Here is a 72,089-nt window from a genome sequence, read left to right on the forward strand (position 1 = left end):
CTTTTGAACTGGCTATAGAGGCAGAACTGCATTTCTTCAGGGGAGACGTCAAGGGGCAACAACACCCATCGTATCACAGTTAAGTCCTGGCTCTGCAGCCCTGACTGAAGACAAATATTATTTATCCACTCCTCCCTATAATGACCCGTGAGGTGCCAACTAGTATTATCCTCAGTTTATAGATGAGGAAATGAAGGCTCAGAGAGGATTTATGCCTAAGTGATCTGATTCCAGCTGATTCTCTAGACCACTGCATAGCACTTGAACAAAGCCTCAGAAGTGGGAAGATGCCTGGCTCATTCACGGTGCAAAAGGTGGAAGAAAGGAAGGAGGAAGGAGGACCGTGGGGAAGGTACATGGACCAGAGCAGATGGGATACCCATGGTTCTATTTCTGCAGTGTAGCTGGATAGTAGTCACATGGTTCGATTAGATAAGAGATCTGTGTCTCACAGAGATATCAACGGATAAAACAGAAGACACCACAAACGTTAATGTCCACAGTGTGCCCGGCTCAGGAAGCTCATGAGGGAGGGTTGGGTCTATCCTTGCCAACAGTGGCCCTGCTTCTATCACCTCCTGGCTGATTTCTCTAATTTAAACAATTCAGTCAAGATATAATTGTATTATTTCCCTCTTTTCTCTTCTTCTGACCTCTCCCATGTTTGTCCTTCTTCAACCCAAATTCATGCTCTCTTCCTCTTTGGTCATTGCTGTTACAACACATGCACACACGCATACACACACACACACACACACACACACACGCACACACTCACACACACATGCATACACACAGGCGCACATACACACGCGCACATACACACACACACGCACACAATACAAGCATGTGCACACACATTGATTTGAAATGTGAAATAGGCTATAACTTAATGATAGAGTGTTGGTTTAACATGTGTGACGTCCTGGATCCAGTCCCCAACACTACAACCATTTTTAGTTTTTAAAAGTAAGAAACTAATTTTAAATGCTTATTTTTCACAAGGCTACTAGTTGGCCAGCTGTGGTGGGGAGTATGGATTTAGGTAAATGGAACTTGGGGACGAGGAAACCAGTGTTTGTGGCTCACTGTTAGTGGTGTGGATTCAGAAGACTGAGCCAAGGTACTAGCAGCCAGGATGCAGAGGGACGGTCTTGCCTGAGATGTATCTTAAATCCGTACCCGGTGAATTTAGACATGGATGGTGTCTAAGCTGACAGCATAGGCAATGGAGCTGTCGATTCACTTAATCTTTGGACAGTTACTTATTGAATATTAATTATATCCAAATTATTAGCTGCTAAGACAGAGCAAAGAATAAGAGAAGCTTGCCGGGAAGGAGCCAAGCCCCAGTGAGGCTTCCCTTCTGGAAGCTGGCGGTCAGGTGTGGGAGATACAGGAAGAACATCTACCCTGTCTTGGGGAGCACGAGGTCAGGGAAGACAGGGCTGATAACACTGCAAAGGGAAGGTGTGAGAGAAAGGTCTTGAGGGGTTTAGGCTGCAGCTAGCAGGGTCTTCATTTCAGAGCAGACGGTGCTGCCACCCGGCATCCTCTGTGATGCTTTATTTTTATGACACTTGAAAAGTCCAGGAGTCTTACTCATGCCTTTCTTGCTGTCACACTTTCCTTTTATCCTCATCAGAAATATTCAACATCAATGTGCTCATGGTGAGATACTGATGTTACTGCTGTCTGAGGTGCTCTGGTGCTGTAAAATGATCTGGGCCTGCCTTCCTTCCTTCCTTCCTTCCTTCCTCCTTCTCTCCCCCTCTCTCTGTCTCTCTCTCTCTCTCTCTTTTAAATTTATTCATAGCTATTGTGATGAGTGGCCTGTTTTCATTCCAGTATTATTATCTTATGATAGATTAATTATAAAGAAACACTCTTTGTCACATATCATTCTACTTCCTCCCCTTTAATACTGTCCCGAATTCTGCTTTGAAATGCCGGTGAGGTTTTGCTTGGTTCATTCAGCAAACACTTATTAGAGACCAGTGCACCCGGGACACTGTTCTAGGCATCTGGATGTGGCTGTGCAGAAGGAGGCTTCTGTCCTCAGGCAGCCTTATCTTCCTTGAAGCCTCAAGGACCTAGCCTTTGTTTAGCTGGCTCTTTGGGGAAGTATTCATTCTCTGGCCAGGAGTATCTGCTCTCTGTCCTCTCTGAAGCGGGGCTGTGGCTGTGTCCACCATTGGAGACTCTTCGTTCCACCCTGGTATGGTTGCCCATAGCACGGCAGCTTCTCATCAGTGAGTGCTACGCTGTCCCATGGAGCACTGTAAGCAGTGTGTCTAGGTTCAAAATAGTACTGTTCCGCTACGTAGTCTGAAATGGGGCGCTCTCTTTAGAGAAGAAGAGTTTAACTCCATAAAGCGCTGTCATTAGTCACAAGGCTAAGTGGAGGAAGAGGAACCCAGGGGTTGCTCCAGGGGGTCATTTGGGTGGGGTGAGTTCCTCTTTTACAGAGAGGGGTGCAGAGATCCGTTGGGGTTTTAGCCCACCAGGTGAGGACCTAGGAAGTTCTGATTTGAATGGCACCTAGCTGCAAGGTTTAGAGCCACCCCACATTCTCGTAATTCTTCTAGCTATTCCTCAGTCTATGGCAGAACTTCTGTGAGCAACAAAATAGCCCCCATTGTGAAGAAAATAGGACACACACACACACACACACAGACACACACACACAGAGACACACACACACAGACACACATACAGAGACACACACACAGACACACACACAGACACACACACAGGCACACACAGACACACACAGACACACACAGACACACACACACACACACAGACACACACACAGACACAGACACACACAGACACACACACAGACACACACACAGACACACAGACACACACACAGACACACACAGGCACACACACACAGAGGGAGAGAGAGAGAGAGAGAGAGAGAGAGAGAGAGAGAGAGAGAGAGAGATAGTGTTGGGGGGAGATAGTGTGTTGTTCCTATTAATTTTGTAGCCTTGATGAACAGTCTTATCTCAACTTGGCCTCCCCAATAATGTTTAAAAAACAATAAAGAGGGGCTGGAGAGAGAGTTGTGAGGGTAAGAGAGCTTGCTGCCTGCACTAAGGAATGGCATTCAGGTCAGCATATGTGTAATTCGCCGTGGCTGGACCCCCCTGTAATGCCAGCACTGTGTGTGAAAGAGACAGGAGTCCTGGGGCTTGCTGGCTGCCAGGGTAGCTTTGTGTTCACTGAGGGATCCTGTCTCAAAGCAGTAAGGTAAAGAATGATAGAGGACACTTGACGTCCTCCTCTGGCCTCCGTGGGCACGCACATGGGCAAGCTCACTCACATACAGACCCATACTTACACAACCATGTGTGTGCACACCACAGTGACTCAGCTACACACACAAAGGAAGAAGAAAAGCGGCAAGTAGTGGTTTATACGGCAATTTCAGTACTCGAGAGGCTGAAGTAGAAGGGTTGTTATGAGTTCGAGGCAAGCCTGGGCTGCCTAGTGAGACCGAAACCAGTCTGGCCTGTGGAGTGAGATCCTGTTTTATAATAACAATAGCAGTAGAAACAAAAATCTAGCAAACAAATGCGTGAAATAAAAAGGTTGACATGCAGGGAGTGTGTGTCACAGTTCATTATGCACATTTGTTGTCGTATATTGTTATTTATTATTCTGGCACTTTTATTTAAGAAATATATATATGTATATAGTTCTACTATTTTTCTCTTTTCCTTCCCTTTAAACTCTCCCATACCCACAATTCCCTCTCAGATCCATGGCCTTTTTTTTTTTCTTAAAAATTACATTGTGTGCATATACACATATATACATATACCTATAAGTACATACATATATACATACATACATATGTACATACATATACTTAGATATATAAATACAACCCACTGAGTCCATTCAGTGTTGCTTGTGTGTACATGATTTCAGGGCTGATCTCCCTGGGAGCCCACACTAAGCTGGCCTTGAGTCTTTAGGGTTGTCCCTGTGAAGGCCAAAGTCAGCGGGGCACACCCAGTCCTGCCCCAGCAGCAGCCCAGCCCCCAGCGAGTCCAGGCTGAGGAATCTGTGCAGCTGTCACCTTGCCACCGAGTGAGTGTGGACCTTACATTTTATTGCTTCTGAGCTAAGGCCAGGAGTTCCTTGGCAAGGACTGTTTCCCTTCACCCAGGCTGCAGAGGGAAACTTGCTGTAGCAGGATAGCAGGATCTGCACACTCGGTGGGGACAGACTGCCAGCGTGGAGCCCGCTGCCCTTGTGAGTCTGATGTGGAACAGATGAAGGTCAGATCCCGAACCGTGAGGATTAAGGCTTAAAGGGTAAAATGACGTCATGAAGGTGGAATGTGGGCCATGGGTGTGCTCAGGCCGAGAGCGGGCATGAGAAAGGGGAGTTGGCCATTCCTACTGTAGCTTTATGGGTTGGCAATCCTGCTCATCTCAGTGTTCCTGGGTGAGGGGTCAGGCAACCGTAAGAACTGCTAAACGCCATTCACGAGGTAAGAAGAGAACGGGGAAGCCAGAGAAAGTCTTCATCCATCTATCCACTCCTCTCTCCCATGACTTCGCAGGGTTGGAAAAAGTTCCATCCCGGCCAATACTATGGAGGACGCTGCAGATTGTGAGAAACATTCCCTTTGGAGGAAGCTGAAATCCTGAGTGCTTAAATCAGTTCTCTAAGATTATACACTATCGTGCGATGAAATCAGCGCCATCTGGCCAGCCGATGAATGAGAAGCCGTATTTAGACAAGATGTCAGCTATGTTACTGTGTATAGATGTGCTGTATACAAGGAGTTTCACCAACATATTCTTTGTGGTGTCCGCCACCCACTGATAGGGAATTGGTTGTTTTTGTTTTGAGGCAGGAAGATGACCTTGGAGTGCAGGTCAGCCTGTCTTGACGATCACTGAGAGTACAGGCGTGTATTGCTGTGTCCAGTTTTTATGTGGTACTAGGACCCTGTTCATGCTAGGCCAACACTTTACCAATTAGACTACATCCCCACCTTTATCAATGAGTAATTATCTAAACACTTTATTTTGTAGACTTCGATGTAGCTGTTACAAATGATGACTTGTTGGGATGCTAAGGGGTTTTGTTAGAGGGATATTGGAGACCTTTTGTTGTGTGAAACAGTTGATGTCAGTGATGAATGTGTAGGCCATCTTGAGTAAGCCACATGTATACGAACATATATGAAAGGATACCTGCAATTATTACCTAAAAATTAGGCAAATGGGTTATGTTAAAGTGTGTGTGTGTGTGTGTGTGTGTGTGTGTGTGTGTGTGTGTGTGTGTGTGTGTTGGAGATTGAATCTGGGACCTTTTTTATGCTGAAAAAGTGCGCTGACACTGAGCTATACTTCTTCCTCAAAATGCACACACACACATTTAAGGTTCATTAATTCTTAAAAGTATGAGCGTTTTGCCTACATGCGTGTAGTGTGTTTACTGTGTGCATGCAGTAACTGTAAAAGTCAAGATAGCATGTTGAGTCTCCTGGAGCTGAAGCTACAGATGGATGTGAGCTGCTCTGTAGGTCCTAGGAACCAATCCTTGAGCTTCCACAGGACCAGTGAGTGCTCTTGACTGCTGAGTAATTTCTCAGGTCCCTATTTTTACTCATATATATATATATGTATATATATAATTTTATGGATTATTGGAATTTTGTTTAAAGATTGTATGCCATTTTACTTGCTTTTATGAGGATAATTAAAAAATGTTGTTTTGAGTAGAACTGCCAGGTGATCTGTCTCTTGAGCATGTACCCAAAGGACGCCATGTCCTCCTCCAGGGACACTTGCTATCCGTGTTCATTGATTCATTCATGATTTGCAATTGATAGAAAATGGAATCAGCCTAGATTCCCATCAGCTGATGAATAGACAATAAACATGTGGTGGATATACACAATGGAATTTTATTCAGCACACACACACACACACACACACACACACACACACACACACACACGCGCGCGCGCGCACACACACACACACACACACACAAATGAAATTTGCAGGATAACGAATGGAGCAGGCAAGTATTGTTCTAAGGGAAGTAATCCATGTTCATAGAGACCAATGCCATGCACTCTCTCATAGGTAGATCTTAGCTTTGCATGTTCATATTTAGTTTTCTATGTAGATCTGAGGGAGCTAGAAAAGGTGGGTGAGGGTGGGAGGGGACTCAAGAGGTGAGGGGATGGTAAGGCACACATGATATGAACCCACAGGGGAAGAATTATGGGGTTTAAAGATTTAAGCAGGAGTAAGTCAAGACCACAGGGGAGAGAAAGGGTTGGGAGTGGGTTAACCAGAACTAAAGATGTATAAAAAGACCTTTACAGAAAATTACTATGTTGGAAGCTAATCAAAAATATATAATTTAAAACAAAGTTTTTAAAAGGAGCTTTAACCAATATATCCTGCAGTTGGTTCCTTCAGAAGACATGGATCATGCGTGCCAGGAGTGGCCTTTTCCCTGTGAGCTATTGCTTAGGGAGGTCCCAGAGGTCCCCAGCACAGACTTGTCATTGTTTTTGATTGCCCACTAGAACTAATTGACAAGCCACTGCTGCTGAACTCTATGTAGAAAGACACAGAGAAATCAAGGTGCATCTACCTAGAAGTCTTCCTCCCTGGTGACTGTTTGATTACAGTGCCAGCAGGAGCTATGCAGGCCTCCAGAGGGCTAGGGAGGCTATCATTGATATCACCTAGCATGAAACAAAATCAGCTTGCCAGATGCGATGTGCCTACTGGTGAACTATTGGAGTGACTGTTATAGGGGTAGCCAACAGACCCACTGTACAGAAGGAAATTCATGTCTGTCACTGTAAATCTAGGGGGAAAAACTTCCATGCCTAAAGGTATCATAGAGTTTTAATGGGAGCCTGCTACAGTTGTCTTGATGAACGGATGAGTTACCACACTGTTTCCTACATTTTTATGTTTAGGCCCACAGGTTAGTACTTTTCTCTACCTCAACTCTCTGTTCTGCAGTGGTCAGAGAATGGGGAGGAGAGCTGTGAAATGTTGTCTTCTTGTCATGAAATGGCCATTGCTCTCACAAACTCACTACTGATGTGGATGTAGTTATCCACATCAGACAGAGTCAACAAGGCTAGTCAGCATCCCAACAGGAGACACTAATTGGATTCAGTGGGTTATAAATCACCAGAAAAAAGAAGAGGACATGAATCACACAGGGGAACATGTTAGAGATTCCTGGGAGGAGTAGAAGGAGGGATTTGGGAGTGCATGTGGTCATAATACATTGTTTACACGTGTACAAGTATTAAAAATACATAAAAATTAAGTTTTTAACAAGTTGTTTTATGGTAAGGCTATTTATAACATACTTCATTAGTAATTTTCTAGCACATACTATTCTATTATTAATACAGAATGGTAGTTTGAAGGAGAAATATCTCATCGTTTCAGGTATCTGAATATTTGGTTCCTAGATGGTGACACTGTTTGGGGAAGTGGTACAGCCTTGCTGGAGGAAACACATCACCGGGAACAGGGTATCAAACGTCTTCTCACTTCCACTTTGACTCAGTTTCATGCCTGCGGTTGAAGATGAACCTATTCATTCTGTCTAATTGAAACTGTGGACTCGTCATCTCAGCCCTATCTCCAGGTTCTAGAAACCATCATTCTTTTCGCTCTATGAGCTACACTTTCTGTAGACTGAACATATAGGTGAGATCATGCATTGGCCTTGTCCATGCCTGACTTATTTCACTTAGCAGTGTGTCCTCCTGGCTCACCCATACTGTTAAAGACGATGATATTCTTTTCAACGGCCAAATAGCACTCGTGTGAGTGTGTGTGTGTGTGTGTGTGTGTGTGTGTGTGTATGTGTGTGCACTTTTCCACCCACTGGTGAATAAATACATCGGTCTTATATCTGTTATTATTACCTATAGTCAAAGATCAAACCGTTCAAGGACTGAATCCCAGCATGCACTGTCAGAGTTTTGCAGAATGTCAAGAATAAATTCCCACAAACACTTGGCTTAGTCACTTCCTTTCAGTAATCAAGAAACTATTGCCCAGATGTTAAGTAGAGGAAGGACGGTATGGAGTGTGTTATTTTGGATCTTTAAGTGCAGATACTTAGTACAGGGCGTAGTATAAGACCGTTCCAGTCTTTGCAGGTAAAGCCTCCCTTTAAGAGTAAAAGTGGGGGAGAGACGGGGGAGTGCAGGGGCTGAAGTGATGGCTCAGCAGTTAAGAGTGTTCCGGAGAATTGGAGGAGCTTGGGTCCTAGCACCCATATTGGGCGGCTCGGAACTCCCTGTAACTCTAGCTCCAAGGATGCAACCTGCATTCTTGGGCACGTACTCACACAATAACCCAACGCACACGCGCACACACACACACACACACACACACACACACACACACACACACACACACACACTTAAAAAAATAAAAATAGAATACTTGGTTTGAGTCTCTGTAGACAGGATCATTCTCCAAGTCGTCCCAGAGATGTGGCTTTGGAGATGCAGAAACGCCCAACCAAGTCTTACTGAGATGGCTGGCATAGCTATAGGCTAGCATGGCCAGATCGAAATTGTAATCAGAAAGATGGCAAGTAATCTTGGCGTTAGACAGCAGTATAATGTGGCTGAAGACACGGTGTCCATGGGCAGCAAATCTCCTGAACTTATAGACAGGTCTCTCTGTGGGAGAGGACAGGTGTGTGTGTGTGTGTGTGTGTGTGTGTGTGTGTGTGTGTATGTGTGGGGCACAGGCATGTATGGGGATAGGGGACAGATGTGTGTGTCTGGAGGGCACAGGTCTTTGGGGGCGCAGGCGTGTGTGGGGGCAATCCGTATTATCTTGAAGGGGAGATGTGTGGCTTCAGAAACTCTGGAGTGTTACAGGGTACTGAGACACCTCTCTGCTCAGAGTTCTATGGCATGGGCCTTCTTAAACCTTTTCAGCTTGTGAACTTTCCTTTGGTTGTTGCCAGAGACTTTCTTCTGCCACTGTAGCCAGAGAGGTATGTGAAATAGTTATACAAATCAAACACCCACTGATAGTATATCATAAGGAAATGTATTTTAAAACGAGTCTATTATACATTTAACTTCGCTATTTACTGAACATGAAAGCAAATTTACATGCCCGTGAGATATATATGCTTAAGGGATTAAATCTTGGCTGAGTATTTGAGTTACAGAACAAAGATCACCTTCAAGATTTTCATGGATGATAGGTGTTTTGATTATATAATCATTAATACCGAGAATGTCAACACACAAAATTACATCATTTGAAATAGCAGAGGGATGTTTTGACACATTTTACAAATTGTTGAAAACCCAAGCCAGTAGCTAGAACAGTGTTTAAACTTTGTCTTTAGAGGTTGGAGAGAGGACCCTGTGACTAAGAGGTCTTGTTGCTCTTGTTGGGGACACAGGCTTGGCGTCTAGCACCAACGACCATCAATAACTTCGCTTTTAGGGGATTCAACAACTTCTGACTTTTACAAGCACCGTGCACATTACAAACATACATGCAGGCAAAACACTCATGCGCATAAAATTAAAAAGCATTTTAATATCTATTTTTGTGTGTATACATGTGTTGATGCATGGGACCAATTAACCTGTCTCTTAGCCAGAATGAATATCCAGTTGCCCAATGGGCTTGACTCTCATTAGGGTTTGCTTTCACTATGCAAAACATCCCGCCTTTCCAAATGTTGACTAGCCCGGAAGGCGTCTAGCATGAACGTTAGTGCTGTGATGACCGTGCAGTCTCGGTGGGGAACATATTTTAAGGTCTCTATGCTGGACTGCTTGTCCACAACAACTCCCTTTAGATAACTTTAAAAACGCCTACCATCTGCTGTCCCCACAGTAGTGGGATCTACACTTAAGGGGGTCTCCGATCATTTTCTAAGTTTTACAAAAACATCTAGAAGGAGAACGTGAGATTCACTTGCTTGGGTATGAGATGCTTGTTGGTTCAATACTTTATTTGACTCCTGGCTAGGCAAGCTGTGTCTGCTCATCTCCTGGGCTGACCATTGCAGGAACCTCAGAGACAGTCTCTTCATTAGTGCTTGTGAATATTCAGTCCTTTACCTGAAGTCATCCCTGAAGGGGCAGGAAGAATGCTTTCATGAAAAGAGAGGCAAAGTGCAGAAGAAACCCCGCTTATTCAAGACCCCTTCTAGTCTTTCTTGGAAGTCTATGCCTTCCAAAGCTGCAGTTGACATGAGCTGGAAAGAGAGCGAATCTTTTTATTTTTTATTTCGCTTTTACATTTTATTTCAAATCTTATTTACGAGTTTGTTGTTCTTTTCTGACCATAAAACAATATCCCCAGGGGGATGCACTCCGAGGATGTTTTCTTTGAGGCATTTGGACAGTCTTCTTTATACATCCCCATTGCCTGAAGAAACTCTCCATGGTGGCTGGTGTCGATCTGCCAAATGTCCTGTGTCACCAACTTTTCTCCTGTGAGGTCAGAGGTCTTTGTCCACCCAGCCTCCTTTGTTCTGAAACAGTAAGAGCTTCCTTCTCAGCAAGCCGGTTCAAGCTGGTCTCCTCTGCAAAGCTGGGAGCCTCAGGCCCACGTACTTGGAGCAGACTTGGAATTTCATCCACATTACTTTTCCAAAATAGTCTTTAGCACAATATATTAGCGAGACATGAGATGAGGGGACTCTTAGAGACTTCTCATTTAATGAGACTGTGTTAAAATTACATTTACAGAGGGGAGCCTAAGAAAGCAAAGAGGAAAAGCAGGAAGAGAAGCTCCTGAGGGAACAAAACCAAGAAGAGCTCAGCAGAAAAGAAAACGTTGAGGGCAGAGAGCAAGAGGGAGCAAGGGGGAAATGTTGCTAAATTCTCAAGTCTCAAAGAGGTGTAGCAGGGAGCAAACGTTTCAACTTTGGGGGAAACTGTGTAACTATATACGCCCCTTGCAGCCTTAGGTTTAGACAGCATCTGCTAATATTAACAATGAACACCTTTGGGGACCGTGTAGCTGAGATTAAATTCCCACAGTCAACACAAGTCAATTTTGGTTCTATTTCCTGTGGGCTAAAAGGAGTTCAGACCCTGAGGAACTGATCTCTACGTCAGACATCAGGAGCTCCCGATTCTAACATTCATTCAAAGTGTGAACACCAGCACAGACTTGAAAATCTGCCCTAAAGGGTGTGGTGCCAGTGGGAGATTCTTACTGATGCAGAAAGAGGGGGTGTGCCCCAGTGGCAGCATAACTCTGTTTCACTGGGCGAGAGGGTTCAGTGAAACTGTGCCTGGCTCTTGTGGCATCCGTGGAAGCATGCTCGCTCACTCCACTTTCCAAGTGAGGGGAACGCAACAGAGCCGAGCAGAGTGGATTGTTCCAGACTGCTTGAAAGAACTCTGTAGCTGTGTGTGTGTATGTGTGTGTGTGTGTGTGTGTGTGTGTGTGTGTGTGTGTGTGAGAGAGAGAGAGAGAGAGAGACAGAGAGACAGAGAGACAGAGAGACAGAGAGACAGAGACAGAGAGAGACAGAGAGAGACAGAGAGAGGGAGACAGAGACAGAGACAGAGACAGAGACAGAGACACACAGAACCTCCACTCCCACCCTGTGTGCAGCTTTACGGTCCAATGTTACAACTGTGCACATATGGCCGTGGGAAGAATCAGATGCCATATTTTATGTTATTTATTGTCTTGAGGCAGGGTCTCACGGCTTTCAATTCACAATGACTTTCTGATCCTCCTGCCTCCACCTCCCAAGTGCTAGGATCATAGCCATGCATCACAGTGCTGTTCTCTTGGTGTTAGGGATCAAACCCAGGTCTTCACATGTGCTGGAAAATCTCTCTACCAGCTGAGCCTCGCCTTCTCAGAGCAGTCACTTTTTTTTTTTTTGAGAGAAGGTCTGTCTATGTAGCCCTGGCTATCCTGGAATTCTCTGTGTAGATCAAGTTAGAGATCCATCTGCCTGTGCCTCCAGAGTGCTGGCATTAAAGGAGTGTTCCACAATGCTGGGCCTCAGTCAGAATGTTTTTAATACATCCAAAGATGCATAGCCTAGTACCTCAGCCAAATGGATTGGATTCTTCCCCCGATTTGAAAAGGATTTGATCAACCCAGCTCAGTGATGCTTATGTGCTAACTATGAGATGTTAAAATATACAGACATAAATATTTGCCTTTATATGGATCTCTCTATAGTCTGTGTCTGTGTCTGTGTCTGTGTCTGTGTCTGTGTCTGTGTCTGTGTCTGTGTCTGTGTCTGTGTCTGTGTCTGTGTCTGTCTCTCTCTCTCTCTCTCTCTCTCTTTCTCTCTCTCTCGGTGTGTGTGTGTATGGGGAGGTGGGTGTGCAAACATGCACAAATGCTCTCCTGTAATTTTAACATTTCTCTCCATACCTAAACATCTCCAAGCGAACAGGGCAGTGGGGTTTATTAGGCCTGTTTCAAAGGGTCCCAGCAGGCTACTCGCTTATGGCTGCAACTGAGGAGGTAGATTTCTGGGTCCCCTCCACTGCCAGGCAGAAGAAGAAAAACTAGAACTCCTGCTTTGCTTCTGCTCTCAGGGCCCCTCCCTACATCCACCAGCCCCAGGTTTCTCTCTTTAAAAATGCAACCAGCCAGGGTTGGGGATTTAGCTCAGTGGTAGAGTGCTTGCCTAGCAAGCACAAGGCCCTGGGTTCGGTCCCCAGCTCCGAAAAATAGAAAAGAAAAAAAAAATGCAACCAGCCCACACTCTCCTGAGCCATGGTCTGAGGATTTGACTCCTGGACCCCAGCTCTCTTTTACACTCTGCTGTGGGGAAGAGAGAGCTTCAAACTGGGGTGTGGCATGAAGTTAGGGCCAGCACTGTCAGCTTCGCTCCCTCCCTGAGGGCTGCATCAAAGCTCTCAGGGGCCACAGCCTCCGGCTAGGAGCAGTAGACAGGCCTTTTTCCTCTTTTATTAGATGACAGAGGTGGGAGGTGAGGAAAACCATGGGAAACTGATGTAATCTTTGTCATATCATCGGTTTTCAATGAAATATTGCATGGTTTTACTTTTCTGGGATAGGATCTCATTGTCAGGACTTGTGAAGAGGGAAGAGTCAAATCAGTGTGTGTGTGTGTGTGTGTGTGTGTGTGTGTGTGTGTGTGTGTGTGAGAGAGAGAGAGAGAGAGAGAGAGAGACAGAGAGACAGAGAGACAGAGAGACAGAGACAGAGAGAGACAGAGAGAGACAGAGAGAGGGAGACAGAGACAGAGACAGAGACAGAGACAGAGACAGAGACACACAGAACCTCCACTCCCACCCTGTGTGCAGCTTTACGGTCCAATGTTACAACTGTGCACATATGGCCGTGGGAAGAATCAGATGCCATATTTTATGTTATTTATTGTCTTGAGGCAGGGTCTCATGGCTTTCAATTCACAATGACTTTCTGATCCTCCTGCCTCCACCTCCCAAGTGCTAGGATCATAGCCATGCATCACAGTGCTGTTCTCTTGGTGTTAGGGATCAAACCCAGGTCTTCACATGTGCTGGAAAATCTCTCTACCAGCTGAGCCTCGCCTTCTCAGAGCAGTCACTTTTTTTTTTTTTTTGAGAGAAGGTCTGTCTATGTAGCCCTGGCTATCCTGGAATTCTCTGTGTAGATCAAGTTAGAGATCCATCTGCCTGTGCCTCCAGAGTGCTGGCATTAAAGGAGTGTTCCACAATGCTGGGCCTCAGTCAGAATGTTTTTAATACATCCAAAGATGCATAGCCTAGTACCTCAGCCAAATGGATTGGATTCTTCCCCCGATTTGAAAAGGATTTGATCAACCCAGCTCAGTGATGCTTATGTGCTAACTATGAGATGTTAAAATATACAGACATAAATATTTGCCTTTATATGGATCTCTCTATAGTCTGTGTCTGTGTCTGTGTCTGTGTCTGTGTCTGTGTCTGTGTCTGTGTCTGTGTCTGTGTCTGTGTCTGTGTCTGTGTCTGTGTCTGTCTCTCTCTCTCTCTCTCTCTCTCTTTCTCTCTCTCTCGGTGTGTGTGTGTATGGGGAGGTGGGTGTGCAAACATGCACAAATGCTCTCCTGTAATTTTAACATTTCTCTCCATACCTAAACATCTCCAAGCGAACAGGGCAGTGGGGTTTATTAGGCCTGTTTCAAAGGGTCCCAGCAGGCTACTCGCTTATGGCTGCAACTGAGGAGGTAGATTTCTGGGTCCCCTCCACTGCCAGGCAGAAGAAGAAAAACTAGAACTCCTGCTTTGCTTCTGCTCTCAGGGCCCCTCCCTACATCCACCAGCCCCAGGTTTCTCTCTTTAAAAATGCAACCAGCCAGGGTTGGGGATTTAGCTCAGTGGTAGAGCGCTTGCCTAGCAAGCACAAGGCCCTGGGTTCGGTCCCCAGCTCCGAAAAATAGAAAAGAAAAAAAAATGCAACCAGCCCACACTCTCCTGAGCCATGGTCTGAGGATTTGACTCCTGGACCCCAGCTCTCTTTTACACTCTGCTGTGGGGAAGAGAGAGCTTCAAACTGGGGTGTGGCATGAAGTTAGGGCCAGCACTGTCAGCTTCGCTCCCTCCCTGAGGGCTGCATCAAAGCTCTCAGGGGCCACAGCCTCCGGCTAGGAGCAGTAGACAGGCCTTTTTCCTCTTTTATTAGATGACAGAGGTGGGAGGTGAGGAAAACCATGGGAAACTGATGTAATCTTTGTCATATCATCGGTTTTCAATGAAATATTGCATGGTTTTACTTTTCTGGGATAGGATCTCATTGTCAGGACTTGTGAAGAGGGAAGAGTCAAATCAGTGTGTGTGTGTGTGTGTGTGTGTGTGTGTGTGTGTGTGTGTGTGTTTTCCTCAACCCTCTCTTAAAAATACCCTCTTTTCTACAAGATTTGACCAAGCACCACTGAAATTTACTTACGGTTTTTGCCACCTAACTTCACCAACACTCTGTTGGACTTTGAGCCTCCTATGCCTTTCTGTCCTTCTGTGGAATTTAAATTCCTAGAGGGTGGGGTCCAGTCCACTCTGACCCAGTTTTAGCAGGGTCCCAGGAAGGTTGTTGTAAAGCAAATATTTTTCTGACAAATGACTAAGTCCAAGGCATCACGAGGCAGGCACTGGATTGGAAGAGAACAGCAGCAACCCCAGTTGCTGGGGTTTGGCAGCTATAGTGACTCTGTGTTTCTTCCCTGAAAGGTCTCTTCTCCTAGTTAAGAATGTCTTCTGGGAAATCACATTGCAACTACTATAGAATGACTACTGGGCACAAATTTATAGAGTCTATGTTAGTCATTGCTATCTATCTATTTTTATCATCTATCTATCTATCATCTATTATCTATCAATCATTTATCATCTATCTATCATATCTATCTATCTATCTATCTTCTATCAATCATCTCTATCAATCTATCTATCTTCTATCAATCATCTATCTATCTATCAATCAAAGTATCTATCTATCTATCTATCTATCTATCTATCTATCTATCATGTCATGTACCCCAGGCTAGCCTCAAACTCTCCTTGAACTTATGCTTCCCTTTCCACTACCTACTAACCCTGCCACTCTGTCTCTCTCGATAATGTCTTGCTCAGTAGCTCAGGCTGGCTTGGATCACATCGAGTAGCCCAAGGTGATTTTGAACTAATAGCAATTCTTCTGCCTCAGCTTCTCGAATATTGAGCTTGCAGGCACGATCCACCAGACTTGGTTGATACATGTATTTCTTGCCATATGTGTGTGCTGGGTACCGACTGATCCCATTACATGCACAAGGAGGCAGAAAGGAGGGCGCTTGCCCAAAGTCACATGGTTGGTAAGGATGGCTGGGATTAATGTAGGCACTCAGGACCTGAACCTCTTTAGCGAGGTAATGAGGGCTGTGGGATCAGACAACTCTGTAGCCCACCCCACCCCACCCCACCTCCCAACTGTGAGATTAAGTGGGGAATGGTTCAGGGAGGAAGCTGAGATTGGGTCCCTGGCTGGCTTCACAAAAGCCAACTGTGGAGCAAGGTCCAAATGATTATCGCCTGCAGATCAGAGTGCAAAGTCCTTAATGCGTAGACTTCCTCCTGCAATGCCTACAATCCATAGGGTGAGAGTGTAATTAAAGACCCAGGATTACCTGCTGTCAATCAGTGTCCCAACATTCGGAGCATGCTAGTGTCCTTCTGCTTCAAGGCCTCATCCCACTGCCGCCTACAGGTCAGGGGCACAAGGGTCAGGCAGGGAAGTCAATGAGAAATGAGTCTGATAATTCCTGGTGATGAACAGCTGCTGATGTGTGTGGTGGGGGAGGAAGAATGGGGGAATCCTGTTTGCTGATTAGCTGGATCTTTAATTAATGTGGAACCGTATCTACCTCCCTCTCTCCTCCTCCTGACCCTAACCTGTGTTTTGCCTTATGTCCTTGGCAACCGGGGCTCCTTCTGGCTAGGGGAACTGGGCTTCGGTAAACAGATCTATTTGTGTGACTCCTCTTACTCATTTGAAGCAATGTCATTCCTTTTTCCACTGTGGTCTGTGTGTCTGAGTCAGAGGGAGCTACAACAGGGTTCTTTGAATTGATGGCTCACTCCCAGCCACATCTGACCGGCTGCCAACTTAGCAGGGCGTAGCTCACCAACTTTTTTTTTTTTTTTTTAAATCCAGACTGATTCATAGAAACTCCTTTAAAACACGGGGAAAAGAAACCGCCCAGCACACACCCCAGCACACCAGCCCAGGAAACTTATAACCTCGGGAGTCAGGTCCCTCCCCTCACTGTGGTCACAAACCTCCTGAAGAGAGGACCAGACCAGCAGCCAGCGCCACCACTCAGGGCATCTGCCTCTGTCACTGGATACTCCAGGTAAGATTGCTCCCACACTGGGGAAACTCTGCAGAACCCACTCTTTTCTTGCCTCTGTTAGGCTCCTTGAAGCCTTCTGTTCTCTTTTCTCTGCTGTCCCTCTATGTCTGGCAAAGAAGAGTCCTTGGGACTTTTAGTTTAACGTGGTGGAGGAGTCTGGGATATCTGCTGCGATCACATTCTGCTGCTGGTCTGTGGATCCTTGCTCCGAGGCGGTGGAAGGAGCAGGGACTTTGGAACAAACCTGAGTGGAATATTCTTTATGGAAGGAACTCTACATGCCTTCGAAATGACATAGCAGGCTTGAAAGATGTTTCCAAATCCTCCGTTTCCATTCAAATTACTTTGAGCTGAAATCCAGAAGGATGCTGTCTTACGAAGACAGCTTCTCTTTTCTCTCTGCGCAGGTTCAAGGCAGTCTCTGAAAAGAAAGTTTGCTTTGCTTTGTGGGTTGTTTGTTACTCTTTTACACTTCGAGGTGATGGTGGATAAACATCTTGGTTTCCGGTTTTTTTTTGTTTTTTGTTTTTTGTTTTTTGCTATTGTATTTGCTGTGCCCTCCTTGTCTAAGTATTTCTTTGTTTCTCTTGTTCTCCTCCACCCCATTCTCACAGGAAGGGAAGAGGGGATTGGTTTGTTTAAAGAAAAACCGTTAGGGAAACAGAGGCAAAGGGTGTTTCAAATAAACCTTGGGAGGGGTTAGTTTGATGGAATGGGAGGATTGGTGTGGGTTCCGGAATCCTTGGCCAGATGTGGAGGTGGGGGAAGAAGGTGGGGGGGGGCGTGGGGTTGGGGGGAACGTCAGGGATTCTGCTAAAGCCGTTGTGCCTCCACCCCAGGCATCTGCATTTTGGAGCCAACTTAGAGGGGAAAAAGGACCTCTTAGAATCTATTAAAGACTTTTTTCTAAGCAGACATGGAATTTTCTACTGTGGCAGTGGCCATACGGGAGTAAATACCGTACAGCTACAGACCCACGTGCTAAACTCACAGAGAACAAAGGTGCAAGGCTGTGTTTGCTTTTGTTTTTATTAGCTTAGCGTTTTGGTTGAATGTCTGTGGAGGTGTGGTTCATTTCAACACAGATGTGGTTTCCCCCCCACTCCCCCGTCCCCTGTCCCCCGCCCCCCTCTCGTAAACAAGCCTGGGGAGAGCCGCAGGACTCAGCTTGCCTGATGAAGTGAGGCACCTTTTTCTTTAGAAATGCAGCTTGCTGGTTGGAAGAGCAAATTTAAAAGTGATCGTTGGTGTGTGTGTGTGTGTTTCCATTGAGCCGTTAAAAACCTCTTTGCCCCAAGGGTGGGGTGGGTGATGAGAACGTGCCAGGACCCACTTCTCAAGACTTGGGGAGCAACCGCTTTTGCTCCCGGTGTTTATTACTTCCAGACTGCATGGGTGTGAACTGGGGAAGCCATCGCTGTTGTCCATAGTTATCATTAGGGACACAGCCGCAGTTTCCTGTGGAGACCACACATGCGATTGTGTGTCATTCTGATCTGGTTGAAAGTAGGCAGCCTTAAACAAGTCAGCAAAAAGGGGACACTGGAGGGTTAAGGAGCTGCCTCAAACTCTGCAGTCCCTTGATAAGTGAGAATATAACGCTTTGTGTCCCCCCAATCCCCGTGGAGTTAGAGGACAATTAAAAAAAAATCTCTGACTTTTTGCTTTCTGGTAGTGGGAGAGCCCCTGGGCTGTGAGCTTTTTTGGACCTCAGCTCTAAGACTTTGGTTGTCCTGGAAAAAGAGGCCACTACCACCCCCTCCCAAATCATGGGCTCCCGTCCTCAGGCGGCTCCAGTTTCATCCAGAGACTGCAGAATAGGGTGGAGGCAGAATACTGTCCAGGGCTGCTGGACATCCGGTCTGGCCTCCCTGTCAGAGAGCCCCTAGATTTTACATTGTTCCAGGGACTAAACTGTCCTGGGAGCTGGCAGGAGGCCATCAAGGTCCAGCCGGAGAAGATCATGTCTCAAGACCGTGGCTATGGGCCAGGAGTAAGGGCAGCCCTTTGCCAGAGGACAGATGTCTGTCCCCAGACCTTGAGAAAGGTTGGCTGGCTTTCTCACTGTCTTCGCTCTCCTCTGGAAACAAGATTAGGCAGGTCTCCAATCCTGAGGAAGGACTCTGTGGAAGCTGTCGGAATGCAGGGCCTCCTGGCTGTTTCTAGGCAGCTCTGGGACTGCAGAGCAGGAAGCCAAGCACATTTCTGTGAAGGCAAAACTGATTCCCTCAGCCTCCACACAACCCGAAGGGGTCTCCGCCTGGAATGTGGCTTCCTTCCTTTTTTCTTCTTCATTGCTTTTATAGAAACTTAAAATTAGATGTTGGGTGTGGTGGTTCATACCTGTCATCCCAGGACTCAGGGAGCTGAGGCAGGAGATTGTTAAAGATTCAAGGGTAGCCTGGGGCCAACCAGTGAAACTGCCTCAAAAATAAAACAGAGACAAACAAACAAACAAAAATGTGAAGGGAATCTCATTATCTTACCATATGCAGGAATCTAACTATTACATCATTGTGAACAGATGGTTACCCTGTGGCTCGCAGCTCCTCAGAATACCAGGGAGGGGACCCCGCCCAGAGTGTGCGCTCCTCACAATGTTCACTCACACCAGTCGTCCTTTCTAGACAGCAAATCATACCAGAGTTTCTGAAATTCAGCAAAAACAGCTTCTCAGAAAGTTCTTGTTTTGCAGGCCTGAAATGACCCGAGGTGTGTGTGTGTGGGGGGGGAGGGGACTGGCAGTTTTAAATCTGTTCTGCTGCCCCCCCTGCCCCCCAATACTGCACTCCCTGTTTCTCTAGACATTTCATCTTTAATTAAACTTTTAATCAGTATGGCTTGATGGAATGGCATTACCCACACTATCTTGCTTTATTCTTTTCTTTACTATTCAAATACAGAACCTCGCTATGTAGCCCTGGCTGTGTAGACTTGCTATGTAGACTAGACTGGCTTTGAACTTACAAAGACCTACCTGCTTCTGCTTCTTGAGTGCTGGGATTAAAGGCACATGGCTCAGTGCTCAGCTGTTTTTTTTGTTGTGAGACAGGGTTTCTCCATGAATGGCAGGCTGGAGTCTAGAACTTTTTCTACCCTTCTTCCCCGAATGGTGTGTCCCACCATTGCGGGTGTGTGTGTGATACAGAAAGAGCATTTTTGAATTATTAAGATTATCCTCCTAGTCAAACCATTCACTCCTATATAATTGATTTTGTTCATTTTCTAAGCACATGGTTGTGGTCACAACTGTATACATGGCTACCTAACACACACTCTCAGAGGCCTCTAGGACTCTTAGATGCACGTGAGGGTGACATGCCCAATGTTCCTATCTACTGATCATAGTTAAATCAACCAGATCCCTGAAACACAAGCATATAACAGGCTTTTGCAATTGCCCCTGGTTTGGTCCACAGGGCTTGTAGTATATGCCTGTGCATTCTTGTGACCTGGTGTGGCAACACTGCCAATCAAAGGAGGTTCTGTCTAATAGCCAGCAACCTGAACGACAGTTCTTTGAAGGGCTATAATTCTTGATTACCATTGGACTAGAATTTTCTGGACCTAAGTTTCTTGTTTTTTTGGAATAATCTTCTCAGGTGACTTTGAATTTCTGCGTCGTCCTTGTTTTTGCAGAATCAAAGAATGCACATTGGGGCCCCCTTGGGTTTCTAACACTCATTTCCCAAACATGAGTCCCCACGAAGATTCTGGAACACTTTAGTCCCTGGTACCCTAACTTGTGAAACACATCCGTCAATTTGACTGGTGGGTTTCCTGACACCAAAGAAGAAAAGGAAAAACACAAACATGGTCTTGCTGCTTCTGAACCTCCCTTTAAGCAAAATAGTGTGTGTGTGTGTGTGGGGGGGGTGTTAATGTTTTCTTCACTGTTGTTCAGAAAGAACATTTTCACAGCCAGGGCTTTTGGTCTTCTGCGGCTGGGCTGACTTGTACTTTCCTGAGTCTCTTTCATGGAGTCTTCTTACAACACAGCACTGTTGGCACATGTTGGAATCGTGTCAATAATTGTGGGGAGGATGTAAGATGATTGAGTAGCAAGATCGGGCTCTGGTCTTGCTTCAAATCTTTCTTGTGATCAGAAGAAGCAAGTCACTAAGAAAGGAGGAAGAAACAACTTGGCCACCAAGACACTCCGGGCTCTGAGAAATTACCACTTTGGTTTTAAGAAGGCCCTTGAATTCATGCTAATGGCTAACTTAATCCTAAAAGTTAGTGTAATCAAACCAGGGGCTAGAGATACAGCCCACTGGCAGTATGACTGCCTAGCATGTTCATGGCTCAGCATTCAGTGGGAAGAACTGGAGGGGTCGGGGGTGAGGAGGTGGCTTTTGTTGCCCTACCAAGATTCCTTGGGCACAGTATTAAAGAACTCATCCGAAAGAGCCCAGGATATTACCCGAGCTTGGAAAGAATGATGTTTGGTTTCTCAAAAAAAGGTGCCATCTCCAGAGGAATCTGTGCACACATCAATTCACTAGGAGCGTCATTGGGCTCAGAAACTGAGCCGGTCCTGGGTGAGACTGCAGCCTCCTCTTGAGGAGGGGGACAGATGCAGGTGTGGGTGAGAGCAAGTGAACTGGAAGGTTGGGGAGCTGGAGGGGAGGGAATGAGAGTGAACAGAAACTGGGTGTTTGTGGGATGGGAAAACAGAAAGGCCTAGAGAGAGCCAAGCAGAGAAAGTAAAGGGGCCAGGGATAGCCCTTGGATCAAAATTCTGGTTTTTTTTGTTTGTTTGTTTTTGTTTTTTTTTTTTTTTTAACCTCCATGGAAATCTTTTCCTCTTCTTGGTTGTGGCATGTTTGGGGACATTGGGTTTTACCGGTAGAGTATCCCTGCTTCTCCTTTCAGATGACAGAGGAAAGGCTGGTCAGGACCCACACCTTAAACTTCCGCTTTCAGAAACCCAAGTTCTTTCCCTTGGGGTTTGAGAGAAGGAAGGGGAGAGAGCTTTGCTAAGCTGCCACAGTGAATTTGACTTAAGCAGGACCATTCACAGAGGGTTGGTAAACTGTGTGGCTGAGGCCAGGAGCTTCCCTTTCCTCATGGCTGCTCCCTGAGCTCCCAGAGCTACGGGAATCTATCAGTGCTGAGAGTATGGAAACCAGTCTCAGGGCTGGCAGGGAGGGCTTTGACGGGGCCAGCTGTCTGTCCTGGGTGGGCCATAGAGAGCAGTGCGACAGGAAAAAGCATAGACCGTTGGAACAATTTGGAGGGACTGTCCAACTCCGGTCAACTTGAAAGTTGTGGGAGGAACGGAGCCACCAGTAACTGTCAAACCCTCAGACAACAGCTGGGTGTGGCGCTGCATGCTTTTAATTCCCAGCACTGGGAACGGTTGAAGCAGGAGGATTGCTGTGACTTCAAGGTTAGCACAGACTACCTAGTGATTCTGTCTCAAAATATCAAAGGAGGGGCTGGGGAGATAGCTCAGTGGTTAAAGAGCTGGCTGTGCAAACACGAGGACTTGAGTCTGATCCTCAAAGCCCACATGAATAGTTGGGTGTGGTTGGATTTGTAATCTAATCCATGGGGGAGGGAGACAGGAGGCTCCCTGGGGTTCACAGCCAGTCAGCCTAGCTGAATCTTGAGGGCCAAGCCACTAATAAGACCCCATCTCATAAGCACAACAACAACAACAACAACAAAAAACAAGGTGGAGAAAAGCTGAGAATGAATGACACCAGGGTTGTCTTCTGGTTTCTACACACACACACACACACACACACACACACACACACACACACACACACACACACTCACACACATATGCACACCCATACACACATATACTCACAAACATACACATACACTCACATACACACACATACATACACATACACTCACACATATACACACTCACATGCACCCATACACACACACACACACACACACACACACACACACACACACACACACACACACACACACACACGGACATACCCCTTAGAAGACAGAAAACCGAGCTGGAATGGAGATCCAGGATAGTGGTTTCATTGTAAGTCTGTCAGCTGGTAGGCAGAGGTCTTGGTCAAAGGGCATGACTGAAAGACCCCAGTACCTCTCAAAACAAAGTGGTCAACTTCACTGAAACTGAACCAAGCCAGTGCCCACCCAGCATACTTGGGTGGCCCTGCTCTGCCCAGTCCTCCAGCTCTCTCACACTTTGCTGGTTGAAGCGAGTTACTGCCATCTGCTGTCAAATGCACCCGGAAGCCCCTAGGGCCCAGCCACACCTTGATTTTTCTTACCAAACCCTAGTTATTATCTTGGCAATGTCTCCCTGGAAGACAGTCTGGCTGCAGGAATACTTCTCCTTTGTCAGGAACAGAAGGCAGCAGAAGCTTCCGTCCTCACCCAGGAGACATCCTCCCCGACACTGGCCAGCTGCAGTCAGAGGGCGTGGGCCGAAGTCAGGCCTCACAGCCTAGGTCTGTCTTTTGCCTTTGCAGATGTTGTCCAGATCCACCCACTCCATGGGTGGAATGGAGGACAAGTGGAAATAAGAGAGAGAGAGAGAGAGAGAGAGAGAGAGAGAGAGAGAGAGAGAGAGAGAGAGAGAGAGATATGAGGGTGGGGCGTCTCTGGATGCATCTGCAAAAACAATATTCATGCTATTTGCTTGCCTTTGCATGGTCCCCGGCTCTCAGGCGGCAGAGAAGCCTCAAGACCACCTTGCCTGAGTCTTTCTTTGTTACACCAATGAATAAATATGACCTACAGCATTTGGCTGGCTTTGCATTAGGTCTGGATCTTTCAATGCTCATGCTAACCCTATGAGGACCTTAAGGAATTTGAACTTAGAGTTTGTTGGGACCCACCTCCCTAGATTTCACCAAGCCGACAGGTTTTGCAAAATCTTTTTTTTTTTTCTTTTTTTCAGAGCTGGGGACCGAACCCATGGCCTTGAGCTTGCTAGGCAAGCGCTCTACCACTGAGCTAAATCCCCAACCCCAAAATCTTTTAACTCTGGCCATTAGCCAGACTAATGTTTGTAGGACTTGGTCTCACCTTTCTAATTGGACCTCCCTCCCTCACTCACTCACTCCATTCCTCCCTCCATCCCTCCCTTCTTCCTTTCTTTTTCTTTCTGATATTCTTCCCCATTTTCTCCTCATTTCCTCCCCATTTCATCTTCTTTTCTTTTTTTCATGTCTTTTCCCTTTTCTTTCCCCTTTCCTTACTTTCTTTGTCTCTTTCTTTCTTTCCTTTCCTCTTCCTCTTCCTTCTAACGTTTGCTGTTCTTCAAGCTAACTCCTTGGCTCTATATCTAACGACGTATGCCAGGATATACAGGTGATATTAGCCCCGAAGAGACTGCCGTATTTATGACGGGCCTCCTTTGTAGCCCCTTTGCCCAGAACCACAAAGAAACATTCATTTCTCTGAGTCATCCAGACCCGTGTCTTTCACTGCTCGATTGTTAACGGGCACAGAACCCACTCATGCTTGGAGCGTCAGCCCTAGTGTGAGCTACACAGATTCGCAGTGTTTTCTCTCCTTGTCCAATACCCCATATGCAGGAACAGGAAGATTTGGTCCTTTAGGATCCCCCCACCCCGTTTCCCACACTGAGATGCACGCCTCCCTTTCCCTCTGTGCGTGAAAACAATGTTGAGGACGGAAAAGTACACATGACCTAAAGAGCAATAACAATGGCAGGGAAGCTCATCCAAGGTCCCATCCACCAGCTTGCCTTCAATCCCAGCCTCCCCCTCCTCCAGAAACATCCTCCACACTGTTCCCCAAGGGCAGAATTTCCTCTTCTTATTTGCTTTTTGTCCCACGGGCATCTATTTTGCCAACTAAAATGATCCTCAGTGGGAACGCAAACACATTCGAACCCCAAGCACAACAGGAGTGGTATTGATGGGGAGGAGGGTAGACAGGCTTCTGTGCCACCCTGCAGTGTCCCTGGGAAAAACAGAGGGCCCCAAATCCATTTCAGATGTCACACTGAGGAAGATGGGCACAGTCAGGGCTGACTCATGAAAGCCATTTGACCCAATCCCTTCCAGAGAGACGTGGCCTTTCCTCTTTCTCACTGCCTTGCAGGAAGTGCCAGATCTTGGATCAGATGGGATGCGAAAGCTTTCACCCCAATTTGCAGTTAGCCATAGGGACATGGGAATGTCATTGTTAGAATAGCACTGGCCAATGGAAGGACAGAGGAGGCTCTAGTAAGAATAGTCTCAGGACTGAGCTGTGCCTTGCACATGTGTGTGTGTGTGTGTGTGTGTGTGTGTGTGTGTGTGTGTGTGTGTGTATGTGCTGGGGATTGAGCTGAGAGCTTCTTGAGTGCTAGGCAAATGCTCTTTTCACCTTTTGTTTGTTTTGTATGTCTGTCTTTGAGACAGTTTGCTATGTAGCTCTGGCTATCCTGGAACTCATGTATAGACCAGGCTGACTTTGAACTTACAGAGCTCAGCCTGCCTCTGGCTCCCAAATGCCACTTGGGATTAATGTTCCACTATACCTGGAATAGGCAAGCACTCACTCTTACCAATTGAACTCAAATTCCGTGGGCTGTACGTACTGTTGGCAGGACTTTTCTAATAGGTCCTTGGTAGGTGGTTCCGAGGGACAGGTTGAGTTTGTGTATGATTTGCATGGATTTCCAGGTTGAGTTTGTAGATGAGTTCCGTGGTCTGGGAACCAAATCTTGAAGCTCTCCCTTAGCCTGGAAGTTCTATACTTGCCAAAAAGTAGTTACAAAAGTTAAATGGAAACAAATAATATGAAGTTTGTGCATAAGAAGGTACCCAACCCGTACTTGTAGTGATGTGACAAATCAATTATAAAAGTGACAGAGGACTAAAGTACATGCTACCTTAAAAGAAAAAAGGAAGTTCTGTAGACATGGCTCGGTCATTAAGAACACTGAGTGCTTTTCCAGGGGACTCCAGTTCATTTTCCAGCATCCACATAGCTGGTAGTTCCTAATTGTTTGTAATTCCAGCTCCAGGGGACCTGGCACCATTTTCTGGCCTCCATGGGTACCGCTCCATCTCGTGGTACATAAACATACAGGTGGGCAAAACAGCCACACACATAAAATAAAGATTAAAAGAATGAGAAGAAGAGAAAGGAGGCGTTCTGTGTCCTTCAGCTGCTCTGCTATTACTGTTCCACAGCGAAGGAAACACTGCTCTCTTCAGATCATCTATTTCTTCATTAACGAGGTTTATCTGGGACCTGTCATAGAGTCTGCCCTTAGGAACTCAGACTCCTCTGGGTGGAGGAGCCAAACACGTCCATAAAGAACTCTGTCATCAGGCAGGCTGCCATGAAGGCCTTTATTAGGACTGCGTAAGGGCTGTAACATAACAGAAGTGGAAAAAAAAAACTGATTTCAGCTCTATGGAAAGAAGGAGGCAGAATTTTGAGCTTGGTGAGAAGAATTAATAAGTAGTTACTAGGGGAAGGATATAAAAGCAGTTTTTATTTTTGGAAGTCAAATTCCCAGGACTCCATGGGCAGCTGTCTGGAGTCTCATTTCCTGGAAACTGGTGCTTGTCTCAGTTGTGGTGGGAGGATGGGGGTTGTAGGCTGAGGAAGGACATAGTCAGATAAGCCAATAGCAATACAGAGAAAGCAGGGTGAGGGGAAGGTTAGAGAGAGCGTCATGCCATGGGACGAGCTGACTTCAGCATCCAGGCTAGGGTACTAACAGTGGGGGCAGGATTGGGACCCAGTGCAAGACGATACAGGTAGAGACTCCCAGGTGACTGATGCTTCAGGAAGGAAACCAGGGAGAGGCAGAAATAATAGCTAAATCATTATTGGTCTTTCCTTCCCAATAATGGACTACTTTAGATAGCCTTCTTCCCTGCTCCAGAACTTTCTAAACTAGCTTCAGTCACACGCATGGTCCTAGGAAGCACCTTGTATAGTCTGGCCATCCATAGAGACCGTCTCATTTGCAAGAGTGTCACCCAGGCTGAAGTGAATTGTTCAGCTCTATACACTCAGAATGTTAGCTCAGCACGAAGGAGGCAGGAGAGTTCCAACGAGGTAGAGGCCAGTTTGGGCTACACCGTGATTTCCAGCTGCACTTGGCTCCAAGTGTTCGATCCCTATCTTCCCTAATAGTTATTCCTTCTGGTGTGGCCATCTGTGTCTTTTGGTTGTTTCTCTGTTTCCCTTGACCCTGAGCATACCCTTGACAGTCATACAGTGTGGATGGGGCAACCGCTGTGCTTACTGGGAGCGGAAGTGTTCTTGTCTGCATAGAAGCCAGAGCACTTCCTAAGCTTTCCAAACATTGTGAACTGACCAGGTGTGATGGCTCGCACTGGGGATTGTAAAAGCACCACAAGCCATATTCCTGCTATGGGAGGCCCCAACAACACACTACACACTTTGACTCTGTCCATTGCAGCAAGAAGGGAGGGAGGTGGCCCAGTGGTCCAGTCAGAGTTGTGGTACTGTGTTCTCCGCTTCCCGGTTTGCTCCACCCACTGAGGTTGTGGAACGTGCTCTCCACCAAAGAATGCCAACCGCAGCAGTATTTTGGAGAAACAGTCAGGAGAATTCCATTACTGTTCCAGTGAGATACAAGCCGTAGCAGCCTATACTTTCAAAACTGTGTAAACGCTCCTGCTTGCTTTGTTTTTGCGGTAGTGCTGAGGCCAGGTCTCAGGGCTTTGAAAATAGCAGGCAAGTGTCATACTGGTGTGGTCCATTTGGAGACCAGAACTGGTCTTATTCCTTGGGCGAGGAATGAGTCAAAGGATAGCTATAGGAGACTGTGGTGGGTGGGTCTCGAGAGCACGGGCTTATACTCATTCTCAGTCACTGTTTACTAGCTTGTCAGGCACCCACCCACCAGCCACCACTGGTGGTTTTCTGAAAAGACCTTGAGGGTTTGGTTCTCCTAGACCCGGAGTTCTCAACCTTCCTAAGGCTGGAATTCTTTAACCATGAAATTATTTTTGTTGCTACTTCATAACTGTGATCTCGCTGCTGTGATAGATTGTAATATAAGTACCTCATGTGCAACCCACTGTGAAAGGGTCATTCGACCCCCACAGGTTGAGAACAGCTGTCCTAGACTAAGTGGTAGGCTCTCTAATACAGAGGCTGGGTAACCATAGGGCTATCCAACACAGAAATTTCATAAAGTGTTCCAAGTGTTTTGGAAGATGGGTGTTAAAGATAATGGAAGCCCCTCTAAGCTGACAGTGGATGACACTGATAAAGGTGACAAATTTGGGGCAGTGAAAAGATGAAGTCACGTGTGTCATGCAGTAACTCCACCTAAACCGTCTCCACGGTGGCTGGACACAGGACGCAGAGGCAGGGTGAACTGTGGGTCTTGTTCACTGAGAATGATCCCTGATCTGAGATATTGTGCTCCTTGCCTTAGGGAAAAAGACACAGCACCCCTATCCCTATCATCCGTCTTAGATAAAAGAGTCACATTTTAGCATGGGTCCCCTCACCTGCTCTTCAGGTGCAGCAGGCAGGGGACAAGAACAAGGTAGGCCTGAGTCAAGGTAAGAAGAGAGATGGAGTGGCCTGGGAGAGTACATATTTCCCACATACAGCGAGGGCCACTGGATGAGACCGTAAGCAGGACAAATCAAGAGGGACTCTGCTGGATAGAGTCCCAGGGCATTCAAGGAGACAGAAAGTCTCCTGAATTGGCCCGCCTGTCAGGCCACTCATTTAAAGAGGCCTCACTTGGACTGTCTTCCATTCCTGGCTCCTCAACTACGTCTCACTATTAGGAGGGAATCTGTCAATTATAAACAAAATTAACCTGAGAGTCATTAAAAGGTCAAGGAAAGTTGGACGAAAAGTACCCATTATGTAACTCTTGGAGTTTTCTTTCCTGAGCCAGCTTTATTCTAGACGGGCAAGCCAACTGTCTCTGGTGATGCTGGAGGATGTGTTCTTACTCCAGGGGCAAGGACTAGACAAAAATGACAATGTCTGAGGGCTAAAGCGATTTTAGCCATATGCTGCCTGGTGAACTACCCTGCCCGTGTCTTATTTCTTGACCTTGATGTGGGGCGGCACGAGACCCAGTAGTTGGATTGGGTAGGCAACAGCTGTTCTGCTTCATAGAATAAAAGAAACAGTAACAACAACAACAATCATAGCAACCCTGTTATTAGTACCACGTGACACACAAGGTACTGTACCATGCTGCGGAAGGCATTTTCACTTATATAATCCAGTCGAACCCTCACACTTCTGGGTGTGGTTGAAATCATTACCGCTCTTCATGGATGAGGAAACGGAAGCAGAGATCAAAGCACTTGGAATAATTCTAAGTCAACTTCTAATTCAAAAAGCAAAGCAATAAAACAAATCCTTTGCACAATCCGTGAAACCAGTGGGAAGTTCTGGAGGTAGACCAGAACTCCCAAAAAGCAGCCGTGAATTTGAATGTTGGAAGAGGGGATTCATAGATATGAGAGCTCCAGTCTCTCCCCAGAGGCAGCAGGAAAACTCCATCTGTTTTGTCCTTCACAGTTAAATTGGAAACATTCTCTGCCTGCCTCCCCATTGGAGGGAAGTAGCCAGTGGGGAAGAGGATTTTTGGAGAGTAGAAACCAGTGTCTACAAAGAGCGGAGAACCCAGGCGTGCAGTAGATCATGCTTGGTTTTGAGTAGCTAATGAGAAAGCGAGAGGAGATAAAAGACACCGGAATGTCAGAATAATCATAGTATCGCTGTTCTAATAAATGCCTAGCGTAGCTTGAAAGTGGCTTAAGCACAACCAAAGCATCAATTAAATCAGGTGGAGAGAGACGGGGAAGCAAGCAATTGCAGGATGCACACAGCCTCTCCTCTAAGGTTGCTGCATCCTCACACACTCCCTGCCTAGAGGGTGAATAACCCCGGGTCCTTTCCTTTTGATGTCTCTCTGAGCTGGCTCTGCGTCTAACTGTCACAGGTGTGACACAGAGGTTACGCACGGCTCCCCCACGGGCGCCTCTCACGTTTCCTTTAGCTTCTAGGTTTTACGATTAGTGGTCTCTGTTGAAATTATGGTTGAGGACTTTTGTTTATCCATGCACGTTGTTAATTTATATTAGTTCCTGCTCTTCCGAAGGGTGATTTATGCCTCTGTTTGTCTTCGGGGATGGGTCCTGAGTGACTGAAGTCGCATAAACACCACACGCCAGCAAAAAAAGCACATCTGGTGTTATCTCAAGCCTTACACTTCTGTAGCCCCAGAGCTGTCATGTTGAGCCGCAGGAAATCTAACATCGCTCTAGACCCATAACAGCATTCCCACCAAGAGGCATGCAGGGCCAAAGGCTCAGGTGTTGCGAATATTAGTCTGGAATGCTAAATCAGTAAGTGATCAGACCATTACACAGTAATTAGGTTGTCATACTACTGGATGCCAAAGAGCATTGTAATAACAGAAGTTGTATCTCTCCTATTTTACGTCTCATCCGGGATCAAATTAGTAGCCAATTTGCTCTACGGCCATTGAGTAATAGTGCCTTGTTCTGCGGAACCCATTGTTTCTATTCAATCTGCTGGGTGAGCATTTTGCTGCAGCACCGATGCTCTCCTCATGCAAACTGAAATTGTGTGTGCTGCTGCTGCTGCTGCTGCTGCTGCTGCTGCAGAGTTCTGGAGGTGACAAAATCCTTACCACAACTCAAGGCCCTACAGTTTTGACCTGTCAATCACAAACAAAACATTGGCAGCTGTTATAAAGCATACCATGCTCTTCTTAATATAATGAATATTATATTCTTTAATTATTCTCATTTTATTAATATAATATTCATTATATTAAAGAGATGAGTCTGGAAGTACATGTCTATAAAAACGGAAGTACGTGTCTATAAAAACGGAAGTACATGTCTATACACAGTTGAGCAGGCATGTATATCAATCAGGTAGGCGAAAAGCAGGTTTTAGAAAATTTTGATGTAATTTTGAATTTTAAAAACGGTCACACTTTCTTGCGTCAACAGAGAGCCCACGAAATGAGAAGGTGGGATGTGTCTTACCGACTGTGACAGTCACCTTTCTCTCTCCCCTGTCTTTTGTTTGCAGAATTCTCTACTCAGGAGTTACAAAAAAGAAGCCAAGATGTTGGTGCTACTGGCCGGTCTCTTCGTGGTCCACATCGCCACTGCCATTATGCTGTTTGTCTCCACCATTGCCAACGTGAGTTCCATCCCCCTGTTCACTCATCCCAGGGAGGGATCTTTGGAGTATTTTGGCAAAATGTTAAGAAAAACGGGAGGCGGGAGTGTTAAATCACAGCGCAATGAACTTCTCGATTAGCCATGAGAGGAAAACAAACCAAACAAACACATACTCATAGATCAAGGAATGAAATAAGCAAAGTATGAAAGGCGAGGGTCCACAGTGACTCTTCTAGGGGGGTGTTGGGAGGTAGAGATTACCGGGCATCTTCGCTTCTAGAAGGATCTATGGGAGGTGGAGACTAAGGTGCACTTGGAGGATGGGCGTGTCATCTCTAGAGAAAAAAGGGAAGTAGAAGAAAATAGAAGTGCAGTCCACACGGGAGGGCTGGCAAAGACGCCCTCCTCGTGAGACAGACTCTTCCTGTGCATGGGTTAAAGATATTTCTTCATGTGCCAGACCACAGAGATTCCCGTTTAGAGGGTAGATAGATGTGAGAGAATAAGACACTGCTTTGATAATGAGGTTGACAAATGCAAGTTTTGTGTGGAAATTGGTGTGTGAAATGGAATTTGGCAGGATTAACTTGGTGCCCGGTAAATCAAATAACAGAAATAGAACGATCTCCTCCCGAGATCGCTAGTCTTTGCTCTGCGAACCCGGGGCTACTCTGACCCCTAGTGGTCAATTTTAGTGCCCAAGTTTTGTTTTGTCTTAGACGAGATGAAGGAGCTTCTTGGACTTAGAAGTTAACACAGCCCATTCGGATGGTAGGATTTGCGTGAAGAAGGCAGAGGCAAGAGCATCATGAGTTTGAGGCTAGCCTGAGCTACACATTTTGCCATATGTACTGGCTCCTGCCTTTAGGAGCACTAGGGAGGCAGTGAGTTTGAGGCCAGCATGGTCTATGTAACGAGTTTCAGTACAGCCAGAAAACTACATAGAGAAACCCTGCCTCAAACAAAAACCCAAACATTAAAAAAAACCCCAAACCAAATAACAACAACAACAACAGCAGCAGCAACAACAACAGCAGCAGCAGCCACAACAACAACAACAGCCACAACAACAACAACAAGTTAAGGCAGATGGCTTCAGAATGGGCTACAGTTCTTGCTATGGTCAATAAGGTTTTTTTGTGCTTTGTTTTTCCACCCCAGATAGGGTTTCTTTGTATAGACTTTGTAGTCCTGGAACTCACTGTGTAGACCAGACCTGGGATAGATCTTAAGAGATCTGCCTGCCTGCCTCTGCCTCCCAAGTGCTGGTATTAAAGGCGGGTTCCACGACTGATTGGCAAGAGTGAATACGTTTTACAGTCCAGACGGAAGGGCTTTGCAGACATCAGGGTGTGAGACAAGCGAGGCTGGTTTAAGTGTTAGGAGACAGGACACAACTCTTGCCCATTCTGCCTCCTGTAGGTTTGTAATTTGGCCATTCTGTAAGCTGACTCGCATGCCTCACAGGATAACGATGTGGTAAACTTCAAAGTGTATTAAGAGCTGCTTATGTGCCTCACATCCACCCGGTATCAGCCCTGACGTGGGGCTGAGAGACCAGGCGATTATGCATGCTTGGGTTTCCTGTTTCAGCATGTTTTGCACATGTCTGCACAGGACCCCAGTTTATTATCTATTCTTGGTCCAGGCAAGAAGGGACATCTAGTGGCATGGTGAGCCTGGGAACATACATTTTGGCCACTCTTGTGTTTTTAGTTGCCTCTGCCTTGAAGCACTTGATACAGCATTTTGACATGGAATGAATGACTTTGCATGTTCTGATCCTTCTGTGTAGACGAAAGTTGCCTGTGGGCTCCCAGGTTCATTCTTGTCTCCCCAGTAGCTCTACTGTTTCTTCGTTGTCTCCAGTTGGACATTTCCCCCCTATTTTTTGTTCTTTAAAGATTTATTTTTAAAAGTATGTGAGTCTGTGCTAGGAGTGCTGGTGAGGAAGATGTTGGATTTCCTGAAGCTGGAGTTACCGGTTCTTGTGAGTCTTCTAGCGTGGGTGCTGGGGACTGAACTCCCGTCCTCTTGCAAGAGCTGTAAATGCTCTCAACTGTTAAGCCATCTCTCCAGACATCTTTGTTTTCGTGTTTTGGGACAGAGCCTCATGTTACCTACATTGGTCTCAAACTTATTGGGTGGGAGCTTTAATTCCTGAGCCTCCCGAGTTATTTCCAGGGGGCTGGAATCACAGAGCAGTGCTACCAGGCAAGACTTACCTTGTTTTTCCTTATTAGCTAGGTACTGAAATGTGAGTCTTTTAAAGTGCATACTCCATGTACCTTTCCTCACCCAGAGTTTTTGTTCCTTGGAACTTCAGAATTTTAAACCCCTATGGTGGAATTTCTTCTGTGTGTGTGTGTGTGTGTGTGTGTGTGTGTGTGTGTGTGTGTGTGCGCGCGTGCCATGAATAGTGAAGTCCAAAGGGGGAAGGTGATCTCTTTCGGGTCACAATCCTTTCTCTTGGAACCTTTGTGTACTAAGATCTAATTTCTACAGAGCCAAGAGGTTTAGCAGTATTTACAGCTGCATATGGCGTCTTGGTTAAGATTTGGTCCTGACCCTTGATGACGTCCTCTTCGGAAAGCAGAAGGGTAATTCTTAATCCACTCTGTCTTCTGGTTTCAGGTCTGGATGGTGGCGGACGGTATAGACTCGTCCATAGGGCTTTGGAAGAACTGCACCAGTGGCAGCTGTGACGGCTCTCTGAGCTACGGCAATGATGGTAAGCGTGCGGACATCAATGCCTAGCCCACCATGGGTGTGGTCAGGAAGATGTCCGGACTCTCAGGTTGTCTAACGCTCCTGCTCTGTCTTCACAGATGCTATCAAGGCAGTGCAAGCTTTCATGATCCTCTCCATCATCTTCTCTATAATCTCCCTCGTGGTCTTCGTGTTCCAGCTCTTCACCATGGAGAAGGGAAACCGGTTCTTCCTCTCGGGATCCACCATGCTGGTGTGCTGTGAGTACCCACAGCAGCAGAGTCTATTTTACACGAGAGCATCTCTCCCCCGCCCCCACACTGCTCCAGACTGAGCACAGGGTCTTGAGGTGCTAAACAAATACCCTAATACTGAGCTACATACACAGCCCTGCAGGAAAAGCTTTACTCGTCTTCATATCTTTGCTTCAGTCACTGCCTCAGATTAGCACGTGGCTGTACGAAGCTGCCCTGGGCTGCTTTCTCCTCTAGTTATCTGTTGATGGCCTGCTATGGCTGCTTGGATCAGCAACCCCCATATGCTCAGGCATCATCAGGAGCCCCTCTATACAGAAGGTGGGGATCCCCAGAGAGATGCAGCTATTGATACCATGTGCACAATTACCGCCATGCATCACCTTCTCCATTCTTTCCAGAAACACCCAGTTAGATAGAAGACCAGGCTGCTCTCATAACACCACACCTAGACATATGGAGGCCCAGATGAAAAAAGGCAGGTTGAGAGCAGGATGCTCCATGATTTATTCTTCATTACCCACAAGCCAGAACAGATAGGAAAGCCCAGATATCTCTCATTTACCAATATACCATCAGGCGCAAATCTGGGCAAACCAACAGAGCAGCTATTTAGGGACACACAGATAGAGTTCACCTTCTCATCACTGCCCAGGAAAATGGGATCATAACAAGAGCACCTCAGTGCCAACCATGACAGCTCCCCCTTTCTTTGCTTGCAGGGCTGTGCATTCTGATTGGAGTGTCTATCTACACTCACCACTACGCCCACAGCGAAGGGAACTTTTTCCCCAGCAGCCATCAAGGCTACTGTTTCATCCTGACCTGGATTTGCTTCTGCTTCAGCTTCATCATCGGCATACTCTATATGGTCCTGAGGAAGAAATAAGCTCGTGGGCATCTGGGGTGGGGGTGGGGAAGTAGGGAGGAGGAAGCAACTGAATCCGGGAGGGAAGCAGAAGTCACTGTGTAGGGATAACCAAGGGAGGGGAGGGGGGAAGGGAGGGGGAAAGGAAGAGTAGGAGAGGCCCAAACCCAAACCATATCTGGGGGGGCGTGGTTCTCTACTGCCAAACGCCCATCCTTGGAAGAAAGTTGTTGGCTACTATGCTGATGCTTCCTTGAGGCCACCAGAGAGTCCTCCTCTAGCCACCAAATATGGCCCCATCTATCCTCAATTACCGACACTTGGGGCCTCACCAGCTGCCATTCCACTGGCGCCACTCTTGAGGGTGACTGCTGGGTCATACACTGAGGTCTTGCAAACCCATATCAATGAGTTCTGACAGTGGTACAAGTCCTAGCAAGAGCAGATCACTGCCTCTATGCTGAGGCTAAGCCTCGAAGCCACCTTATCCTTGTGACCTGAAACCAAACCTCAAATCCAGATCCCAAGTGCCTCTAGTGGGAGCTTTGGCCAGGAAGCTGATGCCCGTATTTGGTGGCCTTTCTAACAAAAGTGAAGAAAGAGAGATGGTTTATAAGGTCAAGCTGATAGAATTGGTTGAACCAAGAAGTAGAAATATTTACCGCAGAGGATCTGGGAGACAGGTGGGGATAGGCAGAGCCCCTCAGTCATGCTTCACTGAGCTGTCCCTCATGGAGACCTCCTGCTCTGGACTCTGCTAGACCCTCACTTAAAGCCAAGGCAGCTTTTCTGGAATTTTTCTAGATTCTCTAGAGCCAAAGATGAAAACACCCCACAAACCGTAGGGTCAAAGTGCATGCCCACCACAGTGCAATAGTAAAGTTTTTAGGATTCCCCAATGCACCCACCGTGTCCTGGAAATGTAACCCGGGAGAGATGCACATGTTCCATCGCCATACGATTCTGTTAAGCTTCCTCCTAATTAAGAACATTTGAGGAAGTCTAATGATGACCAAAATAACACTGGGGACCAGAACATGACATCTAAACACAGTGGTCACTGTAGCTTTGACCTGGGCTGGAGTGGTCTCCTCTCAACAGCTTTCAACACACTATTTTCCAGCCAAAGATGGCAATTCTGTAAGCCAATTAAAATACACACCAATCTAAACTAAAGAACAAGTCCCGGGGGTGCAGGGGAAGGTGCTATCTGGTTATGGAGCACTAAGCATACTATATTTCACTTATGTTAAGAACAGAGTGCCTGCTCTTAGGAAAAAACGCAGTTTGGTGAGATGAATAAAGTCCTGGTGGTGGGCAGACAGTTTCTTTTTTAAAACTGGAGAAACTCTTAGGGTGTCCAGTCAGATGGTAGCTGAATTGTTGGGGCTGCAAGGGTATTCCTACATAAGACTTAGAGGTAGCATGACATCTCAGATTTCTGCCTTAAAGGGCTTTCCTTTTAGAAATAGTTTCTCCTATTGCCCTTAGAAGACCACCCCGGGAAGAGTCTGAGATATCTTTTCTACATTTCTTTTCCTAGGAATATTCTTACCCATTTCTCATATCCATTTCTTTTGGGAGGGAGTTGTTATGCTATACTTGCTGGTATTTATGTAAAGGGACCATTACTAAGTATATTTCTCTAGTGTATTATGTTTAAGGGAATGTTCAAGTAGGTTACTTAACTGCTGAGCTGATGGTAGAGATACTGGTCAGGAAAGCTATAATAATTCTTAAATTATAATTTGACCACCATACATTTGTTCTAGGCTGTCTTATGTTCATAAGAAAATCAACAGAAAAAGATAGTCACATTTTGTTAAAAAGTTGATTTATGACTGGAGAGAAAGAACCATGCATTCCCTTGTCTTTTACTTCTTTTCTGTGACATTTACGTCTCATGTAATTTGCATTGCATTGGTGGGTTATTCTAGTACTGTATTTGGCTTCTTCATTAATAGGATATTTCATATACTATAATTGTAAATATTTTGATACAAATGTTTATAACTCTAGGGATATAAAAACAAATTCTGATTCCCTACATTGTGTGACTGTTTTCTTTGTAAAAAAAACATGAGCTGATATGGAGAATGGTGACATTTATTCCTCTTCATTAATTTACCTACTGGTTTGATTCGGTGAACTTGACATTTATTTGAGACATTAAGCTACTTTCTGGGAAAACCTTAAGGATTTCTCTAATAATTATTTCAGGCAGCGGAATGTTATTAAGTATAGCTCTGCTTTGCTTTAATTAGACCTCTTAGGCAAAAATGGAATTTCATAAGCTAATAGATTAGAAAGAGGTTGTTATCAACTTAAATAAGAATGGCTTATGACATTAAGAAATGAGGCACTTGTAAAGTTTGGTTGAAGTAGCCAGCTCCTATAATGGTCCTGTCAGTACACCGTGATGCACAAAGTGCTGGGAAGCCTGATTTCTGAAGAAGTCCCCTGTGTTAACTGGGGCATCTCTGGGCTCAACGAAGGCAAGATTAACTCTTTTCTGTGAGCTGTCAGAGCTGTCGTTGATGGCGGAGAGCAGGTGGATATTCCGCATCTCATCATCATATCAACACTAGTATATGACAAATACGGTTTTGATAGTCTTTCAGTCCTCTATGGTATTGTGTTAAAAAAACCAACTATACAGAAAAACACACCAAAAATGCACTACGAGGGGCCGAAGAGATGGCTCAGTGGTTAGAAGTACTCGCTGCTCCTTGCAGAGGACTCAGGTCCAGTTCTCAACATCCACATGAAGGCTCACTCACGTGGAACTTGGCTTCTAGGGGTTCCAATGCTTTCCTCTGGCAAAATACTCACACCATAAAATAGATGAGTATTAAGAAATACATCATTGAACCTCAAAATGACCCTCCAGCATGAAAGACTAAGAGATGGTTCAGCGATGACTCAGTGGGTAAAGTGTTCACCACACAAGCATGAGGGAGGACCTGAACTTTGAGTCCCAGAACCCCAATTTTAAAAGGTGCAATAATGTGCCTGTAGCTCAGGAGTGGGGGTAGAGATTGAACTCATTGGTCAGCTAGCCCAGCCCAAAATGGTTCCAGGTTCAGTGAGAGACTCTGCCTCGGAAAGTAATAATGAAAACCAATCTATCATCCTATATCAACCTCTGTTTTCCACATGTGCATAGATGGATGAGCACACACACATACATTATACACATACATACATACATACATACATACATACATACATGCTTACACACACACACACACAATTTTAGTACATTTCAAATTAGCAGATTTAATTGCATTTAATTTTGTGGTGACTTCTCAGAGGCCCATAAGACATCTTTTTGTTTATTTTGATTTGTTCTTTTTTTTTTTTTTGAGACAGAGTCTCACTGTGTAGCCCTGGCTAGCTTCAAACTTATAATCCTCTGAGCTCTGCCTCTCTGTGTGGTAGAATTAGAGGTGTGCCCCATCACCCCTGGCTGCCCATAAGATACCTCAGGCTGTTTCTAGGATATTAGTTCTCAACCTGTGGGTTGTGGCCTTCCTATGTGTGAGGGTGTTGAATGACCTTTTCACAGGGGTCACATATCAGATATCCTGCACATCAGATACTTACATTATGATTCGTAATGGTTGCAAAATTACAGTTATGAAATAGCAACAAAATAATTTTATTGTCGAGGGTTTCCACAACATGAGGAACTGTCCTGAAGGGAGACAGCATTAGGAAGGTTGAGAACTGCTGTCCTTGAACATCTTTATAAGAGGCCTATTTTCCTCACATAGATCTCCTGGAGATTTCCTACCATGATACAACTCGTTGGTTGGCTCTTCTGACTGCCCATTCATTCCCCGAAGGTCTTTAGTCACCAATGAACACCCAGACCCACCCAACATGTCTTCGACTGCAAAGATGTCATCTTGCATTTCAAGAATCTAGGTGGTAATCAGTGGTATTTGGACAGGCTCGGGAAGGCTAGCAAGCAAGATCCTACACAGCAGTGCTCAGCCCGAGTGATTTCCTATAGTATTCCTCTGAAGACCCGGTTTTCTTTAGTTCTAGGCTGATCAGATGAGGCTCACCCACACCATGAAAGGCAATCTGCTTTGCTTAAACTTTATCCATTTAAAGGCCATTCTCATCCCAAGATGTCTCCCTAGAAACACCCAGAATAATGTTCGGTTACATAGTTGGATCCTTTGGCCCAGTCAGGTTGACACATAAAATTAGACATCTTCTTGTCAAGGCCAAGGTGTACTAGCTTTCTGTCTTAGAAATAATTTGAAGAAAGCTTGAACACCAGATGTTTCCGTGATTTCAGATGACATTTAGTTCCGTACAGAAGTGAGATAGCAAGATGTGAGAGTTATCTTGCAGAATGAGATTACATTCTGAGAGAGGGCAGGAAGTTGTCAGATTTCCACATATAAAGGTGATGGATAAATATTTGAGCAATTAAATGACTTGTATAGAGTTGAATTGATTTAAAGTGATTAAGTAAATATGCAGGTGACTTTGGTCCAAATGAGGAGGGTGGAGAAAGATGAGTCACTGAGATCTCCCTTGTCATTCAAGAATGAGGCCATAGGCACAGGAAATCCATTCATTGGGGTGATAAAACCCAGGTGCAACATGGCTAATAGATAACTCTGTCACTCTGCTTTGGACATACTCCAGATTGTCCCTTTGTAAAACCCCACTGGCTTTTAGGCACAGAGGACAATTTCTCAGGAGCCTTTGAAAGAAAGCAAGTGGGAGTTAAAATCCTGCTTGTGCAAGGCTCCGTATTCCAGCAACACAAGAAGCAGTTTTGTGTGTCTGCTAAGGAAAGCTAGAGCATACCAACAGGCAGACGAAATGTCTCTCAGGAATGTGGCAGTAAGTTTGAAATAGCCCCGTTCTGGGGCACAGAGGGAACGTGGACAACAGTAGTTGCCTGAGTATTGGGATCACAGGTGTGTAGTGTCCTTTAGGATTTGACAGTCTTTTAGTGAATTGTATCTACAAGGACCTACGAAGTGACCTGCAGTTCAAGAAGACTGTCCAAGTGGCAGATAAGAGACATTACTGTAGCAAGAGCTAAATTTGACAGAGCAGACTATGAGGAAATACGGGCTGTTGAATTCTTAATGACTTAACGGGTTGGCACTAGCCAGGAGTTGTGTACATGTCTGGAGTCCCAACAGTAGGTGAGTAGAGGCAGAGGAGAGGGAGGGGCCACAAATTTGCCAGCCTGGTCTATTTCATAAACAAGACTATTACATAAACAAGACTGTGCCTCAAATCTCTCTCCCAGAAAAAAAGATTTTTTTTAAACTTACTGTCTGGGCTGAAATGATTTTGGTAATTTATTTTGGAAGTTCGATGTATTTTCAGCAAGATAGGATTTAGTTTAAATACCAGACTGTTCTGTTGCTCTTCCAAGCCCTTGTGTCTTGGAAAAGCTAACTGTGTCTGGTAGAGGGAGGGTGGAGAGTGAACGTGGGTCTCTTGTCAGAAAGTCTGGCTTGATTATAGCAAGGAAGTAGTGTTTAGTTTTTCCATTAAATATGGAAGAACATGGCATTCAGTGTGACCCTGTCTGGATCGAGGTATCTCCCCTCTTTGATCTGGGCACTCTGAGGCTGGCACTTCTTAGCTGCCTCCCTTGTATTATTAGCACATGGATCTCTTAAATTCAGCTTGTTTAGGCTGGTTTGAATGACATCGACTCCTCAGTGTTATAATTTACAGGCTTTGAGCATTGTGAAATCTTTATATTTTTAGTTTTTTTATCTTCTGAAATGCACACACACACACACACACACACACACACACACACACCTTTTCTGAGACAGTATCTCATATAGCCCAGGATGGCTTCCAATTCACTACATAGCTGCAGCTGGACTCCTGATCCTCCTGCTTCCCCCTCCTGAGCGTTGGGATATGAACCAATCACTTTGAACTCTTATCTTTACAGTTTTTAGGGTGAGTCAAAATTGTACCTGTTTTGAGTATTTTGCAATAGGTTTTGAGTTACGGCACTCGCTTTGTTGAGTGAGCTGGATGACATTAATGAATCTGACATTTAGTCATCCCGCCTTAAAAAAACATTAAAAGCATTTGGGCAGATTCCTTCTCATGAACCGAGCTACAGAATGCATATCAGCACAGCATACCAGAAATGACTGCTAATATCTTTCCCTGGGGTAATTCAGATTCTGCCCACCTCATTGTGTTTCATACTTGTCAGAGCCTCTGGAGAGGGAGAGACAAGCTTCATGCAGACAATTATTAATTGTTTGCTCTAAGCTTCTTTCAGCCACCTGTTCCCTGACCTTGGCCTGGGCCTCTCACTTCCCAGTGCTGCTTGTCCTGAGGGAGGCTGCTCAACGCTCCTTTCTCAGTGTGGCCACCACCACCATTCTCCTGTGTCCTCTTAGCTCTCAGGGATGCTCCCTAGATGCTCCCCTTTCTCCCCGAATCTCTAACCTCTCTCCTTCTGGAAGTGTTCTCTTGAGGACCAAACATGCTTATGCTCTTCATATTCTAAGCGGAAGGAAACACATGAGAAACTCTCTTCCTTCTACCTCAAGATTCTACTTCTTGTCAACTCTTCTTTGGCAGGTTTCTCAGTATGCGCATTATTTCTGCTTCTGCTGGGCCCTGCCCTGGCTTGTATGTGGCTGAGGAGCTCGAGGAACACGAGGAACACAAATAGAGGCCTACATACCATATGTCTAAGTAGATTAAGGAGATCAGAACCCAATTTAAAATGCTCGGGGTCCCTGGCCTTCTAGAGAGGAGAGTGCTGTTACTGTTACTGACCTCTGGCTCTCAGCTCAGCTTCTTTATTGAACACATTCCTGTTTCATTCTTCAACTTGAGGGACTTGGGGTGCATGCATGTGCATACCCCATGGCCAATCTCTTCCCTTCCCCTTCCTGCCAAGGAGTGTTCCTCAGTTGGTTGTCCTCCGAGCTCAGAGTGTGCACACTGTGCTATTTCACAAACCCAGGAGACATCCTAGTAATGTGTGTGCCCAGTGGTGATTGGGCAGGGGACTTTGGGTCTTGGGTCCTCAGAATATAGATAGGAAAGAGGTAGCAGGTTGAAGGTACATATAGCCTCTTTGGACTTCATGTTCACAGGAGAGTGTGGCTAGAGGGTTGGGAACAGCCTTGGAAGTTTGTTTATGAAGGCATTGCCTGCCTGACTACTAGTTTCACAGTGTCTCTCTTTTGTGTGTGTCTGCCTCAGCAAATGATCTTTGTATTGTATATAACATTATTTTATATACAATAAACAAAGAATAAGTGAGCAACTACATTTATTTAGTTATTTAGCTATATCTCTCTGTGTCCTGGAGATAGTGTCTCACTTTGTAGCCCTGGCTGAATTTGCTCTCTTCACCAGAGGCCGGTCTTTAACTCACTGAGAATTACCTGCCTCTGCCTCCTAACTGCTGAGTGGTGATTGGGCAGGGAACTTTGGACCTGAGATTATTATAATATAGTACTGAGATTAAAGGTGTACATCACCATACCTAGCATGACTGTTTTTTTAAGGGTTGACCAACAGTAGCTTTCTTTCCCATCTAGTGAATATTCTCAGATTTCTAAGTCTTCTAGCCACTTTTTCTCTGCATGCTGTACAGGAGATTTGCTTGAAGTTCATATAATTAATGATCACCCATATTGCAATGGATTCAAAATTTGCATCTTGACCCAGGTTATCCTGGGCCTTTGAGAACTACCAATTCAGCTGGACCCATGAGGTCCTTATGCCCCTTCCCTCTAATTTCTTCCTTCTGCATTAGGAACAGACTGACAAGCCAGAGGACTGCCCATTCTTCCCATTTAATGAGTAATTGATTACCATTGATTCTAATTCCCAAGTTACTCATCCTCCCTTACCCATTCTCTGCTCCGGCAGCATTGGCTCAGGTCTGGAATGGCAGTTATTTAAAGTGGCTGAACAGCTCAGAACCCAATGGTATAAGTTGCTTCCACTCGACTGCAAAACATCCCTTAACATGCAAACACGATTGTGCAGTCACCTGGTTAGAATCCTTTGCAGTCCCCTTCATGTTATTCCTGCCCTAAACACATCTACCACTGCCTCTTGTCCCATGCCCATTGTAACTTTGCCTTTGACTGCTTTCTGTTGCTTTGGTAAACATCACAGCCACCTAGGGAGGAGGAAAGGGTCTATTCGACTTGTGTATCTCAGATCCATCACTGAGGGGAGTCAGGTAAGGAATCTGGAGGCAGGACCTGAGGAAGAGCCCATGGAGCGGTGCTGCTTACTGGCTTGCTCACCTGGCTTTGTTACCTCTCAGGCCCACCTGTTCAGAAGTGGCCCTGCACACAGTGATCCAGGCTTTTCCACATCAATAATTAACCAAGAAACTGTCCTACAAACTTGCCTGCTGGCCAATGCGATGATGGCATTTTCTCAGTTGAGGTTCCCTCTTTCCAGGTTTCCTTAGCTTATATCAAGTTCACAAAACAGTTAATAGCACAGCCCTTGAGATAAAAACCCACACAATATTTGGTGGTGTTTCCTGATGTATGTTTTTTCCCTCTGGAGGCCTTTCTTCCTCTGCTGCCTGGCACCTGGTTCCAATTTCTCCAGCCTTAGCACGCTCATTAGAGCTGACAGGGTGGTCTGACTGCCCTGCACCTGTTGGGGCCTCAGTGTTTACCTAACACCATGCTCATAGCCCATCAGACCATCACAGAATGTTTGAGTTGTGTGTTTCTAGCTACCACAGTACCTCTAGCTAGACTGCAAACCTCACCAGGGCAGGGAAGTGATCATTCATTCCCTTACCCTCAGCCTCCCCCATGAGGCCTGGCAACCAGCAGGTGCTGGTACAGTGGCGGGGGAGATTCCCAGTGGAATGCTGGGCGTGATGCGATTGGGTGTTGTGATGGCTGTCAACACCTGTACTTTGTAGCATTTCCTGTGTGTTGGGAAGGGACAAAAGTTCCCAGTGAAATACACTTGGTGTGGTGCAGGGAGAAGGGAAGAAAAGATCTCTGTCTTGTCATTTTAGCAATATCGTCGGCATCATGAAGTTCAAATCAAGATTCTCTTTATAAAAATATATACATTTTAATTTTGCTGTTTTGTTAAAATTTAGGAGATTTGAGACAGCTAGATGGCATTTGAGCCCAAGGAAAGGCACTTGCTGTGCTAGCCGAGCGACTTGAGTTTAACCCACAGAGCCCATGAAGAAGTGAGAACCAACTCCCAAAACTTGTCCTCTGATTTCCACAAGCCTGTACACACACACACACACACACACACACACACACACACACACACAATTTTGTATACTCACAAATCCCACTGTAACCATCTGTGGCTGTCTACCTCGTAGAAGTCAGCAGAGATGGGTCCTGTTTTAGAACAGTTTGCTCTGTTTCTCAAGCTGTGCCCCTGGGGGCATTCATTTAATACAAGTTCCCTCCATTTGCTCTCCAGCACTATGTACACTGCAGCATGGTGGTGCATGCCTATCATCTTAGAAGGTAGAGGCAGGAGAATCAGGAGTTCAAGGTCACTATTAGCTATGTAGTCCATGGCTTGAATTACATAGATCTGTTTAACACACACAAAATATTTTTTTAAAGCAAAGAGTCACAGAATTGAAGTATGTGTTCTGGGAGAATAAATTGGCAGAGGAAGAATGAGGTCCTCTGGGAGAGAAGAAACTTCAGAGAAATTGGGGACTCTGCTGTGAGAGCTGAGGGGAGGGCTAAAACAGAACGACTGGATAAACCAAGGGAGGTTGGGGCACAACGGGTTAATAGTGGAGATCTGGTTGAGCTGGGATGTGATTCACTAGGTTTCAGGGAGATGGGGCTGGCTGCACGCATGCTCAGTGGTTAAGAGCTCGGTCTGCTCTTCCAGAGGGCTGCTTCAGTTCCCAGCATCCACACGGAGTCTCACCACCATCTGTAACTCCAGTTTCCGGGGGATCTGACTTATTCTTCTGGCCTCCACGGGCACTGCACCCATCTGGTGCGCAGTCATGAATGCAGGCAAAAACACTCAAACACGTTAAATAAGAATAAATGAGCTCGGGTGGCACAAAACTAGCTATTGAATCATACATGAAATGAGAAAGCTGGAGAGAGAGTTAGCTTGAAAGCAAAAGGGGAGCTCAGGTGCATTAACTACAGGGGACCTGCTGGCCACTCAGGTGTTGCCGGTGCCGTGCAAGTAAATGTCTCCCCTCAAGCTCATGCCACTGGGGTCTTGGCTTCTTTGGGTTGAGATTAGATCCTAAGGGCTCTGCCCTATCAATGTGTTTATCCCTACATTGGAATGATACAGTATGGCGGAACTATTGGAAAATGGTGAAATGCAGGAGGTGGGACCCAGTTGTGGGAAACACATCCATGGGGGTATGTTCCGGATGTAGTCTGTCCTGGCCTTGTCCACACCTCTATGATTCTTGTCCACTGTGAGATGAGCTTCTTTGCTTTTCCATGGGCTGTTCCATGAGTCAGCCACATGCCCCAAGCCGACAACTCATCTTGGACTGACACTGAAGCTGAGTCCAAACACGTCCTCCCTGCTTTGAAACAGCATCTTGGCGGTGCGGGAGATGGTGAGGAAAATCTCACTAGCAGCACTGGGATGGAGTCTGAAGACGTTCTGGGGTGACTGTGAAAGATTCCTTTCCAAAGTGGTCTTGTGGGTTAGTGAAGACGTCAGGTGCTAGGTAGGGGCTGGTTATGCCTATGTTTTATCTATACTTAGGCGAGATTCTCAGGACTCGTATGTCCGTTTGGGATACCTTTGCTTCTTTTGGTGTGGTGGTGGTGTGTGTATGTGTGGTTGTGTATGGTGGTGGTTGTTGTTGTTGTTGGTGTATCAGTGTGATTGTGTATATGGGTATGTGTGTGTGTGTGTGTGTGTGTGTGTGTGTAAGGGGATATACATACAACATACCTATGGAGGGCATCTCTAATGTTGGTCCTTGATTGAGACAGGTTCTAATGAAGGCATACACAAGGATAACTGACCCTCAAACCTTTAAGGGTTCTCTTGTCTCTACCTACGGTCTCCCCAATAGGAGCACTGGGATTACACATGTATACTATTATGTCTGGCTCTACCTGGGTCTTGGGGGATTTGAACTCAGGTCCTCATGTTTGTACAGCAAACACTTTACCCATGGAGTCAGTCGCCTATGCCAGATCGCCTTTCTTGACAATGATTTTCCTTGTATCTGTTGGGATCCAGCTGCCTTGTTGCCAATTTTAACTTCCTCAAATCAGCATCTCATTTTCCGTTGATGGTGCTTGCAACTCAGATCCCGTCCTCATGGGCGTGGAAGGGTGGTAGGAGGACAGGACATGGATCTGGGACACACTGGGACTTTTAATTTTATATCCCATGAAGCTTGTTTAAAATATCTAATCTGCTTATATTTGCTTCTCAGAAATGTTGCCTTTCACTGAATTTTCCTTTTCAACAGTTTTAACATCTGGTTTTGTTTTAAAATATTTTAAGAGTATCCTTTACTTTTGTCCAAAAGTTCTTACTCCTCCCCACCCCAGTGGAAACTTCTTTTGGGCAGTTTGCTTTGACGCCACCAAACCTCTCATGGATGAGAGGACTGATGTGTACACATCAATCCCAGGACAGTGTCTACACACCTGACACAGAGATTAGTCAAAAGCTGTGGTGAGAAAGCTCCCATGATCCCAGGGAGTTATGAAGCAACACAAAGATGAGAGGCGCTCTCCCCTTTATCCTCTGAATCAGTCAGGTTATAGTCTGAGTTAGGGCACACTCTGCGGTATTGGTCACCATTGTTCAAAGGGAGGTGAAGAAATTGGGGTGACTGGACAAACAAGAAAACTGTGATGATTAAAGAGTTGGAAAAGTAGGGTCCAGGATAAAAGATAAAAAGGACTGCAGGACTCAGCTGTTGCCAATTTTCCTCTGACAGGGTTTTGTAAGGGAAGGCGCAGCCTGTGATGAAGGGATGGTGTGCAATGAGTTTAAGAGACTATCGCTCTCTCCAGGGCGGTTTAGGGTGTGTCCAAACTCCTACCCGCTCCAGGAGCCATCACTAATGAACCCCAGCAAATTTCTCCTGTAGACTTTGAGCCTCCGCTTCCCCAAATCTCCATCATGAACTCTGTAAATCTTTGTCAAGATGGTGTCAAGCCTTTACTGAGGAAGAAACCCATTTTCAAATCCAGCTTTAGACATTTGCATCAGGGATGCAGGTTGTACCAGACGATTTCTCAAAGCTTCTTTGAGCACAGTGGTTCTACTGAGTCCCTGTGTTAAACGGATTTCTAGAGAAATAGATTTCATTTGTGGATACTAATGACCTGGGGAGCAAACCAGGGCATCTTTGGAATGCATTGAGTACAGGGCCTGGAGGCTGGGTTGCTATTTTCACACATCGAGTTGAGTTGACTCTTCAAATAGCTTCACCACAGGTAGTCTAGAAAGTTCCACGATGCTGACTGAACAAACCAAATTGCACATGAGGGGAAGAAGATGATAATGGCAAAGGATTTCTACCAGACCACATGTGACTTAACTGACCCAAAAGAGAAAACTGGATCCTGAAACAACATTGGCTGGGAAGTTCAATGAGATCCTTCTTTGCCTCTAGTTCCTCGTGGGTTGGTATGAGAAACCTTGAGGAGCAGTGGTTTTCCTGGCTTCTGGGAGGTAGACAATGAAAAATGGCCGCTCTGAAAGCACAAGGGCAGGCATCCATACTTGTTGACACTCGGGTGAGCTATGTCAATCCTTCAGTGAGAGGGACAGGCGTTATTTTACCAACCCAGCCACTGGTCTTTAGTTGTCTCTGAACCTAAGGTTCAGTTTTCTTCACAAATATTCTGACCATGTGGGGACATAGATGAGGCAAATGAAAAAGATGAGCAGCCATTTTACCCAGTGCTGGCTGCGTATTTCTTCTCCACCATTCGGTTTATTGAAGTTTTCTAATGATTCCAAATCCAACTAGTTGTGTTAAAGGGCAGTGTTTGGGTCTCTCTCTCTCTCTCTCTCTCTCTCTCTCTCTCTCTATATATATATATATATACACACACACACCATATATATTATGTACATATTATACATTCTATGTATATGTTATATGTATATTATATGTGTATATATTATATGTATATTATATAGTATATGTGTATATATTATATATGTATATTATATGTATATATTATATGTATATTATATAGTATATGTGTATATATTATATATTATACATAATATATTATAAAATAACTATTTTAAAGGACACCCCCTTTCCACCCAAACCTAGTTTCAAGGGCAGTCTTTGCATTTGCTATTTAGCTCACAAACATACATCCCAGATCCATGAACTTTCAAAGCTAAAATTAAGAAAATAAATCAAAGCCACTTTTTCTCATGGTGATGCTAAACAACAGTTGCCACCATTTTAGGACAAAATCACCACATCTTACTATTACATGGCGTTGCCTAGGGTGGGTGAGCAAACACCCCAGACTCAGGACCCATAACAGAGCAGAGAAATTGCTCCACTCAAGTTTCGGGGTGGGGGTGGTGATTTACAGGAGGGTGTGGCAGCCACACCTCCAAAATGTCCTCCCCACATGCGATGACCGATGACTGATTCATCCTCAGAGCTCCGTGCACAACTCGCAGGCGACTCCTCTTCCCAGCGGTCGTTTTCTCCTCATACACTGACTGCCGTGAAGGGGCCCATGTGTGTCTTGTAAGTTGTGAGTTTCCTGTGAACCTCCCGCCTCCTTCCTGTCTCAATCCAGAGGAAATATCTGCTCACCGTGTCTCAAGGCAGACCCCTCCATGTTCTTTCACCTGAAGAATCGACATCTTAAAACGGCTTCAAAACACTGTGCTTGGTTTTCATCACCGCGACACGTGAGACCCGAGAGAAACAGTCTTAGAAGTAGAACGGTTTAGTATGGCTCAGAGTCTCAGAGTTGTTGGTCCGTGTTTAGCTCGCTCCGTAGGCATGATGTAGGGCGGGATATCATGGGAGTGGGGGCAGGTGACAGGTGAGTGCTCACCTTGTGGCTGCCAGGAAGCATGAACACCGAGGGACTGGGCATTGGGGTTTCTTCAAAGAAACCCCTCTCAGTGAGCTACTTCCTTCCATTGGACCCCGCCTTCCAGTCACTCACACAGCTATGAACTTGTCAGTGGATCCCTCCCGAGCCAGCTGCCGCTCATGAGCACTACTGGCTTGGAAGTCAAGCCTTCAACACAGGTCTTTTGGGGGACAATTCCTGTCCAAACTGTAAGTGCTGTCGGCTGTTCTCACTATAGCTTCTGCACTTTTTAATGTTTGTTGATTGTATTGACTGGTTATGTGTCAACTTGACACACACTGGAGTTATCACGGAGAAAGGAGCCTCAGTTGAGGAAACGACTCCATGAGACCCAGCTGGAAGGCATTTTCTCAACTAGTGATCATGCTGGGAGGACCCAGCTCATTGTGGGTGGTACCAACCCTGGACTGGTGGTCTTGGGTTCTATAAGAGAGCAAGCTGAGCAAGCCAAGGGAAGCAAGCCAGAAAGTAACATCCCTCCATGGCCTCTGCATCAGCTCCTGCTTCCTGACCTGCTTGAGTCCCAGTCCTGACTTCCTTTGGTGATGAACAGCAATGTGAAAGTGTAAGCTGAATAAACCCTTTCCTCCCCAGCTTGCTTCTTGGTCATGATGTTTGTGCAGGAATAGAAACCCTGACTAAGACACTCACCTTCCTTATTCATATTCCATCCCCTTCTTAAAAGAACAGGCTTGTTTCCTAAATGATGGTGCTTGGATGTTCACAGCTTCATAGTTGTAACCCCTACACATCCAATGCTTGCCTAAACCTCAATAGAGCCTGCTAGAACAAACCTTTAACAGCTAGGATAGTAGAAAGAGTGCGCCTATTATAGCTCTCTGTCTTTTAGGGCATTAAAGTTACTGATTGAGGGCTGTGTCCCTCCTGTCCCACTGCCCTCCTGGGTCGGTCCATGTCCACCTGGCTCCATGGGCATGATGTAGTGTCCCCTACCATGATATCCTGCCCTACATCATGCCCATGGAACCAGGGAAACATGGATGGATCACTCTGAGACTATGAGCAGCTATACTAAACCTTTCTACTTTTAAAGTTGTTTCTCTCAGGTTCACCCGGCCAGCCTACAGGGGGAACTGGCAGAAGGCATTTCCTCTTCTTAGGTCTAATAATGATTTCAGAGCAGGGGGCAACCAGGATAGTCTCGCAGACTTACGGTGGTTCTAAGGTAAAGAGATGATGTCTTAAGGAGGGAGGCTATGTCTTAAGGGCAGGCATCCATACTTGTTGACACTCGGGTGAGCTATGTCAATCCTTCAGCGAGAGGGACAGGCGTTGAAATATCACGAGTCTAGGGAAACCTGGGAGGGCGGTTCTCGCTAGGGGGCGCCTTTGGTACCTTATGAGTTTGTTAGGGCTTGCTGATGAAGTCCCAGCTGATGTGGGCAGACTCGTGACTGGAACTGGACTGTCAACAACTCCTGAATGATTTCAGCACGCTGCCGGGAGACACAGCACCGGGCTGCTGCAGGTTCCCATTTTGCCTGATGTTGATAGAAGCTTTCACTTCCACACACCCCACCCCACCCCACCCCCACCCCGCCGCCCCCGACTGGCTCCTTATTTTCCTTGGATGGTCCAAATTCTTTCTGGTCCCTGCAGGGCAGTCCTGGCATTGTTAGAAGCATGCTATCCGCAAGTGGTTTTTCACAGCAGATACATTTATGGCATCATATACTGAGGCGCCCAAAGGACTAAAGCGAGGGAGGAACCTGTGGTCCCCGTGACCGAGGCATGCTCATATCCCGATCAGACTGGTGCCGAGAAGCAGGAGCTCGTAGCTCTCACCATTTTTCTTTTTCCTTTCTGATTTCTTTTCAACCAGAGGTAAGTAAGCATGACGAGTCCTCATCAAGGTTTGATCAATAACACACATTACGCGCGCGGTAAGAAAAACGATGCCTCGCCATCTTCCAGGTTCCTCTTCTCTGCTCTTGTCTTGGATAAACTGTGAGGCAGCTGCTTACTGGGGGACTCTGCAAGGCCATGAGGTGAAAGGCAACTCTTAGGAACAAGCTGCTCACCAACCCTGGTGACAAGCCAGCCTAACTTCCTTCTCCCTCCTTCTGCCTGATTCCCAGGCTGCTATTTCAGGAGCTGACACTAGATGTCAGGGAAAGACTTGGTACCCAGCTGGCCTCTCCCTGTTTCAGGCTGCGGGTGGGATTGAAGTTGACAACTGGCAACATTTCCAGCTGAGGCTCTGCATTTCTGGGGGTCACCAGGGTTCTCCTGCTAAGGCATCACTACCTGCTCAGGCCTGTTAGACATGCTTCAGAGGCCCCCGAAGCCCATTTACAAAATGAGGTAGATCAAGGTCATTTGATAAAAATAGATTTTTATGGAAGAAGAGGGATAAAGTCATCAACGCTCACTTTCAATTTCATTATGAAAGATATTCAGTTTTACTCACGGAAGGGATAGATGATGTGATGTGGCCATGTTCCTAGAACCTATTTTATTAGTAAATTAAGAAGCAGGCAAACCAGTTGAAATTATTTAAGCCTCATGCAATCATTTCTCATTTGTTTTAAGTAATACAAATTAAAAACCCACAATTTTACTGTAGAACAACTAAAGTTTGATCTGGTTTAGTTATGTTGTGATACTTCAAGGCTCTGAGCCCCTCGGCAGGTTTTTTTTTTTATGTAGGAAACCATGTGTCTTTCCACTGAACTGGTGAATTCATTCAAACCCCTCCCTCCTCCCGCAGCCTTCCTCCCTCCCTCTCTCCCTTCTTCATTTATTTAGTAAATTGTTTTAAGGCTCAAATGTATTAGTATTCCCAAAATTCTTAGAATAAGAGCGGTGCCTAACCTCCTGCCCCATGGATGTATTTATGAATAAATCAATGTGTAAATCAACAGATCTGTGGAACAGCAGTCCTGATGGTTCTCCATATTTATGTCCCCCCGAGCTTCAGTCCCGCCCCTGCCTCTTCCTTTCCATTTCCTTCTTTCTCAGAACGACAACAAGCTGGACTCAGTCCTGTTTTGGGGGAAGGTCAGGACCTGAAGAGAGTCTTTTCTCCTAGGGCTTATTTCCCCCTCACACCAGGGTGATCTCAACCATGCTTAGGAAATACCAAGACACTTACCCACCCGAGGTCAAAAATAGCATTCCTCTTGGTAGGAGGATCCGTAGTGAGAGGGAGGCCCACCCAGACATGCGGAACAACCCCGCCCGCATCCCCAGAGAGGTGCTGAAAGTCCTCTTGGTGATTCTGGAAGCCATTATATCATCACCCAAAATAGCACTATTAATACCACATGGGCGTGCCTTTCATTTGCTTGAGCGCTGGAGGTGACACAAGGCAAATGTGGCCTGGAAAGAAAAGGAGAGTCTCTCCACAGGCTCACAATGGGCATGTGTGTGTGTGTGTGTGTGTGTGTGTGTGTGTGTGTGTGTGTGTGTGTGTGCACGTGTGCATGCAGGCGGGCAAGCACCCTGACAACACCTTTTCCTCGTAGTGTGCCAAGACAATTGCTCCTTGTCACCAGGGAGCAGTCTACAAGTCTACACAACCTCATCTTCTGAGACTACTCAGGTAAAAATTGGTGCAAACAGAGTCAGACAAAATTCCTCAGAGGGTGTTAAAATACACTGAGCTGTTACTACTGATACATTCACTGCCTGATGAAGTTACTTACTTATGAAGCCCTCACTCAGTGGTATGGGTTTGAATAAGAATGGCCCTATAGACTCTTCTAGTCACCTCACACCAGCCATTCCTATGTCATTGTCATCACTCCCAGTTCATCCCACTCAGACCTTTCTGTTCTAGGAGTGTCAAGAGCTCAGTCTGCTTGGGTCTCTGCATGAGCTGTTCTCATGGCCCTGAACCTTCTTTCCCCAACATCTTCACTTGATCGGTTCCTTCTCAGGTTTTACATTCCAGCTTGGTGTTAGTTCCTGGAAGGCTTCCTTCTGTTCACTGCATGGTAACTTGCATCTGTTCACTGCATGGTCCTTCCCATCACTACTTTGTTGCATTAGATTCACACTGCCACATTAACATCTTCAGGAGAGCGGCTAGCTTCTGAATGATCTTCACTTGTCTCTACTTGGCCTTTGATTCTCTGCTCCTTATCTCAGTTTTCTTTCCTGTTGGTATGATAAACTCCTTGACCAGAGCAACTTGAGGGAGAAAAGGTTTACGTCGGCTCACAGAGTTCAAGTGTGGTCCATCACACCAGGGAAGAAATGGGGCAGCAAGAGTTTGAAGAAGCTGGCCCTCACGTCCACAGTCAATAAAACACACACAGCAACAAATGCTTCCTGCTGCTCAGCCCCGTTTCTCCATTTATAAGGTGCAGGATCTAAATAGGGAATGGCGACACCCAGAGTGGGCAGTTCTCCCCACCTCAATTAATGAAATCAAGACAATTCCCCAAGATATGTCCATAGGCTCATCTCCTGGGCGATTCTAGATTCTGTCAACTTGATAGCACTCACCATCACATCCCTTCTACCCCAAGTCTCGAGCGTATTCTTGTATATTGAAGTGTTTGGCATAAGAGAACTATCTTACTGGATAAATCTCTCAAATCAACCTTGTTAGCCAGAAAATGAGACAGAATCTCATCACCATCTGCAGAGTCACATGCACAATTCATGTACAGAACAGAAACAGAAGAAAATGTTCAATAAACCTTTTCCCATGTTCTTTCATTGTGCAAACTTGTCTCATATTTCCCAAGAGTGTAAGACTCCAGGCCTCAAGCTATGGTTTCTGGTAATGATTACAATGTATTTCTTCACTTTGTCTCACCTATGTGTTGTTCTAAGTCTTGGGGACACAATAAAGCCTGCTTGCTTTTCTGGTCTCTATGGAAGTTATTAGTGCAACTGTGCCCCCTGGTGGCCATATCATTTTTCTTCTTTGAGACAGGGTCCCATGTAGTAGAGATTGGCCTTTGATCCTCCTGTCTCTGTCTTTCCAATACTGGGATAACAGGCATGAACCATCACAACAGGTTTATTTCAGATACTACATGTCGTGGAAAGTGTTTCTGAAGGACACATGTGTTTCTGGGCATTTTCAAGTAATTTCAAAGCGGGAGACAACAGCATCAAGATCCGATAAAGGTTTAAGACCACAAAAATTATGGTCTCAATATTGGTTCAACTCTTAAATGTGTGTCCCCCTTTACAGTCTTTTAGCTTGGTCCTGACAGGCCTTGACATCATTTCTGAATTAGTTTTCTCCTGTCCGGGAAAAAGTCTCAAATTGATTTCTCCCCTACACCTCCCTCACTCCAAGTAGACAGTCATTTTACCAACGGTCAGGTTTTTCTTGGGCCCCTGTCCTGCTCAAAAGCATCCATGAAGTCCCAGTAATGTGAACAATGAAGCCACTGCCCTTATCCTGCATCCCAGATTCCTTGAAGTCCAGGCTCAACCTCCTTTTCAGTTTCTGCTTTTCCCCTTGCTCTCCATCTTCATACAATGGTGCGTAAGACCAGGCTCGGAAAGCAAGCCTGTCTCTCACCAGAGCTCTGCCACACTCACGGAGTCCTCTCTACCTGAAATGGTCTTCTGCCCTCAGCAGGGATCACTCGAAGCCCCAACTTCCATGAACTGCCACAGGGTGGTGGGATAATGTTTATTTTAACAGTGATGTGTGTCTAGAAAGTTATTAGTATTTACTGGAGGGTTATGGCTAGGCTGGAGTTCTTGTTTGGGGGTTCATCTGAGAAACGAGAGGCCACACATAAAGGTACTCAGACGGAGACTTTGATGTTGGAACCACCTTGAATCATCTAGGAGTCATAATTACTCCAAAGTAGCAATGTTACCTACCCCGGGATTTTGTGGTTATTACTTTTCCTAGTGTTCTGATTGGTGCAATGGTTGCTAAATCTCTTTCTATACATTGAGAGGATGAAGGGAAAGAAGTTGGGATGCTGTTTTATGTCCCTTGGGAATGCCAATATCAGAGGCAAGGGTGCAAAGCCTGTATTATTAGAATATGAGTGAACACATTTGACAAATTTGTTCCGGCAAAATGTTCTGTTGCCATTTTTTTTCTTGGATTTTCTGTCTCTTTGGTTTGCCTCTTAAGAGAGCAGCATCTTGTAAGTGGCCAAGGTGAACAGTGGTGCTACTTTTTTTTTTTTTCCTTTTCTTTTTTTTCGGAGCTGGGGACCGAACCCAGGGCCTTGCGCTTGCTAGGCAAGCGCTCTACCACTGAGCTAAATCCCCAACCCCCAGCGGTGCTACTCTTAGCGAATTTTGAGGCCCAGGAGTCAGTAATTTCTAAAGCACATAGCAGAGACAGAGAACAGCCAGGGAGGTTCAGCCACTATGTACATTAATTCTTCCCCCAAGGCACCTTCGTTTATCTCTGATAAAGACATAAATGAAAGACCTCCCATGCTCATGGATTAACTGACTTAATGTTGTAATGGCTGTAAAACCAAAAGCAATCTACAAATTCAATGTAATGCTAACGAAGTTTCCGGCAACATTCTTCACAGAATAAGAAGAAAACAATAGAAAAAATTCTTTTTGAGGGTGCAGGGAATGGAGAGATAGCTCAGTGGTTAAGAGTGGCTGTGAATCTCTAGTAGGACCTGAGTCTAGATTGCTAGAACCCCCATAGAGAGAGTAACTTCGGCTCCGGGGGAGAGGGGCTTAGGGGATGAGATACCTCTGACATAACTAAAAATTTACAATATACAATTAAAATATTAAAAAAGTGAAGTGAAAACACTTTAAAAGTTCACTGTGGTGTGTGTGTCTGTGAGTGTGTGTGTATGTGTGTGTGTGTGTGTGTGTGTGAGTGTGTGTGTGTGTGTATGCAAATGTGAGACTGTGGAGGAGGTCAGAAGTGTTGGACCTTCTTGGAGTTCTAGTTAGTTATAGGCAGTTGTGAGTAGCCAGACCTGGCTGTTGGGAACAAAATTCTGGCCCTTCGAAGTATGGACTCTGAACCACTGAATCATCTTCCCAGACCCTCAGCATTCTTATTCATGGTTTGATTCAGTTTTATCTTCTGAAATTTAGAATAATATCCAATTTTCACTATTATTAACAAGTTAGGTATTCGCTAAACACCAATGAAATCACACCCTGTGATGGTTTGTATGTGCTCAACCCAGGGACTGGCATGATTAGAAGGTGTGGCCCTGTTGGAGTAGGTGTGTCACTGTGGGTATGGACTTTAAGACCCTCATCCTAGCTGCCTGAAAGTCAATATTTTGCTAGCAGCCTTCAGATAAAGATGTAGAACTCCCAGCTCCTCCTGCACCGTGCCTCCCTGGATGCTGCCATGTTCCTGCCTTGATGATAATGGACTGAACCTCTGAACCTGTAAGCCAGCCCCGATTAAATGTTGCTCTTATAAGGTTCCTTGGTCATGGTGCCTGTTCACAGCAGTAAAACCCTAACTAAGACACACACCCCAAATTAAATATTTTTTTCCAGAAAAATTGCAATTATCTTAGACAATAATGTCTTGAGGTACATTTTGGGATCTGTCTTACAGACCTTACAGATCCCATGGCTTCTACTGCTCTTCTTGGCTGTTGAGGAAGATATTTCAGCTTGACTCGGAGGATAACCCTCCCCCTCTTTGTCCAACTAGACACTGACTCTGTACACTAGATCCCCTTTCTGTTCAGAACACAGCAGTGACAGCTAGCTTCAGAATATTTGCAGAGGTAGAGCCCCAAACATCTCAACCAGAGATCCAACTGCCATAGTGGTTGGTAGCAGTCTATGACACTTTAAGTCACTGAACTTGCCTTTCATTCCTATGTCCATCTTTTCATGGGGTAATATAAGTTCTATCATAGGTACACTTTACCCAAAATGGGGGTGGACAGGGGGATAGAGAGAGAACCATTGTGGACAGGTAATCAGGAAATATCACAAAGTAAACAGTTCCTTGGTTTAGTGCAATGTATATGAAATATTCCAGTGTAGAGTAATAGAAAGTTGATAGAATTGGGGCAAGGTTTTACATTTTATTGGGTTCCTGAATAAGCTTAGGCCAGTCCTAGACTTAGACACTCTGAAGATCAATTAACTGGGGATCTCATTGACTGACCAAAATACCTTTTTGTTTTCTTTGATTAGCCAGTGACTTTGAAAGCCAGGTCTTGGGGATGTTTTAAGGCCTCCAAATAGAACTTGACACTCTTTAAGACTATCATGAGGACAAAGTACTCCCAATGAGTCCTGGTTCTCATGATTTATGCCTATGTGGACTTGTAGGAAAATTATCCCAAGAGTCCCAGACATCACCCGAGAAGACAGAATGTCATTGATATCAGGCTCCTGGCAAACATATACCCCAAACATATACCCCTTGGTATGGTTTCAGCAGTATAGATGTCCACACAGGAAAATAAAGTACAGCCCATGCCTGCAGTTCTGCATGTATGCTATAAAAAATGATTCACATATCCGCGTATTCCAGTCACAAGCTGACTTAGCTTTGATTGTCAACTCAACAGTCTAGAGTCATCTGAGAAGGGACTCTCAGTTGGATTGTCCAGACAAGACTGGCCTGTGGACATTTCTTTGGTGCGATTGCCTTGGTTAGTAATTGACGAGGAGGGCCCTGCTCACTGTGGGGTAGTGTTATACCCTGGACAGGTGGTTCTGGACTGCATGAGAAAGCTAGCCAAGGACGAGCCTAAGAGCAAGCCAGGAAACAACATTCTTCCCTGGTTTCTGCTTCAAGTTTGAGTTCCTCCCCGATATCTCTCAATGACAGACTGGGTACATGCCACATACAACATGTCCTCCCCTAAGTTGCTTTTGGTCAAAGTGTTTTATCAGAGCATCAGAAAGAAAAGTGGAGATGGTTATGGTAGTGTGTGCCTTTAATCTCTGCACGTGGGAGGCAGAGGAAGGCCATCAGAACAAGCTATGGCAGCTAGAGACAGGCTCTTCACCTCCTCAAGTTGGACCGCACCTCCTAACGTTTCTACTACCTGCCCGATTAGTGCTACTGCCTGGGAAGGAACTCTTCAGTACACAAATCCCTGGGGAATATTTCATGGTCAAGCCATAATACAAGCCCAGTTCAACAGTCTTTATAGTTGTCCTTGAAGTGCAGTGGATAGATTGCCCACTAGGGCAGTTGCGGGTGTACTTGGTAAGGGGAGAACAATTGGGACACACGTAGCAGGTAAGGTTGTGCAGCAGGGATTGATGTCCTCTGCTCGGAAAGTGAGTGATGTCTCCCATAATACAGACACGGTCCCGGCCAAATGTATATTCAACAGTGTGTTCCTCCTGTCCCTGCTCCGAAGAGATAACGGATAATGCTATTCTGCCCGATGTGTGAAAAGTGGAGGGTCAAGAAAACACTTGAGGCTTAGCGCAACAGGCTGTGAGACGCAGCCAGTCTCAGGCAATTCCAAGTGCCGGAGCATAGGCTACACAATGCGATTTAGAACTGGCGGAGAAACCCTTGATTGCGAGTTAATTTTTATGTGAACTCGAGGCAGTGAGTGTAATGGAGAGGTAGAGAAGAAAGAGGTGGGAGTGGGGCTCGGGGAGAGGGGGAGGGAAAGACAGTGGAAAAGATGAGGGAGAATGAGTAGCGGTGGGAAGAGATACGGAGGAAAGCCATACGGAGGAGAAAGGGGTTAGAAATGAAGTGATGACAACTAGAAATACATCACACGTGTGGGGGGAAATGGGACGAGGGTGGCCACCAGGAGGGCAGAAAACACGGGGGATGAACCATGAAGGAAGAGGAAAAGGGAAAGGGAGGAATCGCTTGGAGGAATAGTGAGGAGCCCAGACGTGAGCTTGGAATTTCAATGGATTACGTGTCTCCCATGTTTTATGCCTTACAATGTGTTCTCCGATGACAGTGTAATTCTCAATTAAGATATGCTAATGAGGCTGACCATATACCATAGACTCACCAGGCCCGATAAGAGACTCATTTCCTTTGTGGGGTTGGAAAAGGCAGTTATCTTGCCTTTCCACACCTAACTTTCTCATTGCCATTCCTCTTCCGAAGGCATCGAGTGACCACACCACTCTCAACGAAAACTGGCCTCAGCCTGACATGCTTTCCTCTTTGAAAATCGCTTGTATAAATTTCATATTCCCCCGCCTGCTTCCAGTTGTCACGATTAGAAGTCATCTTCATATGTACTCTTTCTATTAGAGGAGAAAAATTGATTTCATGTTGCCTGTTTATCTGTGGATACATTTAATGATTTCTCGGTATGTAAAGGACCTTCGGAGGTGGCACACGTAGCTTGACAGAGCCTCCAGAGAAAGGGAGGGCTTGTGACAGAGTCAGCCTGCTCCCCTGAAAGTAAAAGAAGAATTTGAACTGATGTGAGCACCGTGGAGTGATGATCTGTATTGTATTTCAAAAGCGGTCAGAGGAGACATGGATGATGGCGGGGGAGCCTGGTGCACAGTGACCATTACTGGTTTTCTAAGCACAGCAAAGGGCCATTTGTGGAGAATCAGATTGCACAGGGGCAGGACCCACCCCTTTTCACATAAAAGTTCTTCCAGGAGAGTACCTGTCCTATGGTTCTGCAGGAATCTGGGTTCTTCCCAATGGCTTCTGGATCTTCCTAGGAATTCTTCCTATTCTTCTAATGTCATTGCTAAGTGCTTGCTGCAGGGCTCTGCCAGGTTTCCTCTGCTCACTTCATCCTTTTTTTTTTTTTTTTGGTTCTTTTTTTTTTTCAGAGCTGGGGACCGAACCCAGGGCCTTGCACTTCCTAGGTAAGCGCTCTACCACTGAGCTAAATCCCCAGCCCCGCTCACTTCATCCTTTTATGCAGCCCCAAATACCACAGCAGACTGGGTTAATAAGACTTTTTGCCCGTGGAACAGATACGTTAAAGAAGTACTTTTTAAAGGGTGGAAAGGCCCTGTACCCAGAGCTGACCCGGGCCCACACTTCTCTGTACTCAAATCCTGTTGGGGAGAGAACTGGACTCTCAGAAGTGCAGATAATCCTGAGAGTGTAGGGGAGACAACTAATTCTGCTCACATTCCTGGCTCAAGAGGAACCCACCTAGAGCCCTCTGGACACAGAAACCTAGGAGCAGTCAGGGAGAGGATCCTTCCAGTCTCTGCCTGAGCCCAGAGCTGAAAGCCAATCACCAGGAGCACCGACAAACACCAATGGCTTATGCTCTAAGATCAAGAATCGACAAATTGGACCTCTTAAAATTACAAAGCTTCTGTAAGGCAAAGGACATTGTCATTAGGACAAAACAGCAACCAACAGATTGGAAAAAGATCTTTACCAATCCTACATCCGATTGAGGGCTAATATCCAATATACACAAAGAACTCAAGAAGTTAGACTCCAGAGAGCCAAATAACTCTATTAAAAATGGGGTACAGAGCTAAACAAAGAATTCTCAGCTGAGGAATACTGAATGACTGAGAAGTATCTAAAGAAATGTTCAACATCCTTAGTCATCAGGGAAATGCAAATCAAAACAACCCTGAAATTCCACTTTGCCAGTCAGAATGGCCAAGATAAAAAACTCAGGTGACAACAGATGCTGGTGAGGATGTGGAGAAAGAAGAACACTCTTTCATTGTTGGTGGGATTGCAATCTGGTACAACCACTCTGGAAATCAGTTTGGAGGTTCCTCAGAAAATTGGACATTGCACTACCTGAGGACCCAGCTATACCTCTCTTGGGCATATACCCAAATGATGCTCCAACATATAACAAGGACACGTGCTCCACTATGCTCAGAGCAGCCTTATTTATAATATCCAGAAGCTGGAGACAACCCAGATCCCCTTCAACAGAGGAATGGATACAGAAAATGTGATCCATCTACACAATGGAGTACTACTTAGCTATCAAAAACAATGACTTCATGAAATTCTTAGGCAAATGGATGGAACTAGAACTATCCTGAGTGAGGTAACCCAATCACAAAAGAACACACATGGTATGCACTCACTGATAAGTGGATACCCAAGATAAAATTCACAAACCACATAAAGCTCAAGAAGAAGGAAGACCAAAGTGTGGTTGCTCCAGTCCTTCTTAGAAGGCGGAACAAATATATTCATAGGAGGAGATATGGAGACAAAGGTCGGAGCAGAGACTGAAGGAATGGCCATTCAGAGTCTGTCCCTCCTGGGGATCCAGCCCATATACATAGAGCCACCAAACCCAGTCACTATTGCTGATGCCAAGAAGTGCATGCTGACAGGAGCCTGCTAGAGCTGTCTCCTGAGAGGCTCTGCCAGAGCATGACAAATACAGAGGCAAATGCTAGCACCCAACCACTGAACTGAGAATGGGGTCCCCATTGAAGGAGTTAGAGAAAGGATTGAAGGAACTGAAGGGGTTTGCAACTTCTTAAGAACAACAATACCAACCAACCACTCCTAGGGACTAAACCACTACCCAACAGACCCATGGCTCCAGCTGCATATGTAGCAGAGAATGGCCTTGCTGGGCACCAATGGGAGGAGAAGCCCTTGGTCCTGCCAAGGCTGGACCCCCCCAGTATAGGGGAATGTCAGGTTGGAGAGATGGGAAGAGGTGGGTGGTTGGGGAGGGAGGACACCAGCATAGAAGAAGGGGGTTGGGAGATGGGATAGGGGGTTTGTGCACAGAAAACTGGGAAAGGGGATAACATTTGAAATGTAAATAAAAAATCCAATAAAATAAATAAATAAAATTTAAGATCAAGTAAAAGGAGGTAATTAAGTGGTTGACAATAAAAGTTACTTCTTTTTGATGTCTATATATGCAGTTGAAACCTGTTAGATATGGGGCATAAGACAATAGACACATGATATTCTTGTGTATTTTTTATCTATACAATAAATGAATGGATGTAATAAAAAAAGAAATAGAACTATCTGTATTTACTGATTAAAAAAAGGGTGGAAAGATTTGGTCATGGTTTCAGAACATTCAGTCTAATGTTAGCTGGATCAGCTGTTCAGGCTCGGGGCGAGAGACTATCATGGTGGCAGAGACTATCATGGTGTAAGAGACTATCATGGTGGCAGAGACTATCATGGTGGCAGAGACTATCATGGTGGCAGAGACTATCATGGTGGCAGAGACAAATGGGAGAAGCTTGCCCCCTCACAGTGGCCAGGGCACAGACGGAAAGCAGAAACAGCCTGGACTAGACCCTCGTCAAAGGTACATTCCCAAGCATCTACTTCCTCCAGCCAGGCGTCACCGCCTACCATCTCCTACCACCACCACCCTCTGGCTTCCAAACCTGCAACTCCTGAGCCCATGGGAGACATTTCAGATTCAAACTACTACACAAATCCTCTTTGTCCCACTTCACTGCAAACATAAAGCCAAGGAGTGGTGTTTAATGAACTGATGAACTGTGTCCAGCTATATCAGGCTCTATCTGTTTCCTGCTGTACCTGACTCTGACTGTGTCCAACTGTACCCTGGCTCCGCCTGTGTCCAGCTGTACCTGGCTCTGCCTGTGTCCTGCTGTACCTGGCTCTGCCTGTGTCCTGCTGTACCTGACTCTGCCTGTGTCCAACTGTACCCTGGCTCTGCCTGTGTCCAGCTGTACCAGAGTCTTACTGTTTCCAGCTGTACCTGGCTCTGCCTGTGTCCTGCTGTACCTGACTCTGCCTGTGTCCAACTGTACCCTGGCTCTGCCTGTGTCCAGCTGTACCAGAGTCTTACTGTTTCCAGCTGTACCTGGCTCTGCCTGTGTCCTGCTGTACCTGACTCTGCCTGTGTCCAACTGTACCCTGGCTCTGCCTGTGTCCAGCTGTACCAGAGTCTTACTGTTTCCAGCTGTACCTGGCTCTGCCTGTGTCTAGCTGTACCTGGGTCTGACTGTGTCCAGCTGTACCAGAGTCTTACTGTTTCCAGCTGTACCTGGCTCTGACTGTGTCCAGCTGTACCTGGCTCTGTCTGTGTCCAGCTGTACCTGTGTCTAGCTCTATCTGGCTCTGACTCTATCCAGCTGTATTCAGCTCTGTCTGTGTCCATCTGTATCAGACTCTGACTGTGTCTAGCTGTACCTGGGTCTGACTGTTTCCTGCTGTATCAGGCTCTGACTGTTTCCATCTGTATGGTGTCAGACAGCTTACTTAACATCTCCATACTTCAGTTTCTCCAGAATGAGGCTGCTAATAATAGTTCTCTCTCCGAGTTGCTATGAGGATTGAATAAGTTAACAATATAGAAAGAACTTAGAGAGAACACGAGCACATTTGCAAGCATCGTTGAATGCTACTTTTTAGAGAGGGTTTGCTGTGGTTGTCTTTCTAAAGAAGCCTTGAGGTCAGCAGAAAACTGTCTCTTTGGGAAGAGACAAGCAGCCTGAATCCCAGACACCATTACTGCCAGGACCTGTGCTGGGGTGTGTATCATCTTCATGGATCCTCTTTCTTCTTCTCACATCTGGAACTAAGGCCTCTGAATCCCAAGGCAGACAAAATCTGATGAGTGGCAAGACATTCTCTGACCTCTAGCTGACAGTTCTTGGTTTTGTTTAGAAGCCCTTGGTCTTTACAGTGTCCACTCATGTTAGCTTTCTGTTACTGTAACAAAAGTCTCTGGCAAATCAGCAGACAAGATGGAAGGCTGATTTTGGCTCATGGGCTGTAGATGTTTCAATCCATAGTGAGTCAGCCCCATTGTTCTTTTTTTTTTTTTCAGAGCTGAGGACCGAACCCAGGGCCTTGCACTTGCTAGGCAAGCGCTCTACCACTGAGCTAAATCCCCAACCCCTAGCCCCATTGTTCTTAGGTCTGAGGTGAGGCAGAACATCAAGGAAGGAAGCAGATAGCAGAGAGATACTGCTCAGGTCAGGGGAGCAACAAAGAGTAAGGGAGGGAAGGACTAGGGGCAAAACATGCCCACAAGGATCTAGCTCTTTCACCCTCCTAAAATTCTCCAACATTCTAATAAGCTATGATTCTTCCACTCATGAAGTCAGGGCCTTCACTGTTAATCAGTTTTCCAAGATCCTACCTGCTGCTCTCGGGACCAAGCCTAAATGACAAGAGTTATTGGGGGCATTTTAGAGTCAACCATAGCTCTGACTTCATATGCTTGTATAACTTTAGCCCCATTCAAATGTTTCCCAAACAATAGTCTTTCAAAGAGGCAGTCCTCGGAAGAAGACGAAGATACAGGATTGAGAGGCACCTGTCATCATCTCAAGGTTCCTCTGAGTACTGAAAATATTGAAACACTTTGGCTGAGGTAAGCCTGTTAGGTTGGGTTCTTGAGACGTGGTTATTTGGTGCTACTGAAATCTGAGGTTTCAAAACATGGTCTTGCTACTGACTGAATGAAGAGATTGCCAGGCCTTGGCTGCTGTGACTTCAAACATGGTTCCTTGGCAACATCTGGGGAAACGACTGATCATAAATTCATCTGCAGGTATTCTTTGATTATAAAATACACTGTGTGTGTAAGTTTGTATGTGTATATGTTTGTGTATGTGCATGTGTATGTATGTGCATGTGTATATGTATGTGTGTGTGTATGTGCATGTGTATGTATGTGCATGTGTATGTGTGCATGTGTATGTGTGCATGTGTATGTTTGTGTATGTGCATGTGTATATGCATGTGTATGTATGTGCATGTGTATGTGTGCATGTGTATGTGTGCATGTGTATGTTTGTGTATGTGCATGTGTATATGCATGTGTATGTATGTGCATGTGTATGTGTGCATGTGTATGTGTGCATGTGTATATGTATGTGTGTGTGATGAGTATGTGTGCACGCATGTATGAGTGTGTGTATGTGTGTGTATGTGGCTTTCTTTTCCTGGTTTGTATTTTCACCAGTATGCACAAGTATATTTCTTGAGAACTGTCACTCTTCTGGAATTTGCTGTGTCAGGTGCTGTTCTCTTGATCTAGGTCCTTGTTTTCAGGTTTCTAGAACATTCGGCATTGCTTGAATCCTGCTCCCTGTTCCAGTGCTCTGTCCTCCCAGTGCCCTCGTGTCCTTCAAACCCTTCGTTCTCTAATGTTTTGTCTTTTTTCTTCTTCCCTCTAAACGCTGCTGCTCCAGCCCAAGGCTTTGCCTTTGACATTTGCCACACTTTCTCCTTGACAATCCATCCTCTGTTAAAGGTTCACATAGAACTTATCTGAAAATGAATTCTAAATTTGTCCTCCAGCTCTGACGTTTCCCTCATGTATTCCCACTCTTCCATAAGTCTATTTAGATATTTAGGAGAAACCTTAATTTCCATGGCATCTTTACAATTACGGGCATTTTTTGATGTCTATTATGACAAACCAATGCCTCTAAAGTCTCACCTTCACACAAATTTAAACATGTCAAGCCAATGCTTTAAAATTTGTAAGACCATGACCCACTTTAAGAAAATATGCATTTCTGTTATAGCTTGGTTATGTTTATGTGGACACATACATATATGTAAATGAAGCAAAAAATTCAACATAGTACTAACATTATGTTGAGACTTGGATATGAATTGTCCTCCGTAGGCTCATGGGTTAGAATAGTGGTGTTCCAGTGGTGCTGTCTTAGAACTTTGTAGGACATAAGACTTGGCTGCCATTGGGGCGCAAGGCTTGGTTGTCGTTGGGATGTAGGACTTGGTTAGAGGTTTTCTCTATGCGATGGATCTTGTGGTTTATAGACCCGCCCTGCCTCTTCTACTCCCTTGATTCTATTTTACCTGGATGCAGAAGGGCAGTTTCATGCTTCTCACTCCCACTTCTGTCCCTTCCCACCATGATGAACTCTACCCTTAAGCTGTGAGCCAAACCCCTCCCCTCCCCCCTTCAGTTGCTTCTTGTAAGGTATTCAGTCAGGGCTGCAAGAAAACAGACACCCTAACTAGGCAATAAGCTCTATCTTATTCTAGCTCATTTTATTTCACTGAAAGCTGAATGTGATCATTCAGTTGATTTCATTACCCACTAAGGATATACGGACTGTGGTTTCAAACACTGCTTTTCAAGAGTCTTTTGTTTGTCATTCTCTTGCAACTTCCAGATCTGATCAGTCACTAAGCCCTGTATTTACTGTCAAATGCCTTTCATATTAAGCCTCTTTTCTAATTCTTTCTGATGTCACCAGAAAGCTCTGGTTTCTTCAGCCAGAGACAATCGCCCTCTCCTCTCAGCAGCTTTGGTGGTGTCTCTTGAACTGCTGGGAACACATCCCCACAGCTTTCTGTGTTCTCGCCTTACTTCATTTCCCATCTGAGCTTGTGTCACCTGGTGGTAAACAATGTATCTTAACGATGTCTTTATTTTCTCGTGAGACCCAAGGTGGCAATGGCTTAGAGTCCTCAGCACTAGGAACCAGAGCTGTGCTCAGAACACTGGGTGCTGGCAGAATGAGGTGGGACAAAGAAATGGAGAAATGGTCCCCAGAAGCAAGCCAGACAGACCCTTCTAGGTCTGGAGAGGAGGCTTCGTCTGATAATTTTTCTTTCCATCATATGGTTTGACCATTGTACGTCCACCCTCACTGACAAGGCACTGACGTGCACTGACTGAGCTCACGGCCTAGTTCTTTGGCAGGCATGGAATCACTCACCGTGACTGGCTTCAATCAAGGCCCACACTTAGAGTGGCCCATGAGATCTATTCAGCCTAAACACCTGGGTACCCTTTGGCAGGAGTGGGGGATGGGTTAGAAACACTGATTGATAATTCTGACTCCACTGCCAGGACTCAGTGGGGTCTCTTGGCAACCCTATAAGACCAAGCCAGCATCCTTACTTGCTCTTACTAAGCAGCCTCTATAGAAAGCAGGCAGAGTGACACGTACCTCCCTTCGACTTGATCTTCCCACCTCCTTTGGTCTCTAAAACATTCCACTTGTCGTTCTGTAAAATATACAAAAGAACACCTGGCCCAGGGCTGCTTCGAGAAGAATGAACTAAAAGCAGGAGAGAGTGGTTAAAATTCTTCACAGACCAATGCATGCCACTTAGAAACATGACTGATCGGAACACTGTTCACAGTAGTCAAGACGCCCCAGGGGAGAGAAGCAGGGGGACATTCAGAGACATCTAAAGCAGCACTGGGGATTGCTCTGGTTCCAGTGACACAGAATTGTCCCTAGAGGAGGTAGTTTCTGTAACTTACAGGCTCCCTCTGGTCCCTGAGCTAGGGAGGGACTGTGAGCTTTCATCCAGTCTACACTGAATCAGCTGATGTCAGCATCCAGTCTCAGTATCTATGAGGGGAACATCTCCTTCCCAGACTCCAAAGCTACACCTAGTCAGGTAGGGCCACACTTGAGGTCTGTTTGAGGTTCATTCAGAGCACTCAAGAACTAACCCTTAGTTTTTGAAATTCTGTCATTTTTTGGGGGTGAGGGTTGGATTTTGTGTAGCCTTGGTTGTACAAGAACTCTCTCTGTAGACCAGGCTGGCCTTGAACTCACAGAGATCCACCTGCCTCTGCCACCTGAGTGTTGAGATTAATGACATGTGCAGCCTTTGGTGGGGTGATGCCATAGGAGCTAAAGTTAATTCAGGACTGGAGAGACTATGATGCTCCTCTCTCAGCTACCAATCTTCCCCCGATTCGGTGAACACACTGACTGAATACTTGGATTCTAGCAGGATTTTCACTCAAGGCTGCAACAAAGATAGGTGTAGTGGAGACCCTCTGACCTAGATAAACCCCAATTCAAGTAGGGCAGAAATACAGCAAAGCAATAATGGTTATCTTACCAGTGTTCATAGCTAGTCAATGAATATACAGAGGGTGGTTCAGGTCTGGAGATGTATAGGGTAGTGTGTGTGTGTGTGTGTGTGTGTGTGTGTGTGTGTGTGTGTGTGTGTGTATACACTTGGTCACCACTTGGTGGCACTGTTTAGGAAAGGAGTAGAACTTTTAGAAAGTGGGACCTTGATAGAGGAAGTGGGTCTCTGGGGGACAGATCTTTGTGCTGTACATCCCTACCCTACCTCAAAAATATTTATATTCACTTCTTATAGAAGAGTATTTTAGGGGGCTGGGGGATGACTCAGTGGTCTAAGACAGCACTTGCTGCTCTTTCAGAGGACTCAGGTTCAATTCCCAGCACCTCCACCCAGTAGCTCACAACCATCCTTAACTCCAGTTCCGGGGGATCTGACTCCTTTTTCTGGCTCTGCAGGCATATGGCGCACACACACAAGTGCACGAGAAACAGTCATATACATAAAATATAAATAGATAAATCTTAAAGAGATGGTGTTGGGCAAGCTTAATTAAGAACTTAATTTAAAAATAATCTTTTAAACAGCTTTAATAAATCCAATTATATGAAAATAATAACTAGGGTCACTTTTTAGTCGTCCTATAAGATCGCCACTGATCTTCCTCCCCCTAATCAGCTGCCATGAGTCTTCGATTGTGGTGGGTACTGCACCCTAAGAGTCTCGCTGGAGCCCTGTGCCGTGTAGCTCTGAATTATATTAAAACACTCCCTGTATGCATACAAGTCACGCCAAGACAGCCTCGTTTTCACGGACTTTGCATGGCTGTCCAGCTCCATTAGAAGAACAGGTGGGAGGAAAGGCTAAGGAGATGTCACCTGTCCAGAGCATTGACGAGTGGCCTGAAGCCATGTCCCGCACAGCCAGATGACAGGAAATCAGATTCACTGATGACAATATGGTAAGAGTCAGACTCTGCCGAGGAGCTAGGGGTCATCTCACTCCACCGCTGTGATAGTGACGTCAAAGTGGACCCTACGGGTCATCCCACCCCTGTGACGTCTATCTCAGTGTCTCGGGCACTGGGAGTGTCTCACAAAGGCAGGGACAGGTCAGCGTCAGAGCTAGGACCAGGCAGATGGTCAGTCCCCAGATCCCAGTCCTTGGTCCTGAGGTTGCTGGAGCATCATAAACAAATTGTTTATTTGGCCAGATCTTGGAGAAGAGACACTTGGCAAGGATGTATGGGTTTGTAGGGTTTTAGCAATCAGGGGTCCCTCTTTCTTCAGTATTTCTCGCCAATCATCATATCACAATGCCCTTCCCTTCCGTTCCGTTCCGTTCCCTTCTCTTCCCTTTCCTTCTCTATCTGTTCATACTCTTTTGGTTCCCGTTCTTCCTTCCTTCCTTTCTTCCTTTCTTCCTTTCTTCCTTTCTTTCTTTCTTTCTTCCTTCCTTCCTTCCTTCCTTCCTTCCTTCCTTCCTCCCTCCCTCCCTCCCTCCCTCCCTCCCTCTCTCTCTCTCTCCCTCTTTCTTTCTTTCTTTCTTTCTTTCTTCCTTTCTTTCTTTCTTTCTTTCTTTCTTTCTTTCTTTCTTTCTTTCTCCCTTTCTCATACTTTGGTGACTCGAATTGCACCCAAGGGCAGTATGCTAAAACTGCAGCCGAAGACTGGGGTGTACAGGTTGCCTCCCAACCTGAATCTCTGTGCTGCTCTTGCTACAGTGGCAGATGTTCTGCTCGTCCTCATGATGATTCTTATAGCTGGTCCTGGATTCTCATTACTTTAGGGAAGTAGAAGCAATCTGTGCGTACGTGCGTGCGTGCGTGCGTGCATGTGTGTCGCTGGGGAGATGACTCAGTGGGTGAAGTCCTTGCCATGTGGATGTGAACACCTGAGTTCTGATGTTCTGATCCCCATTTAAGCTAGGCATAGAGGCTCTCATCTGTTGTACTAATGCTCCCACGATGAGATGAGAACTGGGGACAAATAAATCCCAGAGGCTTACGGCCAGTTATCCTGGAAAGCATAGCAGCTAGTAACAAGAGACCTTGACTCAAATGAACTAGAAGCCAGGCCTGACACCCAAGGTTGCCTACATTAGAGAAGTGGCAGAGCTGATGGCTCTCTCTGGTCAATCTGTCTCAGATATGTGTGTATGCATGTGTCCATCCTTATGTTGAAAGAGCCTGGGAAGGTTTGCCGACGTCATCAGAGATGATTAATCAATAGGATTCCTGTTTCTCTTTCTTAGCGCAAAGAGGAGAGGCAACGTCGTAGAGTCAGACTGGGCAACGGCCTGAACTTGGGCTTGACCCTTGCCATCCCAGAGCCTCCTGTTCCTATAATCAGTTTCACAGGGTGACAGTCATAATGCTTCTAACGCAGTGTTAGAGAACTTCAACCAAACTTAACTTTGTCCAACTTTGGCCCTATTCCTTCATCCATGTTTGAGCTCATGTCTGGGGTATGGCACATGAACTACTGAATACGACAGGGGATATGTTAGCCAATTCTAAAGGTGCTTTTGTCTTCTGGGCTTCTTTTGGGCTTGTTTCCACAGTTTGACCAAAAGGGAGGATGTGGGCTGCATGTGAGGTGCTCTGAAACAGAAGGACAAGGAAAGTGGTTGATGGGGCCACCATTTTGTTCCCTATTAAAGTTGGTGACTCAATACTTTTAAGCATATGAGCACATTTGAGGATAGGAGGAAAGATGTGGATTCTTTCTCCAGAAACACCACCTTACAGGAGACACATTGCCTATAATTTTTGAGAATTCATGGCCCCATAGACCCCAATTTAAAAAACTTAAGTTAAAATTACTTGTTCCCAGGGCTGAAGAGATGGCTTAACCATTTGTAAGAACACTCACTGTCTTGTAGAAGTCCCAGGCTTGGTTCCCAGCACCCATGTCAGGCAACTCACAATCACTTGTCACCTTAGCTCCAGAGGATCTGAACTCTGGCTTCCAAAGGCAACTGCTTTTCCATACACACACACACACACACACACACACACACACACACACACACACACACAATTGAAAATAAAACTGAATCTGAAGTAAACCTCCTTCTCCCCCACTCTCCTTCTGTCCATATCTTCATGAACTTGACTGTGTGTTTGGGAGTGGGTCAAGGATTGGGGATGGATACAAGTAAATGGATGGGTATAAAATTTGAGGACCAGGAATGGCTTCCATGTTGAATGACTGTTTTTCCCCCCAGAGTTCTCTAATGTATCATCATGCAGAAGATAGGGAGGGTATCATCCCAGGTCAGCTCAGAGTCTCAGGGGTCATCCAGATTACTGGCTCAAGTCCCTCGTATGATCCTGGGTTATACATTCTATCTGTACCTCAGTGTCTCTACCTTTAAGATGAGGATAATGCCACCACTTTGAATTAGCAAAAAGATTAAATATGCTAAGGATTTAAAAATATATTTCAGGAAGGATTTAGTATGCTAGCTGCCACCATTACTACTTTTGATCATTGCCGAGTAGCTTAAGAAATTATTTTCTTTTAGTCGTGGTACAAAACAATGGGTTCTGTGATGACATTTTTTTTCATACACAATTGAACTTGAATTCTGACGACTTCAAAGTAGCAAATAACACAGTTACACGCATACAAAGCACATCGTACCACAAACAACAAACCCATCATCCCCCTACCATCCCAGCTGGTAAACTGCAACCACAGAACTCTTTTTAGAAAAAAAAAAGAGTGTTCTTAACTGACTTATTTTTAAATAGGAATTTTAGGTTAATAGAGTAGATGGGATGTCATCTTGGATTTGTTTTCTCGGACCCAGTGATACGTGGAGCTATTTTCCCATAACATAATTGATTTTTTTTCCTGCCGTAGCGTAAAGATCTTCCCACTGGGAGAGGGAGCCATGCTCACTATTGGACACCACTTGTGGGGTTTCTGCTTGTTTTATTTAGGGAGGCTTTCTAGACTGGCAATTATTTTTATATCAAGACAAAAATATTATATCAGTTTAATAAAGCAGATACTTCCTATGCCAGGTGGCTGGAAAGGAAAAAAAAAAGATGGCGAAAAGTTGGGAGGAAGGCTCAGTTGGCAGATAAAGGAATTAGTGCAAGGGGAGGAGAACTAGGGCTGACTGGCACCCTGTTCAGTGAGCTCCAGGTCTCAGTGAGAGACCTTGCTTCAATGAGCAAGGAGAATGGCTCCTGAGAAGTAGGTGACACACACACACACACACACACACACACACACACACACACACACACACACACACTTATGGATTTTATTGACACTTAGCTCTTCCCTTCTCTTGCACTTCTCACAAATTCCCCCCACCACACTCCCCAACCTTCTTCTTCTAGGAATCGTTACTCATTGTAGAGCTAAAGCAGAAGTACTGGCAAATGACCTGTCCCGCTGTCCTGTGTCCCAGCCACTAGGGGACCGTGCAGCTGAGTTGTTGTCCAGAAGATGGCGCTGCTTGCAAAACCCAGCAGAAACTCAGAGT

At 45.6% G+C, this 72,089-nt stretch overlaps 1 protein-coding gene across 4 annotated transcripts; it reads left to right on the forward strand.

Moving 5' to 3' along the window:
* Positions 1–4,067: 4,067 nt before the first annotated feature.
* Emp1 (epithelial membrane protein 1) lies at positions 4,068–36,897 on the forward strand. 4 transcript variants are annotated; one of them, XM_063285590.1, is made up of 6 exons: positions 4,068–4,272; positions 16,671–16,869; positions 30,925–31,038; positions 33,654–33,750; positions 33,848–33,988; positions 34,705–36,897. In XM_063285590.1, the coding sequence occupies exons 3-6, from the start codon at positions 30,961–30,963 to the stop codon at positions 34,869–34,871; spliced, it is 483 nt and encodes a 160-aa protein (XP_063141660.1). In that variant the 5' UTR covers positions 4,068–4,272; positions 16,671–16,869; positions 30,925–30,960; the 3' UTR covers positions 34,872–36,897. The 4 variants fall into 4 exon arrangements, with proteins under 4 accessions (XP_063141660.1, XP_063141659.1, XP_063141658.1 ...); XM_063285589.1 differs by having other exon boundaries at positions 4,092–4,298; XM_063285588.1 differs by having other exon boundaries at positions 4,093–4,334.
* Positions 36,898–72,089: the final 35,192 nt, after the last annotated feature.

This window comes from Rattus norvegicus, chromosome 4, assembly GCF_036323735.1.
Source record: "Rattus norvegicus strain BN/NHsdMcwi chromosome 4, GRCr8, whole genome shotgun sequence".
Lineage (NCBI taxonomy): Eukaryota > Metazoa > Chordata > Mammalia > Rodentia > Muridae > Rattus > Rattus norvegicus.

Coding starts and splice junctions, on each gene's coding strand:
- Emp1 (XM_063285590.1), top strand. CDS start 30,961: ATGTTGGTGCTACTGGCCGGTCTCTTCGTGGTCCACATCGCCACTGCC. Junction 33,751..33,847: donor TCTGAGCTACGGCAATGATG/GTAAGCGTGCGG, acceptor CTGTCTTCACAG/ATGCTATCAAGGCAGTGCAA. Junction 33,989..34,704: donor ATCCACCATGCTGGTGTGCT/GTGAGTACCCAC, acceptor CTTTGCTTGCAG/GGCTGTGCATTCTGATTGGA.